The 66,821-nt window shown below is 50.0% G+C and overlaps 1 protein-coding gene and 1 non-coding gene across 5 annotated transcripts; both read left to right on the forward strand.

Annotated features, from left to right (window-relative positions):
- Nucleotides 1-3,166: 3,166 nt before the first annotated feature.
- Nucleotides 3,167-39,446, forward strand: Rims3 (regulating synaptic membrane exocytosis 3). Of its 4 annotated transcripts, none has more exons than XM_051171588.1 (8): nt 3,167-3,518; nt 20,380-20,553; nt 25,553-25,800; nt 30,717-30,858; nt 34,534-34,643; nt 36,496-36,597; nt 36,904-37,043; nt 38,892-39,446. In XM_051171588.1, the coding sequence occupies exons 3-8, from the start codon at nt 25,584-25,586 to the stop codon at nt 39,102-39,104; spliced, it is 924 nt and encodes a 307-aa protein (XP_051027545.1). In that variant the 5' UTR covers nt 3,167-3,518; nt 20,380-20,553; nt 25,553-25,583; the 3' UTR covers nt 39,105-39,446. The 4 variants fall into 4 exon arrangements, with proteins under 4 accessions (XP_051027545.1, XP_051027546.1, XP_051027548.1 ...); XM_051171589.1 differs by having other exon boundaries at nt 3,167-3,329; XM_051171591.1 differs by lacking the exon at nt 3,167-3,518 and adding an exon at nt 18,495-18,765.
- Nucleotides 39,447-49,184: 9,738 nt separating this feature from the next.
- LOC127212139 (U6 spliceosomal RNA) lies at nt 49,185-49,291 on the forward strand. Its single transcript, XR_007833518.1, has one exon. It is a non-coding gene; the product is annotated as a U6 spliceosomal RNA (small nuclear RNA).
- The last annotated feature ends 17,530 nt before the right edge of the window (nt 49,292-66,821 follow it).

Below are 66,821 nucleotides of genomic sequence, written 5' to 3' on the forward strand. Positions count from 1 at the left end.
CTGGCCTCAAACTCACAGCAATCCACCTGCCTCTGCCTCCCGAGTGCTGGGATTAAAGGCATGTGCCACCACACTCAGCTTATCACATGTTTTTAATATAATTTAATTTTAATTTAAAAATTCTGGCCGGGTGGTGGTGGCGGCGGCGGCACACGCCTTTAATCCCAGTACTCGGGAGGCAGAGGCAGGCAAATCACTGGGAGTTCGAGACCAGCCTGGTCTACAAAGCAAGTCCAGGACAGCCAAGCCTAACACAGAGAGACCTTGTCTCGAAAAACAAAACAAACAAACAAACAAACAAAAACAAACATACAAATTCTGTATACTTAATTCTTTTTGCATTAAGACCCACCTCACCTCAACCTTCTGGAAACATAGCCATAGCTTTGAGGCGCCTAGAGTTATGCACAAGATGTACATTTGCATATTCCTTCAGAAAGGAAGTGCAAAGTCTTCAACAGTGGGCAAAGAGACCATGATGCCACAGGCAGCACCTGACTTCCAGGTCCCTGTGACAGAGGGCGGAGAGGAGGCATGCTCCCCTTGCAGCTCTGTGGTCTCCATCTTTCACCTCTTCATCGGTCCAGATAATGTCCCTGGCGCTCACATTGCCTGCTCTAATCTAATTTCCCCCGCCTGCTCCGGGACGAACAGCCTTCCACACAGGCTCTAGTTCCAGGTCTACATTAGATGCTAATAACATTATCATTAATAAACAAACGAAATCATGAGTTTCAGCTGACAACCTGAAGCTTCTTCACTGCTGGGCCTCAGTTTAACCTTGTGGAGAAGATATAAGTGGAAGGAGGGAGGCCCTTTAATCTGAGCCGTGTCTCTGCTTCTTCCCAGCTTTCCACACCTCACTCATATCTTGCAAAACCAAGAACCTTCCAGCAGTAGTCAGGCCTCATGGTGCACTCCTTTAATCCCGGCACTTCAGAGACAGAGGCAGGTGGATCTCTGAGTTCGAGGCCAGCCTGGTCTACAGAGTGAGTTCCAGGACAGCCAGGGTTACACAGGGAAACAAACAAACAAACAAAGAAACAAAAGAACCTTCCAGCCTGAGGGCAGAGCTGACCAGTCCTTAGCTTGCTTAAACATAGTGAGTTGGGCCAGGCGTGGTGGCACACACCTTTAATCCCAGCACTCGGGCGGCAGAGGCAGGCGGATCGCTGTGAGTTCGAGGCCAGCCTGGTCTACAAAGTGAGTCCAGGATGGCCAAGGCTACACAGAGAAACCCTGTCTCGAAAAAACAAAAAACAAAAAAAAAACAAAAAACAAAAACAAAAACCAAAACCAAAACAAAACAAACAAACAAACATAGTGAGTTGGGAGCAGGCAGGACCCTAGGAAGAAGAGGCATCCTTAAGTTCCAAGCTGCTGAGTCCTCAATCAGTGCATCCACCTGCCGTCCATTCAGGCAATGCTAAGCCCTGTGCGATGGCTGTTCTTGGTTGTCGGCATGACTACATCTGGGATAAGCTGAAACCCAGGTGGCTCTGTACCAATAAAATATTCTTTTTTATTTTTTATTTTTTGTAGTTAAATTATTTGCAGTGGGAAGACCCATGTTTAGTCTGGATATTTTGAAATTGGGAGATCCCACTGTTGGTGGCCGCCTAGATATAGGTCACGGAAGAAGGAAGCTTGCTCCTTTAGCCTGTTCACCGTCACCTTACTGGAAAGTCCACCCCTTTACTGGCATTAGAGCCTACTTCTTCGAGATTCCAGCATTTACTGAAGGCCAGCTGAGGCAATCCAGCCTCGGATGATTGAACCTTCCATTGGTTTAAAGCCATTGTTGGACTAGCTGGGTCACAGCCTACAAGCCATTCAAACAAACACTTCCATCTCTCTAATGTGTGTGTATTCATTCAATAAGTTCTGTCCCTCTAGAGAACCACTTACAGTCCTATTGACCCTGGGTCTGAGGACTCTTTGGCATCAGGACTGGGCAGTACAGTTCCAGGGTTTCTTCTTACCAGAAACCATCAAGAAAGCCTCTCGAGCCAGGCAGTGGTGGCACCTTTAATCCCAGCACTCGGGAGGCAGAGGCAGGTGGATTACTGTGAGTTCGAGGCCAGCCTGGTGTACAAAGTGAGTCCAGGACAGCCAAAGCTACACAGAGAAACCTTGTCTCGAAAAACTAAATAAATAAATAATAAAAAAATAAAACAAAAAAAAAAAAATAGGCATAGATTGGGCTGGAGAGATGGCTCAGTGGTTAAGAGCACTGACTGCTCTTCCTGAGGTCCTGAGTTCAATTCCCAGCAACCACATGGTGGCTCACAACCATCTATAATGTGATCTGGTGCCCTCTTCTGGCCCGCAAGTGTACATGTAGACAGAGCACTATATATGTAATAAAAAAAAATAAATAAATAAAAAATAAAAAAAAGAAACAACAACAACAACTAAAGACTCTTTACTTTGTGTGTGTCTGTGTATGTGCACACATGTGCTGGAGTCTGCAGATGCCAGAAGAGGGCGTCAAATTCCTTGGAGCTGGAGTTACAGGTGATTGTGAGTTGTCTGATGTGGGTGCTGGGAAATGAACTCTGATCCCCTTCAAAAGCAGCAGTCTTCTTAACTGCTGATCCCTCTCTCTCTCTGTATCTCTCTCTCTCCTCCTTTTTTTTTTTTTTTTTTTTTTTTGGTTTTTTGAGACAGGGTTTTTCTGTGTAGCCTTGGCCATCCTGGACTCACTTTGTAGACCAGGCTGGCCTCAAACTCACAGCGATCCGCCTGCCTCTGCCTCCCGAGTGCTGGGATTAAAGGTGTGCGCCACTACGCCCAGCTTCTTTTTCTTATCTTTAAAATGGATTCTATGTTTGTAAGTTGCTTAGCCTTATTACACACCATCTGGCATTCCTGGATTTGGTTTAGAGTAGATGTGGGCACCTACGAGGTGCCCCTAAAGACAAGGAATAATAAGAAAGAACAGATGGCATAGACAAGTGGACAGGTAGAGGACAGGTGGAGCATCTTAGGGCAGGGAACGACTTGAGCAGGGCCCCAACCCCTGTTTCTTAGAGGTTCATTTCTTTCTTCCCGGCCTACTCAACCTGGGTAGACCTAGAAGGGCCAGATTCCCAAGGCCCCGCCCATTGTCAGGACACGCCCACTTAACCACACCCCCTCCGCTAATCCCGCCCACTAGTCAGAAGCCCCGCCCCTGGCAGGGCCCGCTTCCCTCTTCGCCTCCCGCCAGAGGTGGCTAGGGCTTTGCACCCGGTGGCGTCTGAGAGAACTGTGGCGGCAGCGGAGCCAGCAGCGCAGGCGGGCGGAGAGGAGCGGAGCTGTCCGGCCCGGTGGCGGGCGATGCCCCCGTGAGTCTCTGTCGCTGCCCCTCCCCGCCCCGCGTCCCTACCCCTTTGGAGTCCGCGCCCGCCTGGGGCCGGGCCGCGCCTACCGCCGGGTCCGCGGGGCGGGGTCCCGGGGCAGCACCTGCCTCGCCTTGCGAAGCCACTCAGCCAGTGGAACCCCGCTCCAGGCGTGGACCCCGGCCCCACCTCGGGGTAAGTCAGCAGGCCTTGCGCTCCTGAGAGTGGGCGTGGGGAGGGGGCTGCGGTCAGAGGACCATACCGGGGAGGGGGATTCCAGCCGGTCGCTGAACGCTACGTAGGGATGTGTGCCAGGTCTGGGAGGCGGGGGCCCGCGATGCGCACAGCCTGGGATGACTGTGGGGCGGGGGCTGAGCCTGGAAAATGGGGTAGGAACCCCAGAATCTGGAGTACTTTGCTGACGCTCAGGGCTCACCTGGGGCCCTAGTCTTCAACAGCATTGCTTCGCAGGGCATTTTTGGAAAGTGCTTTAAATTCCTCCTGGAAAGGCAGCTTGCCTTTCTCCCTCCTGCCTGTACCCTGCTTGGGAAGCGGCCACTTTTTCCTCCCAACGTGACACCATTGTAGCCAGAGAAACACCCCCCTTCTCAGTAAAGGAGAGAGGTGGTGCTCACGCAGCCTCAGGGTGGGAAGAAGGGGCTTCTGGGAAGCTGGGTAAAAGTGGTCAGGGGCACGATGGGTCGACCAGGGCTTCAGGGGAGCTTGGCAAGACCCTTTATGGGCCATTCTGGCATCTTGTTCCTTTGGGAGGATAGGTAGGTACCCCTGGCTGGCCTCCTGGATGCCTGGATCCCAGGATCCCAGGCCCCTGTCACCTCTGGACAACACAGCCTCCTAGTGTCTCCTCCTAGTGTCTCAGAAGCTCACAAATGGTCCGCAGCTCTTGTGGTCTCTGGCTAAGGTGAGAAATGAATACCTAAGGCCAGAGAAACAAGGGGCTCTAGCTGGCGATACCATCAAGGGCCTTCAGGGCTTGGGCCTGGGGGAATGGCTGTGTCCAACCCAGTCTCTAAGGGTGCTGTCTGTGAGTGAGAAGGAAGGCTGCTTTTCCTATCGCCTTGCTCCCTGCTCGTGGTGCCTTCTCACGTGGCTGTGGGCCCTGAATGGTAGAAAGAGGGTCTTTCACCAAGGGGTTAACAAACCATCTCCACTGTTGCTGCCAGCCACCAATTAGTCCATAAGCACAACCACGCAGCTGCCAACTGTCCCTACAGGCAAGTGAAGAGAGTGGCCTAATGGGAGGGACACTCCGGGCAGGGGCCTGCTGGGGAGGGTTCCATGATATTTGTGCTTAAACCAGGTAAGGTAATCATGGACTTCCTTGGGTTCTACGGCCATGTGGGCATTTACAGTGGGTAAAGCCCAGAGCTGACCCTTCTTGTCTTCAAACCCTGGCTCTGATATTTTCTGCCCATGTGATATTAAAGAAAGTAATTGCCTTCACTGAACCTCTTTCGGCAAAACAGATCTACGTTTTAGGAGGAGTAAATACGGTGGTAGGTTTGAGCAGCTTATCTGTGTGTTTAGCCGTCATGGGCTCAGTGGATAACTACTGAACTACAAGCAACACTGTGCCAAGTACTTACTGGGGCAGGCATGCTGGAGCCAGGAGCTGAGGACCCAGCAGGGACCTTGGTCCCTTTCTCCAGGGGACTTGGTCGGTGTCATTGTCTTAACTGTTCTCTCTCCCTCCTTACCATTCCTAGTCTCTTGACATTGATTGGATTTTACTCTTTGGAGGCCAGGTTTGAAGCTGCTGGCTCTCTGGGCTCCTCCTCTCCCTGAGCAGTTTCTGAGCTCTGCACAGGGGGTAGGAAGGTGGTTGGGGGTCCAGATGATATCTGTCCATAGCTGTAGTAGTAACTGGCCCTTTAAGGAGTGAAGAAAACAATTATCAGGCCTGGGCATTGCATCAGCTGGAGCCTGGAGGGTCCCACGGGAGGGAGGGAAAGGCTGGTGGTTGATTTCATTAGTGCCATGTGAGAACTCTCACCTGAGTCTGCCCCCTACCCAGCTGAAGCCTTCCCTGCCCCATCCCAAGGCAACAGCCACCCCCAGGGCTCTCTGACCCTAGGAGCCCTACTTTGGAACGCTTTTCTGTGTACCCAACTCTTGTCACAAGCCCAGGCACAGGGGGGTGTAGGGAAGTGCCTCTCACACAGCCTTTTGCTGACTATGGCGGTGGCTCTTCCCCGCTAGCATTCTGCTGACTTGGGGTACAGAGTATATCTCCTGCAGCAGCAACATTTTGCTGATAATGGGGGTGTGCCTCCACCTTTTTTGTTTGGCTGACCTGGGGATGTTTCTTTCACCGTGGGTACAGATGACTTGGCCGCTGGCCTCTTTTCATGATGGGGCTGTGTACCACAGGATGTCTGTTACCAAACATAGGAGCTCAGTGGGCTGGGCTGGGGCTCTGTGTGTGAGATGGATTGGTTGTGAGTCACAAGGTTGTGGGGTCAGTGGCAGAGAGGAGACGAGGTCCTTGGGCATCAGACAGAGCAAGCTTCGCGTCTTCCACCTGCAACTATTACAGGTTTTTATCTCGACTCCTTACCTCAGTTGGCTCTGGAAAGCGGGAATTATTACCGGGCTTGGTGGCACATGCCTGTATTCCTTGTGCCTGGAAAGGCAGGAGCAATAGGGTTGTTGTTGCAAGCCTAGTCTATATAGCATGGTCCAGGCCAGTCAGGGATGCAGGGTGAGACCTTGTTTCAAAAACTGAAACTGAAACCAGGTATGCTTTGTCTCCTCGTTAGCCCAGCGCCCTAGAATTGTGGGCTCAGCTATGCAGCCAGCCTGGGGCAGGTGGCACCCACTCTGTGATGATTCTCATCCCTTGCAAGTTTGGACTCTTCACACTTAGAGCTCAAGATAGCTGACTAAGAGCCGAGTCTGGCGGTACACTCTGTAATCCCAGCTGATGGCAAGAGGCTAAACTGAGCTATATCACAAGTTTGAGGCCAGCCTGGGCTACATAAGACCCTGTCTCAAACACAAAACAAAACACCAAGATACTATTTAAGGCCATTGCACAAGAACGAGAAGGGGAGGCAGGGGAAGAGTGGATAAAAGGAGTGAGAGGGACCCTCTTGCTCCATCCACTCAGGACCATTGGTACAGCAAGCTCCAGGAACCAGGCAACTCCTTGCTGTAAGGAACACACTCTCTAGCAGGGCCATGGTCTAGAGCAGGTGATTACACGGGTGACATGTTGAAAGCAGGGGCTCATGGACCCTATCACTACAGGTCACTCCCCTACTTTCGGGGCTTGGGAAGGGCTTCCAGAGAGGGCGACCTCTTAGCTGAGGCACGGAGGATGCCAAAGCAGTCGAGGAGGCAAAGAAGCCAGGGTGGGGGAGGGAACAGTGTTTAGGGCCCCTGGTGTGGGAAGAGCCTTGGTGGTATAGAGAGGAGGAGTGTGTGGCAGGCTGGTGGACAGCCAAGCTCCACAACCCTGGAGCAGCAGGGGTCTAGAGATGTGAGGATTAGCCTGGATCCAGAGGCAACCTTTAAAGGGTTCTATGGGCCAAAGTGAGCCTCCTTGTAAGTGACCTTTTGCCCTCTCTTAGCAGCAGAGATGGTACCCAGGGAGGCCTTTGTTTATGTGGCTCTTCCCGGGAGGGAAGCAGTCCCAGTCTCTCCAGCTCTCTCTCTCTCTCTGGGCTGAGCCACATCTCAGCCTTGTTGACTGAAACTCAGCCCTTAGGGCTGTTTTCCCAGCCTCGGGGAGCCAGAGCACAGGTGTAGAGCTTTGAAATCAGCCTGATCTGTGTTCGAATCCTAACCTGGCAGTTCATGAGCAGAGCAAGACCGTGTCTAAACTTTCATGTCATCAGCTATGAAAAGGGAAGAAACGGCATGGTGGCGCACGCCTGTAATGCCAGCACTAGGGTAGGCAGAGGCAGGTGGATTTCTGTGAGTTTGAGGCCAGCTGGTCTACAAAGTGAGTCCAGGACAGCCAAGGCTACACAGAGAAGCCCTATTTTGTGGAAGGAAGGAGAAAAAAAAAAAAAAAAAAAAGGAGGAAAAGAAACTGAAATTCTAACTGGAAATTGTAAGGCCCTGTGTCAGATGGCGTGTTTACTGCCTCGTGTGAGGGCTAGCATGGGAGGAGCTTAGTAGGACTCCACACTTACTTTCTGCTGTCACCATCTAGAAAGAATAGTTTTGAGCAAGGGACCCGAGTTTTTATCTATCATGGGATTTCCATATTATCTAGCTCATAATCCAGAGAGGACCCAAGCTTGAAAATAGCTCCCGAGTGGACAACATCAGAGATGGAGGGGGGAGGGTGACTACCTGTCTGAAGACAGGAGGGACATTAGTCACAGCAAGGCTTACATGGTGTTTACCCTGTGGTTTCTCTGCTACGTATTCACACACCCATCTTCACCAACGAGGGGAAGATGATCGCCACCTCCATGGTGTAGATGAGGAAACTGAGGTCCCTGCAGTTATCAAAAGACCTGAGAGTCAAAGACAAGAGGGTCTGGTAGCAAGACAGCAAGCCTGGGCTGGGAAGCCTTCACCTAGGTGAGGGGTTGCCTGAGTTGCCTGAGCCTGGAAGAACTTGGCATTCATTCATTCATTCATTCATTCATTCACCTCACAAGATCTACTGTGTAGCCCTGGCTTGCCCAGTTGCTACTTCTAACCGGTGACAGTCTCAGCTCCTCAAGCACTGGAATTAAGGACATGCGCTGTCATGACTGGAAGGGAGGACTTGGCTTTGCTCAGAGGGATGAAAGGATACAGAGCAAGGGAAAGCATTCATATGGGCACTGTCTAAGGCCAGGGCATGCTCCTTGGCTGGGAGAGGAAGATTCATGGCCAGATGCCTTCAGGGTCCGAACAAAGATGAGCTTTTGGCCTCATGATTCTGACACTCCAAGCCCAGAATGTCTGGCCACTCTGCTCCCAGACCCTGCTGTTGCCATGGTTCCTCGGAGTTACACTGACCCCTCTTCTCACAGCATTGCCCCTTGCCCGTCCTCCCCGGGTCATCTCACTTACTATTCTGAATTTAGTCATCTCTTCTGGGTTCAGTACCTGTAGGTCTTACTGCTCCCTAGACACCACCTTAGGATCAAACCCAGGTCCCCAGTTCCACCCACCCGCACCTGCTCTGCTTCCAGGGTCCCCGGCTTGTCTCTATCACCGTCACCGTCACCCACCCACTTGCTCAAGCTGGGAGCCGGAAATTCTCCTGGACACCTCCCTGTCTTTGCCCCCACAGCCCACAGCCTAACAAGCCTTGTTCTCCAGACCTTCCTCTCTGAGGTCATGCTTGTGGCCCCTCTTCCTGCCCACACCCCTGCCCCAGAACACTACTGTCCGTCACCCAGACACCCATGACAGCCTCCTACCCGGGATTCCTTACCCTCTCATGACCGCCCCACTTGCTGTCACTTGGTAGATGTAGCCAGCACGATCTTCTAAAGATAAATGTTTGATTGTGTCATTTCCCTGCTTAAAACTTCCAGGGCTTCTTAGAATAAGATCCAGGTTTACTGACGCAGTCTCTTACCCTCCGCTGCAGGACACTGGCACATGCTGTCCCCGATGCACACCCCCTCCTGGGGCCCTGCTGACTCTTCCTGTTCCTAGACACCAGTCCGAGCGCCATCACAGCAGAGGAATCTAAAAGGCAGGAGCTAAACACTCCACTTCCATAGGACCTTTCTCCTTTCCCCGCCTTTCTCCTATGTGTGTATGTCTCCCTGTGTGTAATAGGGTTCGTGTGCACCAGTGGCCAATACACATATCTGTGAGCAGAATGGCTTCCTCTGTTGCCTCTGTTCCTTATTGTCTTGAGATACGGTCTCTCACTGAGCCATAAGCTCATGGTCTTGGATCAGCAAGATCCTCCCGTTTCTGCCCCCTAATCCTGAACTTAAACACACACACACACACACACACACACACACACACACACACACACACACACACACACACAGCCTTACCTGGCTTTTTGCATGGGTGCTGGGATTCAAACTCAGGTCTTCATGGTCGCACAGTGAGCATGTGGAAACCAAGCCCCAGCCCCAGAGCCTTGCGCCTCTTCACGCCGCTTGGTACCCCTCACTTCCTTCCCATCAGCTCTCTTTGTTGACCTGAGCACTCAGTGGGTCTGGAACCTGTGCTAGCCCCCGGCACATAGTAGGTGCACAGTGAGTTGGCCTGTCCCTCAGCCTGCAGCACCCTCAGGGGCCTCTCTGCCTCCAGGCCTGCCTTTTTCAATCTTTTCACCACACATCCCCAGAGCGATCTTTTTAAAAACATAGAACTGACCCTGTCACCCTCCTGCTACTTAAAATACTTCAATAGCTCCCCATAGCTGACAGGAAAAGGCCTCGGCTTCTTAGCATGGTATTCAAAGCTCTTTATGATCTGTGCCAGACTCCCTGTCCATCCCCCACTTCCGCAGCACACTTTGAACACCTGGCCGTTCCTCCGGCAGACCAGGCTGTTTTGTGCCTCTGTGGACCCACACTTGCTGTTCCCTTTGCTTGTAATGTCTCACCCTCCCTTCCCCTGGTTCGAGAGGATGTCTCTCACTTTTTGAAACCGCCTCAGCTGCTCCCTTCACTGGGAAGCTTATGTAGGTCCCTTTACCTGTGCAGTGTGGTTCGCCCACCCTGCCCGCGCCCCGTCAGTGCCAAACTCTCCACCTCTACTTCCACCTCCCAGGAAGCCTCAAGCTTGGGCACACTGCGTGTTTTTCAGCGTGCTCATCTTTATATCTCCAGCAGCTTCTCTTTTGTCTTAATTAGGAAAAATCCAGGCAAACCAGCCTCAGTAATAAAGGTTTGTTACAGGGAACGGGGTAAGGGGATGTGGACAGATGGACAGATGGATGGACGGATGAACGGGATGACACTAGTCTAGGGAGGCGGGACCTGGAAAGCCAGGAGAATTTGAATCTTCACTCCTTGCATCCTGGGGCTGCCTTTGCCTATCTTTCCCTTCTGATTGGATTCTGGTATTGTGACCCTGGATTCTAGCCACACTCAGAACTAGCACGTAGGGCTTGGCAGAGCTAAGCCCAAATTCCCAGGAGAAGATCTGATTGGCTCTGAGGGACTTACCCTTGACCACTCACCTGTATCCTGCTGGGAGGGATCACAAAGTCAGACATGAGTGTGACTCCTGGAACCTACCTCGGGTGTATGTGTGTGTGAGGGATCACCGTTAGCTGGACAAGTGCTTCAGAAGGCATCTGCTGTGTATTTAAAGTGCCAGGTGGAGCAGGCAGGTGGGCAGAGTGCCAACCTTCCATGCAGACAGCACCTGGAGAAAGAGGGCCTGGAATTGTGACTTAAAGGGGACTCATCCCAGGGTAATAGTGGCCAGGGCAGCCTCTGAAGGACCAAGCACAGAGAGACAGGATGAGATGATGGATTCCTTCACTTTGGAATGGGGTGACAGGAGGCCTGAGCAGTTAGAACCGCAGTCCACCACATTCCCCCTCTAAGAGCTGGGCATTAATTCCAGGGCCTTGTACACGCTAAACAAGCGCTCATCCACCAAGCTCTTCCCAGACACCCTCTCATCATTCAACCCAGGTTGGCTTCAAACCCACATGCCTCCTGCCTCAGCTTCCCAAGGGCTAGGGTGACAGGTCTTGAACTACCACACCAGCTAGAACTATCTTCCCTCTCAAATCACACTCATCCTTTAAGACTGAACTCACTGGTGGTTGCACATGCATTTAATCCCATCACTCAGGAGGCAGAAGAAGGCAGCAGATCTCAGAGGGCGAGGCCAGCCTGGGCTATAGAGTGAGTTTCAGGACAGCCAGGGCTATGCAGAGAACCCCTGTCAATAATAATAATAATAATTAATAATAATAATAATAATAATAATAATAATAATAATAATAATAAAAATTACTTTCCTCAGTGAAGAGCCATTTCACGCCTGTCTCACTAGTCAGCCATTCTTGTATTGATTCCCTTCTTGTTTTCCTATCAATAAACCCTTTTAACACTTACTCTGTACCAGGCACCAGGCACATGGTTCCATTATGTCTTAAAGATACAGATGTGCTGTATTTTGCCCATCTTAAAGACAGTGAACCTGAGGTTTGAGAGGTAGTGTTGACAACCTGGAGACATACAGCTGTCTAACTCCAGGGTAGAACTCCTAATATTGCCTGCCGCTTTGCTCTCTGGGGTTGTGAGACCTTAGAAACATACTCCAGGTAACCATCCTGCTGCCTCCCCTACTGCCCAACCCAGACTCACCCACAGCCAGGGTGATGTCATCTGTGTGGGAGTCGAATCTCCTACTAGTGGATCGGCCTTGTAGAGCTGTGTGACTGTGAGCCAAGTCTCTTAACCTGTCTGGGCCTTTCTCATCTTAGAAATGAAGATTGCACTTCCTGCTGTGAGCTTATATGAGATGGGGACTATAGTGACAAGTTGTAAATAGGAAAAAAAAAACAAAAAAACAACCCTGAGCAATTTCTTTTTAAAAGGTGTATATTTATTTATTTATTTGCATGTATGTATGTGCTAGTGCGCCTGCGTAGGCATGCATGTGTGTACATGCGTGCACGCCACAGCATACACATGGTGGTCAAAAGACAACTTGTGGAAGTTCTCTCTGCCTTCCAACATGTGAGGCCTGGGGACCAAACTCAGGTCATCAGGCTTAGTGGCAGGCACCTTTACCTCCTGAACCACATCGTCAGCCTCAAATGGAGCAATTCTCATAAAATGGTTATTCTGTAATGGATGGTGGCAACAGGGTACCAGCCAGCTGCTATGCTTAGCTCTGCTGAGAGGAAGGAAGGCAAGGTGGGTGGGCTTCCCAGCATGTGGAGTGACACCCTCAGTGGGGCCCACCTGCGAGGGTGTGCAGAGGCTCCCAGAGCTGCCGTGGTATAACCTCAAATCACAAAGTGAGAACTTTAGTTTCATCTTAACTCTAGCAAGTCCAGGGTCACCTCAGGGAGAATGAGTTTGTGTCATTGTGACTGTCTTTCAGAACCCTCCAACCCCTCCCGGGTCCTTCTCAGCAGAGCGATCTCAGATTGGGCTAAGTACTGTGCTTGGCAACTCCAGATGGCTACAATGTAACAATGGGACTTTGCTTGTTTGGCTTGCGGTTTTTTTGAGACAAGGATTCACACTATCCTAGGCTGACCCAATACATACTGTGAAATCCAGACTGGCCTCAAACTTCTGGCAGGTGCTGCCTCCACCTCTCAGGTGCTAGGGCTAGTAGGAGCCACCATGTCTGCAAAATTACATTTTTAAAAGTGGGTTTGTTGAGGGGGGTAGGGATGAGTACATGCCACTGTTAATGAGTAGAGGTCACAGAACAACTGTGGGAGTCAACTCTTCTCCTTCCACCGAATTGGTCCCAGAAACTGAACTTCAGCCATCAGGGTTGGAGGCAGGGGACTTTTACCCACTGAGCCAGTTCACCAGCCTAAGACTTTGCTGTTTTACTGTACTTATTTTTACAGTCTTTTCCTAGTTATTAAAAGTGATATTGACTTTCTGAATGTCTATTTAAAATAATTCATTAAAGTTGAAAGTGTCAGTTTAAAGAAAATAATGTACAGCAGACTGTGATTTGGCAGAAATCATCAGTGTGGTACACGAATTGTGGACAGTGCAGAGTCGTGGCATGGGGTGTCAGAGATATAGACCTTTTGCCTGCTGAATCTTGAAGTGGTCCCTTCCATCTGCCTTAAAAAAAAAAAAAAAAAAAAAAAATCTCCCTGCTAAATGGCCTGCTCTCCTCAGCTTATTCGGTGCTTAGGCTCTCCTCCTCCTCTTCCTCCTCCTCTTCCTTCCCCTCCTCCCTTTCTTTCTTTTTGGTGTCGCTGAGGATCAAATCCAGGACTTCACACATACTTCCTCGCTGAGTCACACCAGTCAGGCCTTGAGTTGTTCCTTGGGGTTTTTTGTTTGTTTGTTTGTTTTTGCTTTTTGTTCTTTATGTTTTGAGACTTGCCATGGTCTCCTGCAGACGGTCCCCACAACCTGTTTGAAAGGTGTCGAGATGTCTGGGTGGGGTATAAGGAAAGGCTCTCATTCCAGGCCCGGACTTGGGATGTAGTGTGGAAGGAGGATGGGAGCTCAAAGCTCATGGCCCTCCCGTCTCTACACACAACACAGATTCTGGAGCTCCCTGGGAGCCTGGTGCCCCAGGCGGCAGCGAGGCTTTGGGAGTTGCAGGCGAGGAAAGCAGTCCTTGGAGTGCTGTGTCCCAGAGCTTGGGGCCCTAGGACAACAGAGCTTAGGGGCTTTAGACTCTCCAGGGTCTCTGTTTCCCGGCTCTCTCCTCTATACACGTCTTTGTGCCTGTTTGTCCCTGAGGCCTAGACAGCAGCTACCAGGAAGCCTCAGAGACAAGGTTTCTCCACAGGGCTCAAGTCCAGGGCAGAGACTGAAGAAGGGACAGAGGAAAAGAGAGAGGTTTGCGTCCTGCCTAGTTACATTCACAAGGTGTGTACATTGCCCTGGGCACCAGGAAAGTGGGAGCCTGGGCAGAATGTGGGTGTGTGCTGTGTATCCGTGGTGAGAGAGGGTCACTGTCAAGGCATATTCTCTCTCTCTCTCTCTCTCTCTCTCTCTCTTGGGCAGATCATGTATGTGATGTGTATATGCGAGTCTGTGATCATTGCAGCTCTGTAATGTGTGTCTGTAATACACAGTGTTGTGTGTCTGTTCACATGTTTGTGTGCTGTGCACACTTGAGCTTCATGCCTGAGTGTCCTGCTTAGGCAGTTTGCGTGCTGGGTGTGTTTGTCCATGGTGTCTGTGTATGTGGCCTTCTTTGTACAGTGTGTGTCTGTCTGGTTCTGGGCGAAGGTGTGTCACAGGCCTGGAAGGAGAGGGACCTGGGGATGCAGGAAGAGAGGCCGTTCCTGTCTGTGGCCAGGTCAGCCGAAGCTGTGCTGGATATGTGAGGAAGGTCCCCAGGGTGGGCAGGGTGGGCACAGCGGTGGCGCCTTCCGGCTCGGTGCAGGGCTGGTAACCGGAGCCCCTTCCCTTCATGAAATATTGATCAGCCTGGAAGGCAGCCCTGACCAGAGGAGGGGCAGGCAGGGAGTAAGTGCCGGCCGCTGTCCTTGGTGCTGCCGATGCTGCCCTGCTGAGCCTCTTTGCTCAAGTGAGAGCTAGCTGGGAAAAGAGGCTCTGAGCCCAACATCCTTAGCAAGCACCCCCAGCCAGCCCCAGGATGAGTTTACCTGTCCCTGCCATGGACACCCTGTGGGTTTCCTCACCCCATCTAGGAAGGGGGAGCGTGGGAAGCAGGTAGGTGTCTTACTGAAATCCAGCGTCTTTCAGGGCTGGGGTGACCGTATATATAGCTTGAGGGTTTGCCTGGTTTGTCCCAGTCTATATATTTGTCTGTAGTCCTCACAGGACTGCTAGTAGTGCCCATGCCCTCTCTCTCGGGTGGATGATAAATGATGTGCGTACCCTTGGGGTCTACTGCAGCCCAGGTTTTCCTCCGGGTATCCAGTTGGTGGTACCCAACTGTAATCCTGGAGGCTCGGGTAGAAGGGTTGTGAGTTTGAGGCCAGCCCTGTCTATATAGGAGGAGCCTACCTACCAGTCAGTCCATCAATTAGTGTTCTCTTTTGGCTTCTCCTGCTTCTGTGGCCTCCACAGTGAGGTGGTATGGGATTGTCCATCTGTAGGCTCATGGCATCTTCTCTGAGTTTTTCTACTGCCCCCCCCCCCGCCTTTTTTTTTTTTTTTTTTTTTTGAGACAAGAATTCAGGTTTATGTGTGGTGTTGCACACCTTTTGAGTCCCAGCCCTCTGAAGGCAGAATCAGGTGGACCTCGGAATTTGAGGCCAGCCTGGTCTACAGAGTTTACAGAAGACATCCAGGGCTACATGGAGAAACCCTGTCTCAAGACAAAACAAAACCCAACCAAACAGCAGCACAGAAAGATGCAAGAACTTAATTCTGCAGCTCAGACTGGCCTCAAGTTCATGGAGTTCCTTGTGCCTGAGGTTCCCAGTGTTGGGATCACAGGGCTGAACTGCCATGCCCAGCTCCTCCCATCTGTACGTCCTTTCTCCTGCCTTTCACCGTGGTTGTTACCCCTCTTTCCCTGTCCTTACTATACTGTCTTCTGAGCATCCCTTCTCCTACTTACCCCTTCCTATCTGGGACCACACCCATTCCTGCCCATTCATGGAGGTCTCCTGAGCCCAGTGGATCTGCTCCTTGCCCACTGTCTCTCCCAGTGTTAGCTTAGGCTTCTTGTGACTAACATGGCCAGGTTTGTCTTCAGGGACACCAGTCTCTGCTGATGGCACCTCACACCTCTATCCTCCCTATAAATCAGCTTTAAAAAAAAAATCAGTTTGGATACCATTTAATCCCTCCTCCCAACCCTTACCCGCTCCCCCCTCTAGGGCCTCCTAAACCCCATCCCTGACTCATGACCACCTTTCCTCTTCCTGCATAGTGCAGCCCTTCCAACCTATATGGAGCAGCTATCCCCTCCGTCAGCTTGTTTCTGATTCCACATGCAGTGCCAGGTTGATGTCTGGAAAGCATCGTGCCTATATCTTGTTAGACTTCACTCCTACAGGACTAAAGGCATACTTCTTAGCTCCGCCGTCAGGGCCCATCCTTGACTGTTTGCAACCACTCTTTCCAGTTACCTTCTGATGCTCTGCTGTGCTCTGCCTTCGAGCCTCTGAACATGCCTGCTCTGTAGAGCTTCCCAGTGGTTCCCACTGCTTTCAGGCACAGTGGCTTCTGTCTCCCTGTTCCCACCTATCTTCTGCTATGCTTTGTTTTATACTTCTTCCTGATGCCTTCTCTGGTTCTCCTCATCCTATGGTGCTCTTTCTTTTTACAGAACACCCAGACTATTTCCCTAGGCATCTCAGGTCCATGAGTAGTCCACAGGCCAGCAGCAAAGGCACCATGCTGGATCTAGTAAAAAAAAAAATTACAGAATGTCAGGCTCCATCTGTGAACCCTAAAGTCAGGATTGCACATCAACATGATCTCTGGGTGATTTGTGTCCATATCTGCATCTAAGAAATGCTGGTTGGTATGTTCATTGAGTATCCTGCTTGTATAGGGGCATGGCCTATCACCAGGGTACAGGGCATAATCTCAGAAGCCAGGTTTAGCACCATCAGGTGATGGCTGCCATATTGACCAGATTCCACAGTCTATGGTGGGAGAGCGGATAGTGGAGATGGCCAAGCAGATTGTGTACGTTTCCCACCTGGCACCTCTACCCTCCCAGGCAGGCCCTAGAGCTCAGGCCGCAGGCTCTGTCATTCTGACTGCAGAAAGCACTCTGCCAACCAAGGAGGAATCGATTCATCAATAGAAAGCAGCTGTCAAGCATGCAGCAGAACTTGTTCCCACCCTCAGAACACACATGGGTGGGAATGTCTGCTGTTTCAGCATATGTTTTGGAAAGGAAAATATTTATTGTTTTTTTTTCTCCTTTCATTATAGCATTAATACACTTTCTAAAGTAGTAGCTTTAGAAAGCACAATATGTCACACGAAGGAAATAAAACTGACTCATGGTCTCTCTCTCCATCAGCGTTCATTTAGTGCTTTTGGTTGCCACTAATTCTTTGAGTAAATACTTACAGAGTCTTGCCACATTGCCAAACCCGTGCCACATAGTGGGGACTTGGGGTGAAGAGCACAGGACACATGCAGCTCACAGCCTGGGGCTGAGTGTGGGAGACGGGCACCGGACACGTTACAAACTGCAGTACGTTCATTTCCCAAGGCTGCTTGGACACAGTATCACAAATGAGGCGCTTCAGAGCACCTGGATCAGTTCTCCCACAGCCTGGAGGTTGGAAGTTTGAAATCAAGGTGTCTGGCAGGGTTGATTTCTATGCAGACTGGGGGAGGCAGCCTGCCCCATGCCTCTCCCCTGGCTTCTGGTGGCTACTGGCAATCCTTGACAATCCTTGGCTTGTTGATGCCCCAGTCTGGACTTACATACTGTTCTTCCTTTGCCTCTGTTTAGAGATGTCTTCCTGTAGGGGATACTGGTTGGAGTAGGGACAACCACCCACACCTTTGAGGATGACGTTGACTTTAATCACTTCTGCAAAGATCACATTTCCAGTCAGGCCACACGCTAAGGTACAGGGCATCGGGACGTTAACCCATAACATTCAAGGACAGAACAGAGTCTGGAGCGACAAAAGAGGAGACTTACTTTGCCCTGGAAGACTGCTGGGAATGATGACCTTCAAAGGGGGCGGCGGGTGCTGAGAGAAGAGTAGGAATCCGGTAGGCAAGGGTGGAGGGACAGACGAGCGTGTAATACTTGGAGCATGGTGGTAGGGGCAAGTTGTAGAAGAGTGTCCCAAGTAAACACTGATGACCCAGTGGCATTTGTGAAGAATGAAAAGCAAGTTTGGTCCCATTACAGGATGGGGCAAGAAGCCAGGATGTAGTGGGACCTTCAGGAGGAAGACAGGGACTGGAGGCCAGGTGACAGAGATGAGATAGGAGGTGTCAAGCAGAGGGGCAGGTTTCATCCTGTGTAAAAAGACCGTCTCTTCCTGGGACTGATCATCCTGGAGGCTAAGTTGCTCTAAGTTGCTGGTTCTGAGGGAATACACAGAACCATGTCCTTGGGCGTCCTCTGGCTGGGAGAAGGTCTGTATAAGCTCAGTGCCTGGAAGGAAGCAGGAGATGGGTCTTGGCTTTCTATGAGCTTCCATTCTGCACAGGAGATAGGGCTCCTCCAGCCCAGAGTCTGCTGGACCTGTTTGTGAGTATGCTGAGCCCTGGGATAGAGGGAGGGATATGTGCACTCCACCCTGCATTAGCGGGAGGGCTGGGACTGAGAATGCCCAGGACCTAGGTGATGCTCTGAGGCCGGAGATCCAGATGATATGAAAAGACAGGCCTCTCAGGGACATCTTTTCAGTGCTCTGCTCTCCGGGACTGTCTGGAGCCTGGTGCCTTCCTTCATAAGACCCAGCCTAACTGGGTCTCAACTTCTCCCTCGACACACCCTCAGAAGGCTGTTCCCTTTCGGTGTGTGATGGGAGAGGGCCTTACCCGAAGCTGCCTGTAACCAACCACCTCGACTGGGCTGGGTGGGCTGGGTGGAGAAGTGGGTCAGCTGGTAGCCATGGTGACAGCAGCTGCTCCCTGCCAGCCTACCCATCTCTTTACCACAAACCTTACGGATGCGCTTCTTTGTCCGGTCTGGCAGAGATGGGGGCCTGGAAGATGGGATTGGGGGTTGGGGTGTGTCTGTGTGTACGTGTTCCAGCTCGTGCAAGGGCCTGCTCCAAGCTGTTGTGTGAGCCTCAGCCTAGGCAGTCAGGCTTGGGATAAGACACGGCTCGCCTTCCTGCCAATGGAAGCAAGGGGCTTTGCTGTTGCTCCTCTGACTGGGCAGAGCCAAGGGGAGGAGACACTGTATGAAGGTGTGTACACCGAGTCTGAATGTCTGTGTGGCTGCTTCCGTATGTCTTTGTGTGGGTGAGCATCCTGGTGGGGGCATGTACGTATCAGTGAACACGTGTGCTTGTGTCTTTAAAATGTGGGTAGCAGCTTTGTTGGTCTGTATGATGGGATCACATTTGAAATTATGTGTTCTCTCTCTCTCTCTCTCTCCTCTGTCCTCCCTCCTTTCTTCTCTCCTCTCTGTCTGTCTGTCTGGGAAGAGGTCTCCACATTAGGAGAGTAAGTGAGGTATCTTGTTCCCCATACTTGCAGCCTGTGCTTTCTTGGCCTAGCCTGCCTCCCCCACCACATGCCAACCCCTGCCATCCTCCCACCTCTCCCAAAGTAGAAGAAGGAGCAGCTAGACCTATGGGCCTCTACCAGGGTTTGAGGCAAGGGTTCTCAGGCATGAGACCCCGCAGCCAGCAAGAGCTCTACCTCGGTGCTGACTCCACTTTCCAGGGTACCTCCCATCACCCCACTCACCTAAGAGGGGTGGCTGAGGGTGATCCTATTAACCCCTGGCCTCCCCCTGAACAGGCTGTACATGGTGAGTAGGAACTAACACCTGGGGAAGTGTTTACCACGTTCCAGGCACCGTCGCTCACAGTGAGCAGGTAATAGCCCAGTTGGGCAGTGAGCGCGTGCCAATCTTGTTTTGTAATCTTTTATCTAACGCTCCTAAAGCACACGCGGTCATCCCACTTTAGGGAACAGGAGCCATGTGCTGAGGCTTGGAGATAGAAGCCCTCTAAATTTGCTCGGGGAGTGGCAGGCCTGGCTGTCACTGCCTAGGTTCCTGAGCTTTTTTTTTTTCCCCCCTCTGCATCTGCTCCTGTTGACCCATAGTCAGTTGGGAAAGCTGAGTAGGTCCAGGTGGTCATTAGACTCTTCTTAGAAGAAACAGGGGGTCAGAGACAGTGGGCTCAGAGTTAGGAGCACCTCCCACCCTGACCACTGGGCATGTCACAGTGTCTCAACCTGTAGGTCTCGACCCTTTCACAGAGGTCACCTAAGACCATCAGGAAACACTGATATTTATATTACAATTCATAACAGTAACAAAATTACAGTTATGACGTAGCATCCAAATAACTTTATGGTTGGGGGGGCAGGGTCACCACCACATGAGGGACTGCATTAAAGGGCCGCAGCAGTAGGAAGGCTGAGAGGGCTGGTCTGAGGGGATGATGACACGCAGAGAGAAGACAGATGGGGCCCAGCACTCCTGAGCATCCCGGCCTGTGCGAGTCCTTCACATATTAAAGAATGTTGTTTGTTTTAACGCAGGTGTAGTGGCACCTGCCTGTCATCCCACACCTCAGAGGTGGAGACAGGAGGATCAGGAGTTCAGATTATCCTTAACTATAATGAGTGGGAGGTCAGCCTGGGCTACTTGAGATGGTGTCTCTAATTAAGGCCGGCCGAGCTCTGAGTTTGAGGCCTTGAAAAACAAAACAAGAGGAGGAAACAAAATCTGACAATTGGAAGGATTTGTTCAGTGTCCCACTGTCTTCAAAGCCTGTGTTTTTCCTCCAGCAGCTGCTGGAATTCCTCAGGGGGCAGAGGCTTTAACTTGCTTTCTTTCCCTGCAGACCTGGTCATCACATTTTCTCCTCCTGGAAGCCTGCCCTGATTGCCTTTGCCTCGTTTCCTGGAGATTGGTATCTCAGCAGGAGTGAAGCTTTGTGCAAATGCCCTAGGGGTGTGCTGCTGAGAGAGCACAGCCCCTTGGGATGCGGAGCACCACATTCAGACTCAGCAGCTCGGTGAGTACCTCTCCTTCCAGGTGGGAGGGAAGAGCCCCTGACCCATCGGGGGCTCCTTGGGTTGGAGCATAGCCTTGGATGTATCTCTTTCCCATTGCAGGGCTTGGTCTCCCCCTCCACAGTTGAAAGGCAGGAGTAGGGAGGGCATGACAGTTTGGGCTCAGGCGCTGTTCTTCTGAGCTAGTGCTAGAGCATTGTGCTGAGTGGCTTCTGAGGTCTGTCAGGCCTCTGGGATCGAGGTGGACTAGTGGGTAGATGATGGTGGGGGGAGGGCACAGGGGGTGGAGGGGGGGAAGGTGAGTGAGCCTCAGGCACTTGCTGTCCTCTCCTGGCTAATGGCACAGGCACCCTGGGATGAGGTCCCTGGGCTTCCGTGTTATAAGAGTGGGTGGCTAAGTTCATCTTGGGCTTTTGGGGTGTTTCATTGACGTTAGCCACACTGTCACGGCGGGGGGCAGAAGGCTGCAGGGGGCTTGGCAGGGCCTTGAGACCTGCTCCAGAAATTGTAGAGTCCCTAGGATAACAAGACCCCAGGTAGAGGTTCATCTCCCGGGACAGAAAAGGAAACGCTTGGCCCATTTGTAGATCCCTCCTCCGCTGCCGTGTAGTGGGTGGCCATCAGCACAGAGCACTGGCCTAGTGGAGAGGACCATGACCTGGTGGTGTTCTGAACTGGGCAGGGAAAGAGTCCTGCTCAACATGGAAGGCTTGCTGTGACCCACCATGGGAAGGATGCAGTTCATTCGGCGGTCATTTAGGTCATCAGTATGCGACATGCTTTGGTCATTTAGGTCATCAGTATGCAACATGCTTTGGTCATTTAGGTCATCAGTATGCGACATGCTTTGGTTATTTAGGTCATCAGTATGCGACATGCTTTGGTCATTTATGTCATCAGTATGCAACATGGTTTGGTCATTTAGATCATCAGTATGCGACATGCTTCATTCTGGGTTCTCTCAGGGCCTCATTGTTTCCTGTCTCTGCTGCCTCCCCTTTCCACATCCCTGTGATCTGATGGCTCCAGGAGTTCATTCCTCTGGAGCCCAGTGTGACTGATCCCTGTGTCTCTGGCTTCCCTGCAGAGAGGACGTAGACATGTTACTGTTGTTGTCACTGCCCCTCCCCATCTCACCTTGCTTTGAGACAGTGTCTGATGTAGCCCAGGCTGGCCCTGAACTCATATAGCCGAGGAAGACCTTGAACTTCTGACCCTCTTGTCTCTACATCCCAAGTGCTGAGGTCACAGCTAGATAAGCACTCTGCCAACCGAGTTCTTTACCCCACCCGCCACTGCAGCACGTGACAGAAGGGCTTTCCCAGACCACCCACTTTGACCTCCTCCATTGAACAGGAAGATGAGAAAACCAAGACTCAGAAAAGAGCATGGGGGTGGGGGTGGGTGGGGGGAATCTGCCCGTGTTCTGACCCACATCCTGATGCCCAACCCTCCCACAAGTCTTCTGTAGTAAGACTTGTGCCCATGACCTCAGGCCTAGAGCTTTGGGTCTGGCTCCTCCTGCCATCTTGGGGAGTGGCTGCCAGACGGGGGGGTGAGGGGGGGGTCACCCAAGCATTCATCGGTTGGTTCTTCAGGCAGATGCTTGAACATGGCTCTCTATGGTAGACCCCGGATGTCTGTCAGCTTGTCAGTCTATTTATTATTCATGAGGAAACGTGAGCTCCGGTTGGCAGGGTCTGGAATTCTGTCCCTTCTCAGTCCTCAAGTGTCCTGGAGACTCACCAGGGAAGTGTTTGCTTTTCTAACTATAATCTAGGGTTTCTGCCCCTGAAATGCTCTTGACAGCCTGGAGAAACTTGGGTTTTCTCATTACAGATACTCTTTCTTGCAGTTTTCTCAAAGAAACCAGAGACTCAGGGTAGATCCTCCCTGGTGGGATGGGCCCTTGCCTTTGGGAGAGGCCTGGATGGAGGGGCAGGGGCATGTAGGCCTCTTCATAGATGCAGGAGACCTGGGTTCGAATCTAAGCCTTGCCACCTCCTAGCAGAGTGGGCCTGAGCTGTTCTTCTGTTTCTCTGAGACTCACGGCTCTCATCTGCCAAGAGGAGATAAGGAGGCAGCTCGCAGAACTACTGTAGTTGGGCAAACAAGACCCACACTGTGGCAGATTCACAGCATCAGATAAGCCCCGTCCCATCTTCCATCAGAAGACTGTCCAGATACCCCCAAACCCACACAGACTGGCACAAGGACTGGAAACTAAACAGAAAAGATCACCACAGGCCACGGGACTTTCCGTTAGCTCTAAGGCTGATGGGGGATAGGGAAATACAACCCCAGCCTCTGTGACACCATAGGGGAGAGCAGTCTCCACAGCCCCAAAGAAGGCAGAAGGAGGCCTCTCTCTCTTCAGCCTTAATTCCCTGGGCTGGCAGGAGCCACGTGACAGAAGGGGCATTCTCCTGGTGTGGGGACTGTCTTCCTTGGCAGCCAGACAACGGCCCCCATCCCTGCCCCATTCCGCCGTCATTCCCCCTCCTCTTTTCTACATCCTTGTGAAAAGTCAGCGTCCCTGAAGCAAAATGCCCTGCCCCCTGGGATGCACACTTATAACCCAGAATGAGAGCTGGATGGCAGCATAGAACAAAGGTGCTACATGGAAAGGGTGAGAAAGCCACCCTTACTGTGCCTGGGCAGAACCAATCAATGCGGCATTGGACTTAACAGCCAAGCCACAGTGCTGGGTAGCCAGAGACCCCCACTCCTGGGGCTGGAGAGATGGCTAAGTGGATAAAGGACTTGCTATGTAAACACGTGGGCCCGGAATTCAAACTCCCAGCTGGCCCAGCCAAGTCACTGAACTCCATGTGCGGTAAGAGAGCCTGTCTTTAAAAACAAGGTGGAGAGTGATTGAAGATAACACTGGACATCAGTCTGGGGCCTCTACATGTCCAAACACAGAGAGACCCCACCTCTAGAAGGCAAGGCCACAGATGCCTGCCGTCCCCTCCCCCAGGGAGTTCTGAGTCTTCTGTCCTCCTCTTCCTGGCTCTTATCGTAACCAGCATTAAATATTTAATGGTATAATTAGTTATTTACTGTCTGTCTCCCCTCCCAGACTGGAGGTCTTGGGAGGGCAGGACCAAGAGGACCTGGCTCACTGCTGTAGCCCTGGCACTCAGCTCTGGCCTTGGAATTTTAGGAAATTAAAACATTTGTTGAATGCAGTTAATGAGGACAGTAAATTTTTGTACTTTGGAAAAGGATTTGGCAATATAGTCCAAGAATTTTTTTTTTAAGTCCTACTGTCAGGCAGGATGCCTTTGGATATAATGGAGAACACAGGTCCAAACTGGCTTAAGCAATAGAAAAATCACATTCATTCTGAACTGAGTCCTCAGCGAAAGCAGGCTGCAGGTGTGGCCTAATGTTCTCCACGCTGTGTGCTGTGGTCCTCAGCAGCACCAGCTTCTGCCTGTGGTTGGGCTGAGGTGGGAGGGATATGGGCAGGCATGGGGCAGGGCTCTACCACTCCTAAGGTGAACTGTTTGAGCAATGGTCAGATGCCTACTCCCAAACAAATGACTTTCTGAGGGGAAAGCCAGCAGCCTTATACTAATCAGCATCTGCCTCAGAAACAACAGGAAGGGTAACAGGTGCCCAGAAACCATTGCCTGGCAGCCAGTGGGGAGAGGGTCCGGTGTTCCACAGCAGTCCACACCCTGTCACCTTCCGTCAGTCCATGTCTAAGGAAATCAGCAAAACCAGCGCAGGAAAGAAGTTCTTCTCAGGGTTTGCTTGTTTTGTTTGAGACAGGGCCTTGTGTGGCCCAATCTAGTGACCATGACCTCCTGATCCCCCTGCCTCCACCTCCCAAGTGCTGGGATGACAGGTACCAGTCACCACACCTGGCTTCCGTGTTTATGTAAAAGAGAGGAAAGAGAGATTCAGATCTGATTCAAAGAGGTAACTGCACCGAAATATTTAAGTCAGTTCCGTGCCGCCTGCACAGGGGGTGATTACCGTGGCCTTGAAACATGTATGCAAAGTGTTAACGACACTGGGAGATGCTCACAGTATGCTGCTGGATGAAAATACCAGGATGTAAGATGCAGCACAGGTCCAGTTATGTTTGAAGAGCACAGAACGGAGCTGGGCCAGATGCTGACAGTGAGGCCACTCAGCCCTAGAGGGGCCTGGGAGTTTCGACTCCACTTTAGACTTTTCTGGGCCAGCCCCTTTTCATTCCTCAGACTGTACAGAATTGTTTTTTCTTTTTTTTTCTGTCCTTGTCACCTGCTCTGAGAGCAACCTGTCTTGGGACTGTTCTCTGCAGTTTGTATACACTCCCTGATTTAATTCTTACAGCTACCCTGTGAAGTAAAGGGACTGATTTTTTATTTTTATTTTTTTTTTGCCGTTTTGAATTTTGCTGAGGCATTTACTGAAACTCCAACATGTTTGGTTGGTTACAAAGTCACCCAGCCTTTGTACAGGCGCCTTTGTGAGTCCCACCTCAGCCATGGGGCATTTGCTGTTTGTCCATAGCCGGGCACTAAAAGTCCCATTTTGTTCCCAAGGGTATTTGTTTTATTTTACATAATAAAAAATTTAATTACCTTTATTTAGTGTGGGGAGGGTGGGGGGGGGTGGTAGGCATGTGGCACAGTTTGTGTGGGAAGGTTAAAGGTCAACTTTGGGGAACTGAGATCCCTAGGACTGTGTTACTTCCAGGGGTAGAACTGAGGTGAGGCCTGGCAGCAAGCACTGTCTCCACAGAGCTAGGCCGCTGGCCTTGGTTTTGATTGTGGCAACACTAGGAAGATGGAGGGTCACACCCCAGACCTCAAACACATTAGGCAAGTGACAATGCCCTCATTTATTGAGTCAGATTGGAGATTTACTTGTTCATTTTATCCTTACCACCTCAGAGAGACCACGTGACCGACCCAAACTCACCCAGCTGGGAAGTGGTGGGGCTACAGGACAGTCAAAGGGGCTTGATATGGAATCCCTTTTTCTCCCACCCACCTTCAGAATCGCCTGAAGCCCTGTTGCCCTTGGGACCATGTTTAACGGGGAGCCTGGTCCAGCGTCGGCTGCGGCCTCCAGGAACGTGGTACGGAGCTCCAGCATCAGTGGCGAGATCTGTGGATCCCAGCAAGCTGGGGGTGGGGCTGGGACCACCACAGCCAAGAAGCGGCGGAGCAGCCTGGGCGCCAAGATGGTAGCTATCGTTGGCCTGACCCAGTGGAGCAAAAGCACACTTCAGCTCCCTCAGCCCGGTGAGGGGTGTGGGCACAAAGAGGTGGGGCAGATGATCAGAGGAGGGGCCAGGGGGAGGAGGGGCCAGGGGAGGAAGAGCCAGGGGGAGGAGAGCCCATTCAGCCTGGTGAGGGGTGTGGGCACAAAGAGGTGGAGCAGATGGGTGGAAGAGGGGGGCAGCTGTTGCTGTTGAGTCCCGAGCGACTACGGGCAAAGGCACTTTGTGGTTGCTGTATGGGCTGGTGTGCGTGATATGCTGTGGTCCTCACTAGCAGGCAGTCACAGAGTGATGGAGTCTGGACTCAAGCCCCGGAGGCTCTTCCTGGTGCCCACTCTGCGTGCTGCCACCTCCATGTACTGACTTGTGCATTTATCAGAAGTTATTTGAAACAGCCACGCTAAGGGACCCCACCCATTTCCAGACACACATCCCCAGGATCCTGTCCTGTTTGTCATTTCCTGGTCCCCTAAGGATAAATAGCCCCACAAATACAGTTGTACATTCACACATCGGTCAACAAGCCACTTACCGTGTCGGGAAAGCATGGTCCAGTCATTTGAATTACACTGTCCATGGTCACAAACTCTAAATATGGTTCTCTGAACGTGGACAAAAAGACTCACGTCACTTAGATGTCCGCGTGCCTCACAGACCTACACATTCGCCTTCGTGTCCTCATATGCACGGCCTGCATTCTCAGACATCCTGGCTACAGAATTCCAGTTATGTCAGACTTGGGGTCACCCACTTTGCCTCACACAGCCACATGTGCCCCACCACCATCACAGAAGAGTCAGGCCCCCCCCAACCCAGACCCCCTCAGTTTGTGGCATCAATCCAGACACCAGCTGGCTTTGTTTTAAATCTCTTCCTGCTTATTTTGCTCAGAGTAACAACTTCCCCCCAAAAACCTTCAAGTAGGCAGCTGAACGGGGGTGGGGAAGGGTAGAATGCGGGAGCATCCAGGATGCTCATCAAGACGCCCCATTGGGGCTGGTATTGCGGGGTGCTTTCCCAGACCTTAAAATAGATCTATACAAAGCCGTCTGCAGGAGCACGGGGGATGGTCTTTTCCAGGCCTCAGCCTCCTGTGTGGTTTCTGCTCAGGGCAAGGCTAGATGAGGAGGGGGCTTGGGCTTGTGAGTGCCTTTGGGTGGGCAGTGTAGGCTTGGGAGTAGGGAGCAGGGAGGTGGGGAGTTGGGTTGGGACAAGGAGGGCTGCTATGAAGCCAAGCCGGGGGATTAAGATTAGAAGGTCATGGAGGTGTTGGACCCCAGAGGTCTGTGTCTGAATGTGTAAGCACAGAAATCCAGCTTCAGACTCAAAGACGTCTCATATGCAAAGTGATTGGGAGAGACAGTCTCCAAGGCTAAAGCAGGGTCTGAGTCACTAGCAATCATTGCAGAGGTCTGCCGCGGCTTCAGAGAGCCGCAGGCTGAGGTGGGAGCGGATGCCAGGAAGGACTGCTGCCCTGGGATGGTTATGATGGGGCGTCTGGGTGCCTTGTCTTTGTGGTATGTAAGGGCACAACTAAAGGCTCGGGGTCTGGGGCCAGGGCAGTTGCCCAGATGCACATCCAAATGCAGGTCCTGCAAATCATCTAATCACTGGATGTTATAGCAGGAAGGGCCCTCGAGGTCATCCAGGCTGATGTACACGTTTATCTACGAGACTTCCGAAGCCAGAGGAGGAGGCACTGCCCTGGGGGATGACCTCAGGCTGGCCTTCGAAGCCACGCCCATTATTTATAAGCAGGACAGTTCAGACAAGCTGCTTTGCTTCTCTGGGCCTGCTGTTTGTTTGTTGAAGACATTAACATATGCTCTGTAGAGCTCTCCCGGGATTAAATAAAATAGGTGTGCAAAAGTACACCGCCTCTTATGACTGGCACATGGGAGACACTCAGCAAAGTGTTGATGCTTAAAAAAAAAAAAGATTTATTTTTACTATTTTTAAGTGTATGTGTGTATACGCCAGTGCCTCAGTTTGGAGCATCCTCCTGGGTCGGAGACTCAGGCAAGTATATGCACACCACACCACTGACCCAGGGAAAAAGTTCTGGAAGAAAGATCCAGGAAGGGCACCCCTGTTGCCCCAAGTGGAATGGCTTGATTCCCTGTAAGGCTGGCCTTATGAGTGGTCAGGAAGAACTCCTCTCCTGGGCCTGGCGTTTGGGGCTCTGGGTGTTTTCTTGCAAGAACCTCACCCACCCAGTGATGAGTGTCCTCCTCTGGCTGCCACCCTGCCTGACCTCATCATTCCTCTCCTCCTGTTCACACAGTGCAGTGCCTAGTCTACACCAGCAGCCCCCTCTGGCCCCCTGCCTGTCGGCCGCCTTCTAGTTATCACTATGCTGCGCTATTGCAGACCTCCAGATCTCACCCTGTGCTTTAGAGGGCTAGTTCTGGCTCCATAGCTCCCGTGAAACCGACGGAAAGTCACCTTCCGCAAAACGGAGCTAACAGTGCCCTCTCCCACCTTCCTTTGAGAGCTACTAGTTCTCAGAGTTGTGGAAGCGATGAATGGGTGAGGTCAGAGCTTTGGGGTCCTAGGGCCTAAGTGAAATCTGGCCCAGCGTTACATAGGCTGGCTCCATAGGGGTCCAGTGCCTAGGACAGAGCCCTTCCCTCCTGAGCTGCCTCTGAGTCAGGGCCTTGGGATGCTAGAAGACACCAAGAGTGTTGCGGCACTACAGGCCATGGCGGTCCCTCTTTTGTATGTGATGGGGCAGATAGAATGGCCCCTGGACTCTTTCTCCAGGGAACACTGAATGATTGCAACCACTTGGACTGGTTCTTTAGAGAGAAGTAAGAGTAGTTATTCCCTGGGTCAGCAGGGGCCATGGCTGAACAGGAACAAAGCCAGTGGGAGTATTTCTCTCTGAGCTTGCAAGACCTTTCCCCTCACACTAAAGACAGGGGAGTTTAATCTCTGCTGAGTCACACCTCCAAGAGAGGAAGCATTGGGGGGGCGGGGACAAGTGGCATGTCTGCAGGCACAGAGTCTGAGGGTCTCCTGGCTAGCCCCAGGTGCTCCACATCAGAACCCCAGGCTCCTCGTCAGTGCAGTGAGGGAGGGGTCTGGGCAAGTACCTATCTCTGGCCTTTCAGGAGTCCCCCACTCATGGACACTCACACTGGGTTGGACAAGCCTTATCTAAGAAGGCAACTTATCTTCCAGATGGGTCAGAGCTTCCCCAGGTTCTAAAAGAGCATGTGTTGAGGGGGTGAGGATGTGAGGGGGAGGCAGGGTGGCTTTCAGTCCCTCACAGCCATCTGTCTTCTAACTGGGTTAGAGGGGCATCAGCAGTTGGGAGTCAGCGACAGAGAGTCCCACGGTAGGTCACAGGACATGGGTGGGTGGACATGATTATGCGTGGTGAGTAGATGGGCTCGATTCTAGGTAGTGAAGATCACACACATACACACACACATAAACACACACACACACATACACATATACATACACACACACACACACATATATATATATATATAAAACCTGTTTGGCAGTGTACACTGTATCCATGCAAGACCTGGAGGGCCTATGTGGCTTTGTATAAAGTCACATGATATCATACATGAGGTTATAATGTTCATATATGATAGTTGGCATTCCTGTGTATGTCTGTCTTGTGTATGTGTAACAAATATGTCTGAGCTAAAATGACTGCGTGTGTGTACACACGTACGTGCAAGTGCAACATGGTTCCTGGGTATGCTAGCTATTATAGCAATCTAGGCTAGATACGCTACACTGAGTTTCGAGAACATATTCCTTGGCACGCTGTCCCCTATTCTCGTCACCTCTCCACCACCACCCTATCTGCTAGCATTTGCCCTCTTGGCCTTCTCTCCTTCGGTGGGGACTCACTGAAGGAAGAGTAACTGGGGCAAAAAACAGTAGGAGTAGAAGCGCCCCTTTCCTAAGCTGGGGACCTGAACGTTCTCTCCCCAGCCCACCATTGGCTGCCTTCGGGGGGGATGCAGGTGAAGCTACCCTGCCCTAGGCACCCTCATGGGCCAGGGTACTAACAATTTTCTTCGGCCTGTAACCATTGGCAGCAAATGGCCCCTTTGGTACAGGCCCTATTTAAGTGCCACTTCCTTCCACATCAAGTTGCTCAGCAATGAAGATTTAGCAGGGGAGTCCCTGCAAAACCCCAGCCTGTCCCCCACCCCCACCCCCGCCCAGGAGGAGAGCTGTCTAGAGGGACCGACCACGCTGCAATGCTAAGGAGGTTGCCATGGAAACCCAGGCAGGCTGGTGTGCTACTCAGAGAGGGAAAGTGCCCTATGTTTCCTGCCAGGCTGAGGAGGGGGCTGGGCCCCCCCAAACAGACAGGGTGGTGTTGCTGTGGACCTTCTCAAATCCAACATCAGTCTTGATGAGGCTAGCCACCCCATCCCTCTTGCCGCCTTGCCTTCCGAATGCCTCCACTTGGCATTCATGATGCCCTCCCCTTCAGACTCATCTTGAGAAGGCAAGTTTCAAATGGCCAGGCCTCCAGTGGGGCTTTTCTAGAGCAGCAGAGAGGTGGGTGGGCTTTGGATCTGGTGGTATGTCCAGAAGAGGAGGGAAAGCAAATCTGGAAATCCCAGATTTCCCAGAAGTGAACAGAAGGAGCCATTCTTAAGTTTTGGTAAGCAGAGTTGGGGTCGGGGATCTAGTGGAAGGTGAGGGCCCCAGGGCTGCAAGGGGCTCTCTCTACCTCCAGCTCCGTTTCTATCTGGGCAAACAACTCTGTCCGTACCATTAGCCTTGGCTGGCTAGGCGACAGGCTTCAGACCAGCTTTGCGGTCAGCTCAGTGGTGTCCCAGCCTTGGCAGGCCCACCCCTGCCTCTGTCCAGAGGATCATTTTGGTAGCACTCTTCGAGAAGCCTAGGGCATGCTTTGACCTTGTTCCTTCTCTCTTCTTGGGATGGGGACCCCAGAAGGGGCCACCAAGAAGCTGCGCAGCAACATCCGACGGAGCACGGAGACGGGCATTGCGGTGGAGATGCGGAGCCGAGTCACCCGCCAAGGCAGCCGGGAGTCTACTGACGGAAGCACCAACAGCAACAGCTCCGAGGGCACGTGCGTGCGCCTGCCGACTTGGTGTCCAGCCAAGTCGGCTGCATCCCTCCCTACCCACCTCCCCCGCCCCCACCTCCCACCTCCCTTGTCCCCTCTACTGAATATCTGGTCCCTGGGTCCCAGGTCTTCCCATTGCTCTCAATAGAACACTTTAGAGGCCCAGGAGCACATCATTTCTTTTTTTACTTCAGGAATGAACTTGGGCCTCCTCTCTCTCCCCCCATCGCCCACCCTACACCCTGCTCCAGAAGAGACAGGCAGAAAGGAAAATGTGACCCCTAAATTCTTTCTAAGCCTAAACCCATTTTCATGGCTTAGTTGTGTGAAATCTTTATAAATCACCTTGCTTGGGGATTAGGGAAGAAAATTGGACTGGATCCATGTTTTTCAAACTGTCACATCTTACCTTGTGACTCATAGGCAGGAAGTAAAATCGCTGTGGTGGGTCAAAAGCAGCGTTAGGGGAAGAGCTAGACAGCGCAGGTGTTGCCTGTGGAGCAGGGGTGAGGCGCGTGGAGAACTTGAATTCTTCATCCAGGATGCACGTATATCGACAGTGGGCTGGGGGCCTCCACCTGCCCTTTTCTTTTTGCATGCAAGTTGCAGTAAACACTGAAAGCCACTGCTTAGCTAGACTCCACAGATCTGTTCTAAGTTGGAGTTTGTAGGTTTTCTGCTTCTATTTCATCAAGGCCCTATAATTTTCAGTCTCAGGATCCCATGGCTTATTTAATAGCTAGTTATTGTCTCTCACTACTATACACTGAGCCCTTGCCATCCCCGTGGGATCGGTTCCAAGACCTCCCACGGATCTAAAACCCACAGCTTCTTAAATCCCGTAGATATGCCAATACAACGTTTGTACACAACCTGCGTGCATCCTCCCGTGCACATCAGATTCCCTCCAGATCACTTGTAACTCCCAGTATAAGCTAGATGCAGCGGAGATGCTCGTTAGACAGGCCTCGCTATGTAGCTCAGCTGGCCTTGGTTTCAGAATTGTCCTGCCTCAGCCTCCTGAGCACTGCATCCCAACCCCCAGCCTAGACTGTATTGTTTAAGAATAATAAGAGTCTGTATGTGCTCATTGTAGGCAACTTTTTCCTTCATATTTTCAATCTGTGGTTGATTGATACAGCAGAGATACAGATGGCCAACTGTACCTTTTACCATGAAAACCAGTAGCCATTTTAGCATTCCTTACATCAGACCTTGTATAGAGAATAGGTGGGTGCCTCAAGCTAGTGACTCTGGAAGCCGTGAGAGGTGATCATTTAACGCTTGTACCTACTCTGAGTGAATGTGGAAACCACCAGTGGCTTTGTGTACAAGTGAGGAAACTGAGGCTCTTTGCCCACAGGCACAATTCTTGAGTGGCACACAGCTCATTGTTCATACTAAAGTCACTTGATTCTATAGCCTTTAGTCACAGTCTCCATACCGGATACTGGCCACACGCATCCCGGTTCTGAGTTTTTGAGTCTACCTCTCTTCATTTCTTCTGTCCTAAGAAAGTGGCACTAGGTCTGGGTGTGGTGGGTGCACACCTGTAAATCCTGCACTTGAGAGATGGAGGCAGGACAAAGAGTTTAAGGTCAGAGGCTTAACTATGTAATGAATTCTAAACCAGCCTGGACTACGGGAGACACTGTGTCAATAAAAAAGAAAGGTGGAGAGTAGAGGAGGAGGAGGAGGAAGACCAAAAAATGAGAGGGTTGGGGAGATGGCTCAGTCAGTCAAGTATTTGCTGTACAAGAAGCAGCACCATGTGAAAAGGCTGCATGCAATTGTGCACATGCCTACAACCTCATTATTGAGGAGGCTTGCTAACAGCCAATCTGCCCAAATCTACACCCTCTAGGTTCAAGGAGTCTGTCTAAAGAACAAAGTGGAATGTGATTGAGAAAGGCCCCAGTGATGACCTCTGGCATGTGCATGTGCGCGCGCGCGCGCACGCACACACACACACAGATACTACATGTGTACCCACCCCCAGCACACAAAAAGAATGATACTGGGCTATTGTTAATCATAGCTAATGAAGGTAGATACCTTGTAGCCTCTTCCTGGGGGTGGGAGATAAGCTTTGTAGGAGAAATACAGCTTCTGTCCCACAAACCTATTGCTCCCTGCCTGCCACTGACCACTGGAGCCCCCACTCCAAATTGTCCAACAGGGATTCTTCTCTGAGCCACCATTCATGGCTGTCACTAGCAGATCTGCATATTATCGTTTACTGTGGCCCCCCAAGGAAGGTGTCCTTTTTGGTTGTACCCAGATCACCTGGGCCTGAGGACGTGGTGGCAGCAGCGGAGGCAGAAAAAAAGCATTCATTGCTACTTGTCATTATCTCATGTGTCTAGATCTTTTCCCTGTGCCAACTGTCCCAGTCCTTACCCATTCCCCAGGGAGTGGGTGTCCTCCTGTATTGGACCAGGCCAGTCTTTGACCTCTTGGAAATGTCTGTTTTATCTGGAAAATTGGATAACGGTTCTTGCCACACAGACAGGTTGTAAGGATTAATGATATGAGGCACGTGGAACGTTTGATGCTTTGCTGGCATCTGGCCAGCTTTCAATCACTGTCAGTTTTTCTTGTTACTGTTTCCAACCCCCTCCCCTCCAGTCACAGACCACCCACAATCACCTGTCCCTCATCTCTTATTTCGGTCTCTGCTACCGTTTTGAGCACCACTTCACCTTATTGGCGTGGATTTTCAAATTTCTGGTTAAGGGAAAAAAGAAAAATTAAACCTCAGTTTTTAGAACTCATTCCAGGCAGTAAGAGTCCAGCTTGTCTCTCATTCTTGGCATTGGCGCGCGCGCGCGTGCGTGCGTGCGTGTGTCCAGGGAGTCCTGCCTTCTGAGCCTCACTTCAGACCTCTGGGCTTGGCCTGGCATTTTCATCAAGCATGCATGAAGCTCTGGGGTCTGTCCTAGCAATGATGGTCCATGCCTGTAGTCCCAGCAGCCAGGAGGTGGAAGTCAGATGGTCGGGAGTTCAAGGTCATTCTTGGCTGCATCATGAGAGGCTGAGACCAGCTTGGAATGCACAAGACCTTGTCCAAAACAAAAAAACCCAAAACAGACTTAGGGCCAGGTGTGGTGGCGCATGGCTTTAATCCCAGCACTCGGGAGGCAGAGGCAGGCAGATTGCCGTGAGTTCGAGGCCAGCCTAGACTACAAAGCAAGTCCAGGACAGCCGAGGCTACACAGAGAGACCCTGTCTCAAAAACCCAAAACAAACAAACAAATAAAAACAACTAAACTAAACAAAAAACTGAAGCTTAAGGATTAAATGCCTTAAATATTTTCATTACTCTGTAATAATATCAAAGTATCTTTCTCCAAGCCAGACATTGTGACGCCTACTTGTTAACCAAGCAGGTGGGAGGCTAAGGCAGGATTTTCCTGAGTTTGAGATCAGCCTGGACTATATAGTGAATCCTAGATCAGCCAGAAATACACAGTAGGACTGCCTGAGACATGCAGCCCCAAGTATTTTTCTTCAATGTGCATGAATGAGCAAGCGTTCGCTCCCAGTTCAAGCAGTAGAGTCACACTATACAGAGGAGAAATGGGACACAGGACCATGGGTGGCAGACCTCCACAGCCACCCACTTCACCCTTAGCCCACTTGCTACCCTCACGTGGTGCTCTCTGCTTCCCTCTGCAGGTTTATTTTTCCTACACGGCTTGGAGCTGAAAGCCAGTTCAGTGATTTTCTGGATGGCCTGGGACCAGGCCAGATTGTGGGACGACAGACATTGGCAACACCCCCCATGGGTAAGTCTCGCTGAAGAAGGGCAGGTGGGTGGGGGAGGGGCACCGCAGAAAGGAGGAGCTCTGGAGCTCGGTGTGAGGTAGGCTGGCAGCAGCTGCAGTCCTCACAAGCCAGGAAGGCCCAGAGTCCCAGCCTTCCTTTTCTCAGTTCTCAGCAGCAGCTTTTCCAGACTGTCCCCTCTCTCCCTGAAGTCACCAACCCCTGCTGTGTAGACAGAGTCACTGTGTTGCCTCCTCTTGAGTTGCCTTTTCTAACCTTGGACTTCCCTTCCCTTCTTTAGCCTCCATTTCCTCATCTGGAAAATGGGGTCAGTAATCCTTGCTTTAGTTTTGCAATCTAACACCCCTCTGTGCTCCTGTTTCTACAAAGCATTTTAATGTTCTCCTTAGGAACTGTGGCTAATTGGACTGGTTCCTCCCATCAGCGGCTGGCACCTAGGGACCTCTAGTCATTTTCTCATCTCTCTTCCTGGCAGCTAGGAGGTGTCTCAAAGCCCACACTGGGTCCTTTTAGTAGCTCTCAAGCCTCTCGCCTGCCCTTCCCACTCCCCTTCCCCCCGCTTCCCCCCCCCCCCCCCAGCTCCAGTGCTTTAGGGTTCTGCCCAGGCAGGCTTCCCCTTCAGTCTAGCCTGAGCTTCCCCTGATCCGGATGTTTCTACTCAACCCCATCCTGATGGTGATTGGAAACTGCGTACAGACAGTGAAGCTAGGATTCTGTGCCAGGATTCTCTGCGTTGTACCATCCTTTCTTCCTTGGAAGAGGGGTCCAGAGGACCCTCTGAGAGTGAAGGGTTACTCTCTTTTGGCCCTAACTTCAAGCTTTTGCTTGGGACTAGAACCTGTTCAATGTCTCAGCCTCTTTCTGTACACTCTGAGAAGTGCCAGCCCCTTCCATAATAAACACCCATCAGAACCCGGAATATTTTGTGTGTGGTGCCCCCTTGTGTCCCATACCAGGAAAGACAAATATACACTTGCAGTTTAGCACGCTTCCATAGAGGTTGAGACCCTTTTGTCTTCTTGCTGAGGTCAGGAACCACTCACTGGAGCGGAAGAGGATGAATTTCAGGGTGTCTCTGAGTGTGGTGAATCCCTGCCCCCAAAAGTATGAAAATACAAGAATAATACGATGGTTGACTGAACTCAAAGTCTCACCCGTTTAATTGGCGTGTGTGTTGGGGGGGAGGGGTGTGCAACACTCAGATCAGGTTTATAATTCTACACCCATCTGAAGGGTGTTCCAAACAACTACTGTGTAATTCTAAACTCTGCTCACCCACGGTGAGCAACGCTAAGAGTCCCTGGAAGTCAGCATGATGGAATCTTTTACCTTTTTTGGCGTGAGCTGTGAGCTCTCCTCGGGCAGGGGGGTGTGGGCTGGGCCTGCTCTCTTTGTCCAGGCTGGAAGATGTCCTGGGCAGGCTCATTGCTTAGCGCCTGTTTGCATGGACACTCTTTTGGTATCTGACATATACTTAAGAGACCGGCTGAGGGCTGCTGTGTAAGCTCTGACTTGGCTGTTCTGTGTAGCGAGCCAGAAGGCCCTAGTCCACCATACATGGGTGAAGAGTTTGGTATGACCTAAGCATGTGCTCCTTGAGTGTCAACACACACACACACACACACACACACACACACACACACACAAACACACACACAAACACACACACAATCACAGTGTTCCTCAGTCCCTTTGAAGTGATCTCCTGAGAGCAGTTTCAACATGTACACTTTGCTCTGTCACGTTCCCTTTTGCGGGACACTGCAGCATCCCCTGCAGATTGGTGTCCTGTGTTGCATCCCGATGGCCTGCCCCATCTGACTTCACCTAGACTTCTGTTCTTTTCCCTTGCAGGAGACGTGCATATTGCTGTCATGGACAGGAGCGGCCAGCTAGAGGTGGAAGTGATTGAAGCTCGGGGCCTGACCCCCAAACCAGGCTCCAAATCCCTCCCAGGTGAGGCAAAGCAGCTGGGAGCTCTGAGGAAGGACCCTGGCAGGGATGGGTTTACCAGCCAGTCCTCAGCTCACCAGGAGCCTAAAGCAGTATTTTTGATGGTGAGTCATATCTTGCCTGGAAGGCTGGTGAGCTTGATGGGGCAGAAGTGGGCCAAGGGGACTCAGTGTTTGGCAGTCTGTCTGTCTGTCTGCTGGATTCACTGGCTTGCTCAACCCCATCCCCACTGCCCCCACCAGGACCCCCCGGGAGGTGGAGACTAGGCCCGCTGTGGCATCTCTCCCAACCATGCTTGCTCATTTTCAGCCACCTATGTCAAGGCATATCTGCTGGAAAACGGGGCATGCACAGCCAAGAAGAAGACAAAGGTGGCCAAGAAGACTTGCGACCCCTTGTACCAGCAGGCTCTGCTCTTTGATGAGGGGCCCCAAGGCAAAGTTCTGCAGGTCAGTGTTTACAGGGCAGACAGATCAAGTTTATGTCGAGCACTGAACCAGGTGCAGCCATTTACATTGCGTCTTCTTTATCATTGTGTGTTTGTGGGGGTACACATGGATGGGGGTACACATGTAGCATGGAGTAGTCAGTTCTCTCCTTTCACCTTGACATGGGTCCCGGGGATTGAAATGAGGTCCTTCAGCTGCTGTGGCACCTCACCTCCTGAGCCATCTGGCCAGCTCCTTTTCTTTTTTCTTCCCCACTTCCTTCCCTCCCTTTTATTTTTCCCCTCTGTATTTTATTTTCATAACCCATGCTTTTGTTCCCCATCAATTTGTAAGGTTCTGAGCATAGCAAAATAGCTCCCCAGGTGTCATGCTGGGCAGGAGAACCCAGGTTTATTTGCCAGAGACCTCCACTATCCTCCCGTGCTTTGTACCTCATGGGGGGGGGGGCAAGGGGGGGGGGCTTGGTGCTGCCGGGCACTTTCTAGAATGGTTTATGTCTTTCTCAGAAATGATCCTATAAAAAGGAGGTATGGCTTCCCCTTTTTGCGAATGAGGAGACAGAATCTCAGAAAGAAAAAAAAAAATGACTGCTCAGTTGAGGGGTTAGTAGAACTGGGCGGAGTCCAGGTCTGGGTGACTCTCAGCCTAACGCCTTGAGAGAGCAACTGTGTTGGTAGGCTCTGACCTGTGAGCGTTGGGGGGAAGGGGTGGCCTCACTGTGCCCCTTCGGCAGATGAGCCTGAGCTCAGAAGGGCCTACGTGATTTTCTTGGCTCGGTCCTGTGTTCAGATTCCTGCTTGACACTCACTGTGGGTGGTCTGTGTGAAGGAGAGATGGCTCAGAGGCTACAAGCACATGCTGCTCATATGGAAGGCCTTGCCTACCGTCCATGTCAGGTGGCTCACAGCTGCCTCTGCCTCCAGCTCCAGGAGGTCCCACTGCACCTTTTATATGTTTATATGTACATACACATTTTAGGGGGAAAAATATGTTAAAGTGTTTGCATATGGGCAGCCACACCCTAAGTTAAAAGTGGTGGCAGCTATTGGCTTTGCCTTGCCTGAAGACTGTCTTGCCTTTTATTTGTAACAAACACCTGAGGTTAATTTTAAAAGAGAAAAGATGATTCTGGCTGAGTTTTGGAGACTGTCAGTTGGGGCTGGGGAGAAAGCTGCTCACCTCAGGGAACCTGGGAAGTAGCGGAAGAGCCTGGAATCCCATAACCCCTTCAGGAATCCACCTCTGATATGTTCAATCCTCTAGCTAGTACAAGCTGGCTGCTCTTCCCGAGCTGAGATGGTTCCCTTGTAAGGGCCCACAGGGGTTACCACAAGCCAAAGAACGACAGGACTCTAGGATTCTGGGGCAAAGGCCTGGTGTAAGATGCCCATTTGAAAAAAAATCTCTTCCCCCTGGAGTTCTAGATGGAGACAGTCAGGGCCAGAGGCTGCTGAGGCTCACAACAGCCAGTGGCAGAGCTGCAGCTGGGACCCGGGCCCTAGACCCCATCTGCTGCTTTGTGGAGACAGCTGCTGCCTGGGTATTGGAAGGTCTGGAACCAGATCCACCTGGGACCTAATCCAAGATCACTGTGGGATATTGCGTTGGTTAATTAGATCTTTTGGGCCATAGAGAGGGTGGAAAACTTGTTACAATAGTTCAGTCCATGCGTGGCCCTCATAGGATATAGTCTGCCATGTCTTGGGCACTCAGAAAGTACATGCCCAAAGCATTTTTAATTCTGACTCTCCCATCTGTGTCCTGGTGAAGCTGGTAGGTTTCTGGGCCCACTACCCAGTCCGAGAGGACCAATGCCTCCCTCTTTCCCCCACCCGCCCCTGCTGCCAGGTGATCGTCTGGGGAGACTATGGCCGCATGGACCACAAGTGCTTCATGGGTATGGCCCAAATCATGCTGGACGAGCTGGACCTGAGTGCTGTGGTCACTGGCTGGTACAAACTCTTCCCCACGTCCTCTGTGGCTGACTCTACACTCGGATCCCTCACCAGGCGCCTGTCCCAGTCCTCTTTGGAGAGTGCCACCAGTCCCTCATGTCCCTAAGGACCTCATTGAGGACAAGAGGCCAGGGGCTATTGTGGGAACGGAGCTCGTTGGCCCCATCTCTCCCTGTACATAGTCTCCATGTCTGTCTGCACCCCTCACCCTGCTGCATGCCTGTTGGCCACTGGGCTTGTCCCAGCTGGCAGTGGAGACTGTAGTGTGTGTCTATGTGTGTCTGTGTGGGTGTGTGTGTGTGTGCGCGTGTGCAAGACCACATTATTTCTGTCCATTTGTCTGGGTATAGTCAGTCCTGGTGGACTATAGTCAGGAACCCAAAGGAGCGTCCTGGGGACACTTCTTGCCCCCTGGAGTCTCCTGGGGTGGAAATAGGGATGTGGCCACTGGTGGTGTCTTATGGTCTCCACTTGGCTTTCTGTCTTCTCTTTTCTTTGCCTCCTAGCATTGCTGCTCTTTTTTAAGGAATGTAGCATCCATTGTAGCTGACCATATCTGGTTCCCTCTAGGAATCTATATCTCCCTACTACAGCCACGCTGGTGGTCATCCCATTGAATGCACTCCACAGCATGTGACATGTTCACGTAGGGTACTGGCCAGGGCTCTGGGAAGACAGAGGATGTCTGGGGAGGAGAGGCCTTGAGGATGTTTCTCCCTGGGGCTGGCACCTTCTTACAGGCAAGTACAGGAGAGCTGAGTTCAGGGGTGCTGGCCAGACACACTAGAGAGTGTACTCCAACATGTCAGAGGAGCTCCCCAGTAGGCCTAGGAGGTTGCCTGTTGCAGATGGACTTCTCAGGCATCAAGGGTGTCCCTGTACCCTTTTGGCCTTATTCCTGAGGGAACACGACTTGGTAAGAGGTGCCATGGGTAGGGCTACCTGCTGGAGGAAGGGGGGCTAAGGTTGACTTGTTTTTAGCCACTGTCAGGAATCCTGCCTGACCTGGGGACTAGCTGCAGGAAGCTGTTCTTTCAGGGTTCTGCTTTCTTTGCTCATCTGTAGACACCAGTCCCCATCTGGAGTTTTGACATCCCAGGGCTCCACCCTCCTAGCTCCATGAGCATCCTGGCTCTGCACTCGATGGTGCCTCCGTCACCAGCTCTGTACCAGCAATACTCACCCCTCCACCTCCCTGCGCCTCCTGCAGTGGCCTATACTAGGCACCTCTGCTTTACCTCCCCCCATTTCCCTTGTCTGGCTGGGGCTCCTCCCAAGCACTGAGAACCCTATCGGAGGGACTGTCGTCTGGGCCAGATCCCAAATGCTACATTTGTTCCTCCCGTTCTTACCTGTAGGGTGGAATTGGAGACTGCCTTTGAGAGGACAAAGCAGCCCTGGTCCATGCCCAATAGGAAGAAGGAAGCAGGTTGGGGGCTAGGATGTGAGGAAGACTCTACCTCTCTCCTAGCCCATCTCCAAGTGTGGCCATGCTGCTAGCCTAAGTACCTAGGCAGGGGAGAGCTACCAGAGTACCGAAGAAACCTTGGCCTGTGTGTGAATTCCACTTGTACCAAAGCTGGGGTGCCTAAAGTCATCCCAGTCCAAAGGGCCTCCCTTAGAGTCCTACACCATCCTTTCAACGAAAGGTGGAGAAGCCCCCATGCAAGCCGGGGGTGAAGGGGGACGATGCCTCTGTACAGGCAGGAGAGTGAGGTGGTGGCCAGCAAAGCTCTTGCCAGCCTTGCTGGATGGGGAGTGTGCATGTCTCCTGTGTCACTAGACATGCGGCAAAGTGCTCTTGGCCTCCAAGTCTTAATGGGTTGGAGGCAAGGAGGAAACTAGCTTGCAAAAAGGCTGTTTTCATCTTGCTTGTGGTATGTGTGTGCCTTTAAAGCAGTTAGCCTCTGGATGTTGTGAAAGCCATTTGGAGTGGAGGAGTGTCAGTGACCCACTGACGGCCTAGACCTTTCAGGATGTGGCACTGCGTCACTCCCAGAAGTGGGAGCTGCCAGCAGAGTGTGTCTCTCACCTCTTAGGAGGGTCAGCACAGGGATGTTCTAGCCAGAGAAGGGACTGATATACTGGGAACTCATGCTGACCTGCCTACAGTCTGCAGCTGTAAACTGCCTAAGAGATGGGCACTTGGCTGTCCCACCTCCATAGAAGATAATCTCTCTCCCCAATTGATCTTGGGGAATTCACCCTTTTTAACACTGAGTAATCCCATCTCGATCCTTACCCACATGTGTGGGTCGGGTAAGGCTGGTGTGTGCTTGTGATAGGGAGGCTGGATTTAAAGGTCTGTTTCTCAGCACCCTGGATGTGCCCAAGTGTGACTCTTGCCTGGGCTGGGGGCAATCTGCCCTTTAAAAGAAGAACGATGGGTCAAGAACTGGGTCCCTGTGAGTTCCCTTACCAACGGGCCACCTTGCTCCAGGTGACGGTGGATGCACCTGGAATGGAACTTGATCGCCCCAGCTCCTCTAGGCATGCCGGATTCGTTAGTGATATGGCTGAGTCAGGGGGCAGCCCCTCAGAATGCATGCCTCTGTATTTCTGCTCTGCTCAGCCTGTCCCACTTATTACCAGATTCCTTCCCTACCAGGAAGTCAGAGATGGGACTCGGTGATATGAAACATTCTCTAGGGAACGGTCCAAGTCTCGGTTCGACAAAGGACATTTGATCCTTTGGGGAAGAAGTGGCTCCAAAGGATCTCATCCAGTCCCTCCTCCCACCAGGCTCTGAGGATCACCATGTCAGCAGGTCCCGGGCAATGCCCCTATGCTATGGGGTAGAGGCCGACCCCAAAAAAAAGGTCCAGAGAGGCAAGGGCGGTGGTGCCTGGATGGCTCCTCTCTTGGGTGGGTCAATGCCTGTTGGAGCACTGGGGTCAAGCGAACTCTCCCAGGGGCTCAACCCGAAACCAACGAAGTATGCCAGCCTCTTCCTTTACTGCCAGTCTAGGGGAGACCAGCTTTTTTTTTTTTTTTTTTTTTTTTTAAAGACAGTTGAGCCCTCCCAGAGCATTTCTTTGGAAATGAAATGTAGCACAATCCTCAACTGTGTTCCCAGGAGCCCTGGCACACCCAGAGCTCCCGATACCTCACGTTCTCCATTGCCCCTGGCCTAGGAGGCAGTAGCGCCCTAGTGAGGCAGCTCCTCTGTGTTTCTTCGATTGCGTCCAGCACTGTGCAAACTCTCAAGAAGTCACTGCCTTTGCCCGTGGTTGCTCTCCACCGGGTGGGGAGACGCAATGTTTCCTGCAGGGGCCTGAAGCTTGTCCAGCAGCACTTCTGTAGTGGCCGCGGGGAGGCGGACAAGAAGAGGCCTGCTTTCCTGCCTCCACCTCCTTTTCACTCCAGCTCCTCGGTTGTTGTCTCCAGTGTCCTGACACATACAGACATTCTTTTGAATACACGCCCCGCCCCCCTCCTGCTTTGGCTTCTGCTGTATGATCAGAGAGGAGATGGGAATGCAGACTCCTTCCCTGCCATCTCCTTCCAGTCTGCTTCTAGCCCAGGTCAGAAGAGGCTGTGGAGATCAACCGCCATCCAATCAGGTGTTGCCTGACGGTGGCAGGACCGGCCTGGCCTGGCTGGGAAAGGGTCATCTTGAGAGTGCCTGAGCATCTCAGAGCAATGTCAGTGATGCCAAAGAGAGCGACTTGGCCTCCTTGGGCAGCAGTTCTTTCGGTGGAGCTAGATAAACACAGCTCAGACATCGGTGTGCCCAAGGGAGGGTCCTTGTTCTCTGACAAAGGGCTTAATCTTTCCATGTAGCAAAGCAACTCCCCCCCCCCAACCCTGAACCCTGGGCTCCGTGGGCCCAGCATGGCTGTGCCTGTAAGAGACACCGCATGGGTGAGACCCCTTGTCTCCTCCCTGGGTGCTCCTTGAAAAGCCTGAGTGTGGCTGCTTTGGAGAAACTGGCTCTGCCTGGGTACTCACCAGTAGGGACAGGGCCTCGGGCCTGCTTCCATACTGATGCCAGGAAGGGTCCCTGGGCCTGAGAATTCCAGGGACAACTGAGCATCTGCCCCGTTAGCCAATGACCTGGACAGAGATGGCTGTTCTGTACCTTTTCTTTTTTTTTCTTTTTGCCAGAAACTGTGACCTTGTGTGAGACTCCTCACTGGGCCTAGGCATCCTCATCTATAAAACCAGAGCGGTAGCTAGTTGCTTCACGGCTCCCTCCAGGCTTCGTGGGTCTATGGCTTGGAGCCCCGAGGGGGGTGAGAGACCAGTTTCATTTCCCTTGGTTCTCAAATGAGCAGGCCCTCATTTGGTCCACGCCCAGATGCTGCTCCTGAAAAGAAGCCTCAAGCCGGGCGTGGTGGCGCACGCCTTTAATCCCAGCACTCGGGAGGCAGAGGCAGGCGGATCGCTGTGAGTTCGAGGCCAGCCTGGTCTACAAAATGAGTCCAGGATGGCCAAGGCTACACAGAGAAACCCTGTCTCGAAAACCCCCAAAAAAAAAAAAAAAAAAAAAAAAAAAAAAAAAGAAAAGAAGCCTCGAAGCCCAATGTGGCTTCTCCTCTTTGTAGTTTGGCCCTCCACCCACCCCCTTCCACCACTCTCTGGTCTTGGTGAGAAACAACCAAGGGTTGTCTACAGTGGTCGGTTTCCAAGGTGCCGTAACGTCACCACCTCGGCTGAGTCCTGAGTAGATCTGTGTCCCCATCAGCAGACAGGCTCAGCCATTCTTTATTCTGCTTCTAGTTGACAGCCCAGAAAGAGCGGACACTCAGCCTGTTAAAGGAATTCTCTCTGATGGAACAAGGGAGGGAATTTCCTTCCAAGTATTTCGCCTTTTAGGACCACTTCTCCCCAAATTTCTTTTCCCAAACCTTATCTCAGAAGGCAGAGTGTCTTTTTCCTCAGGGAAAGTGGACCTGAGACTTCTAGCAACTCCTGTAGCATGAAAACTCACAGCAGACAGGAACCCCCTTTTTTTAGAATTTCCAAACGCATCCTGCAAAGAGAGAGAAGGAGAGCTGTTAGGGACTGACAAGCACAGTGTTTAGATTAGAAGCAGTTAGCCTTTTATATCTGAGCTCTCTGCAGCACCCTCCCATACCCTGGCTCCTGGGCAGCAGGTGGACAGCTGGGAGGGAATGCGGCTGTCTCATGTGACATCCTTGCCAACCCCCTTGAGGAGAAAACTCTTCACATGGCTTCTGCATGTACAGTATTTGGGCAGAAAAAAATTAAAGTCTATTTGAAATTGGTTTTGTGTGTGGCTTTCTGAGGAGGATCTTCATTCTAGGAGAGAAAAGCTTTGAGTAATTAAAAAGGAGAGAGAGAGAAAAAAAGGGGAGGTGCAGCTCAAAAAAAGGCAGGATGATGTGGGTGTCTGGCCCCTACCCAGGGAGCTTAGGCCAATATTCCTGAGTCACGGAATCACACTGGCCAGTTGGCTTCCAAGTGTGGTCCCCCAGGGACCCTTGATTTCTGTTTCCCCAGACTCTACAAGGCACACCCAAATATAAGGAAGGACAGGGCAAAGGCTCTCAGGCACAGCCCTGATGCCAGCCACACCTGACAAAACACTGGCTGGGAGTGGTCAAGCTTTGGAGCTGGGCTTACAACAGTCACTGACGTCTGGCCAGGTGTGGTGGTGCACACCTTTAATCCCAGCACTTGGCAGGCAGATCACTGTGAGTTCAAGGCCAGCCTGGTCTACAAAGCAAGCCCAGGACAGCCAAGGCTAAAACAGAGAAACCATGTCTAGAAAAACAAACAAACAAAACAAAACAACAGTCACTGACCTCTGCAGCACTCTCACCTCTCTACCTCTAAAAGATGTGAAAATCCTAACTACAAACTGAATTCCAACAATTACTAAAATGTAATACAACATAATTAAGCAGTGTTTATCATGGGTATGCAAGGTGTTTAATTATTATTGGAAAAATTCATCTCTGTAATTTACTACATTAATAGATTAAAGGAGAAAATGTGTTTATGCAAATGCAGAAAACATTTTATAAAGATTTATCCTACTTACAATGATTTTTTTAAAAAACCTAGCAAACAGAAGGGAACTTTCTTAATTTGATAATCCTCATAAAACAAAAAACAAAAGCAGGGCTTGAGAGAGAGAGACGATGGCTCATTGGTTAGGAGTACTTAGTGTTTGTTCTTCCAGAGGCCCAGGGTTCCGTTCCCAGCCCATGCCCACAGTGACACACTTCCTCCAACAAGGCCACACCTCCTCCGACAAGGCCACACCTCCTAATAGTGCCACTCCCTATGGGCCAAGCATCTGAACACACGAGTCTATGGGGCCATTCCTTCTTAAACCACCATAAAGCCAAGCATGGTTGACAGCGCCTGTAGCCTTGGCTATATAAAATAGCAATACATGGTCTCAAAGCTAAAATAAATCAAGCTTGATGGCTGATCCTAGCACAGTTTAAGGACATCCTGAGCTACATAGTGGTTCTAGGTCAGCCCAAGCTACAAAGTGAGACCAGGTCTCAAAGCACCAAACTAGGGCCAACAAAATGGCTCAGTGGATCAGGGTGCTTGCTGCTAAGTCTAGTGACTCAAGTTTGAGACCCAAGGTCCAAGGATAAAACAGACTGTAAGCTGTCCTCCAGTGTCCATGTGTGTATGACACATGCTCCTCCCCCTACAAATAAATAAGTACCATGGTGAGGGGGGGGCGCAGGGGGTAGAATGTTGAGTAAGAATGACCCCCATAGGCTTAGTGAATGCTTAGTCTCCACTTAGTGAACTGTTGAGGAAGGATTAGGAGGTGTGGCCTTGTTGGAGGAGATGCGTCACTGGGTATGAGCTTTGAGTGTTCAAAAGCCCACACCAGGCCTTGTCTCTTGTCTCTCTCTGTCTCTCTGTCTCTGTCTCTCTCTCTCTCTCTGCATGTCTTTCTCTGTCTCTGTGTGGGTTTTAACTAAGACTAATACTAAAGCAAAACAAATCTACCACATTAGAAGCAACAAGATACATAATGGTGAAAACTAGATGCCTCTCCCTAAGGTCAGGAATAGAAATAAAAAGATATCTGCCCATAACTACTTCTAGTAGAAATTGTACCAGCAATCCTAGACAATTAAGATGATAAAAGATAAACAAAAGGTCATAAATTAGAGCAGAAGAAATGACATCGCCTTATTTACAGGCAGCATGATTGTATAGATAGGAAGTTCTTCAGAAAAAAAAAACAAAAAACAAAAACAAAACTCAGTAATAAACTTGTCAAGTATCCAAGATACAAGTTCAACATTCAAACATCCGATTACCTGTTACGCCCTATCAAAAATAATTAGGAAATTAAGTCTAAAATCATTCTCTTTTTGAGACAGGGTCTTACCATGTTGCTGCAGCTGGCCTGGAACTTTCTATATAGATCAGGCTAGCCTTGTGATGATCCTCTTGCCTCTGCCTCCCAAGTGAGACGATGCTATTTATAATAGCATCTCATAAGCTGGAGAAAATGTAAAAGGTAGTAAGATGGTTCAGTGGGTAGAACCCTTGCTGTCCAAGCCATAGAAGAGCCTGGGTTAGATCCCCAGGACCCACGTAACTCGTTTGCTTTCCATTGCCATGATAGATGCCATGACCACAAACAACCTGGGGAGCAAATGGATTGTTTTAACTTCCAGTCATGGTCCATCACTGAAGGAAGTCAGGGTAGGAGGGACGGATAGAGCCACGGAGGACTGCTGCTTACCGGCCTGCTTCCTCTGGCTTCTGCTTAGCTACTTTTCTTGTGTAGGCCAGGACCACCTACCTAGGGATGTCACCACCAGCAGTGGTTTGAAACCTCCTACATCAGTTAGCGATTAAGGAAGTCCCCCACAGACTCTCCCACAGCCACTCAATTCCTCAGTTGAGGTTCCCTCCTCCAATGTGTCCAGTTTGTGTGTCAAGCTAACCAAAAACCTAACCAGCACATTAGGAAAAGTGGAAGGAGAGAAGTGACAGGCAAAGTTGTCCTCTGACGTTCGTGTGCCCACATGTGCACAAGATGTTTATTTTATAATAGCGTCTAGAAACATAGGGATAAATGTAAGAACTATATACCAAAACAAGGTGCTGCTGAGAGAAATTAAACATGGACTAAAGAGACGGTGCTATGAGGAAGTCCATTCTTGTGGCTGGAGAGACGATTTAGCACGTAAGAGCACTTACTGGTCTACCAGAGCTCCTGGGTTTGATTCACAGCACCCATATGGTGTCACTCATAACCATCGGTAACTCCAATCCTAGGGGATCAAATGTCTTCTTATAACCTCTGTGGTCATTGCAAACACATGGTGGTAAAACACCCATACATAAGATAAAAATAAATCTTTACAAAAAAAATTTATTTACTTTGTGTATATGTGAGTATTTTGCTCACATGCATGTCATTTATGTGCACCATGTGTGCCTGTTGGATCCTCTGAAACTGGGGTTACCAATGGCTGTGAGCCAGTGTGTGGATGCTGGGAATCAAATTCAGGTCCTCTGCAAGAGCAACAAGCGCTCTTAACCCCTGAGCCATCTCTCCAGCCCCATAAACGAAATCTTTAAAAAAAAAGGTCAGTTCTCCTCAAATTGATCTCTACATTTGGTGTACCTTAGACAGAAATCCCAGGAGGATTTTGTAGAAATAGAAAGTGCAAAGGATCTTGAATAGTTGAAGCAATTTTGAAAAAAAAAAAAAAAAAAGAATACAGTTAGGAGAACATTTAAATTAAGTTTGCTAGATGTGTGTACGATGGGTGGGCACTCATCCCACAGTACATATGGGGGTCAGAGGTTAGAGGTCAGCTCTCTCCTACCTTTACATTGGTTCTGAGGCTCTCACCCAGGTCTTCAGGCTTGGGTGGCATCTGAGACATCTCCCAGGCCCAGGAGAAGTAATGTTTTGAGAATGTTGGATGGGATACTGGTCCTCAGCTGGGGGCCATGTTCAGGAGGATGTGTAGGAAGTGGAGCCTCGATGGAGGAAGGTGGTAATGTTCTAGTCAAAGCTCACTTGGCTTCTGTTAAACTCTGTTTCCTTTCTTTTCTTTTCTTTTTCTTTCTTTCTTTTTTGTTTTTGTTTTTCGAGACATGGTTTCTCTGTGTTACAGTCCTGTCTGTCCTGGACTTGCTTTGTAGACCAGGCTGGCCTCGAACTCAGAGATCCGCCTGCTTCTGCCTCTGCCTTCCGAGTGCTGGGATTAAAGGCGTGCGCCACCTCACCTGGCTAAACTGTTTCTTGATCAGAACTATACACCCACCAGTGGCCAACCCGCTTCCCCACACTGCCACCACCACGTGCCTACCTACTGCCATGAAAACTGCTGTGATGGACTCTATAGGCCTCAATCAGGAAACAAAGTCCATCTTTTCTTCTCGAAGGTTTCTTTCTTTTTAAATGCGTGTGAGTGTTTTACCTGGGTATGTGTCTGTGCACCACATGCTTGAAGCCCCCAGGGAGGGCCGAAGAGGGCATCAGATCTGCAGGACTACATGACAGAAGGCTGTGAACAGCCACATGGGTGCTGTGGATGGAAGCCGCACCCATTGGAAGACCAACCAGGCCCTTAACCACTGAGCCATCTCTCCAAGCCCCCTGCAGGTGTCCTACCACAGTGAAAGAGTGGGAGCGAAGAGCGTTCACATGCTACCCGACTGCAAGATAGAAACTGTGTTCCGAGAATAAATACAGGAGTCAGTAGAAGAGGAGAGAGAACAGAAAGAAATATAGACAAGATAAGTTCATTTTTTAACAAAGCCACCAAGTAATTCAGGGCGTTTTCTTTTTTTCTTCTTCTTCTTCAATAAATGGTAGTACCAATATGAGAAGTTGGCCCACTAGATATGTGGCTTCTTTATCCACAGAGTTAGCCAATTATAGGTTAAAATTGTATATGCTTATATCTTCGCTGTACATGGAAAGACTTTTACCCATAGTCATTATCCCGTAAACAACACGGTATAGCTACCATTTATCTAGTAAGTACATTAAATTAGTTATGACAAAGATAAACAGGAGAGCGTATGTAGGATACATGCAAATGCTATGTCATTTTATATAAAGAACTTCAGAATCTTCATTTTTGGGTGTCTGTGGGGCATCCTGGAAGCAACCACGTGAAGATACCAAGAAGATCCTGGGGATGATTGCATTTGAGCGGAAAAACATAAACCTTCCCTTGCTTAACACTGCAGAAATGTTAACGCAATGGCGCTAGCTTTGGCGGCACATAAACTAAGGCTGGAACAATGCAGAGAAGATTAGCATGGCCCCCAAGCAAGGATGACAGGCAAATCTGTGAAGCATTCCCTTAAAAAAGAATGAAAGAAAAAAAAAAAAAAAAAAAAAGGAAAGAAGTCAATTCAAAGCAGACCACACACATCAATTAAAAAAAAACCAAAACACTAATCTCAGTGTGGTGGCGCACGCCTTTAATCCCAGACTTGGGAGGCAGAGGCAGGTGGATCACTGTGAGTTCGGGGCCAGCCTGGTCTACAAAGCCAGTCTAGGACAGCCAAGGCTACACAGAGAAACCCTGTCTCAAAAAAACCCAAAAAATAAAACAAAAAGCAAGCAAACAAAAACACTAGAAATGAGGTGGATCCTTACAACTTTGTCACACACACACACACAGACACACACACACACACACACACACACACAAAGTAAAGAAAAGAAAGAAAGAAAGGAAAAGAAAAAAGGTAACTTGGATTTCACAAAAGGTAGATTTCTTCTCTTTTTCTGAGCCACTATTAAGATGCCTAAGAAAGCTGGGTAGTGGTGGTGCACATCTTTAATTCCAGCACTCGGGATGCAGACAGGTGGATCTCTATGAGTTTTGAGGCCAGCCTAGGCTACAGAGTGAGTTCCAGGATAGCCAAGGCTACACAGAGAAACCCTGTCTTGGTGGGGGGGTGGGGGGGGGGAGGAAGAGAAAGATTCCTAAGAAGCCAGGCATAGTGGCTGAGTTCTGTCACAGCCCTTGAGCTGTTGGCTCAGAATGATTGCCATGGCTACACAGTGAGTTCAAGACACCTAAGACTATGTGTAAGACTCTGTCTTAGGGGAAGAAGAGGGGTGGGTGGAGACTCATTACCAGATGAGTCAAAGGTAGGCACACTCATTTGACCCCGGCACTCAAGAGACAGAGGCAGGAGGATCTCTGAGAGTTCAAGGCTATCTTGGTATACATAGTGAAGTCCGGGACAGCCAGGGGTAGGTAGAGAAACCCTGTCTCAAAAATCCAAATGTAAACAAACAAGATGATTCAAACAGGCTAACAGATTTAAACAGACCTGTTATAAAGCTACACAAATGATCCGAGAGCACAGGAGAAGAGTCTTAGCGTCAAGGAGCCACATGCCCGGGCCTCTGGCTCAGAATGAATGACCAGGATTCTGAGCTTTGGCGGGACACGCATGGAGCAGCATTTCTGAGAGAAATATAAGATGGTGCAGCCACTTTGGAAAACAGCTTGTCTGTCCCTTACACCCTGTTCATGCTCACCACAGGATGTGGCGTTGCCATTTCTCAGTGTTTATCCCCCCACCAAAGGCGAGACCATTCAAGGCAGCTTCATTCATTAAAGCCCAAACCCAGAAACAACACAATTTTCCAAACTATTTGTTAGGGATCGGTCCAAATATTAAAAGCACATAGTAATTTGAAAGAGGGAGTTTATTAATTAACTATATAATTATTTAGTTGGGTTTTATGGGCTTTGTTTTTGTTTTGTTGTTGTTGTTGTTGTTGTTTGGTTTTTTGAGACAGGGTTTCTCTGTGTAACAGCCCTGGCTGTCCTGGACTCGCTTTGTAGACCAGGGTGGCCTCAAACTCAGAGATCTGTCCGCTCTGCCTCCCGAGTGTTGGGATTAAAGGCATGCACCACCATGCCTGGCTCTGTTTTTAAAGACCCGATTTCACTATGTGACCTAGGCTGTTTTGGAACTCAAAGAGTATCTTAACCTGAGGCCAAGGATACCTCAGCTTAACAGGGAAATTTTAATGTTACACACACACACACACACACACACACACACACACACACACGTATGATGGCTCATGGCTATAATTCAAACACTTGGAGGTAAAGGCAGGACAATCATGGTAAGTTCATGGCCAGCCTGGACTGCATGGTGAGACCTTGTCTCTAGAAAAGATGAAGGGAAAAAAATAAAAGAGCAATTTAACAGTGGAGCAACCATGAAGGTGTAAAAGAAATTGGAAAAGCCTAGTGTAGTTCAGTGATAGAGTTCTCGCTTGGCGCACACAAGGCCACTTAAACAAAGTGATCTAGAGCCGGTCTTACAGCTGAGGAAAGACCTCCAAAGAAACGGTTGGAAGAAGGGACTCTTTCCCCAAAGCTGTGACGTAAGCCTGTTAGAAAACACATTTGATAACATAAGAAGCGTGCTGGGCTAACCAGGCTACACTCGGTAGAAGCAGCACCTGCGTGTGGGCAGGTGATCACTAGCAGAAGTGCCCCCCAAGAGCCATGAGCCTACTTGCAGACAGTGTGATGAAAGGCCTGGTGTCCATATGGGGAGGGCTGCTGGAAGCACCCTCCAGGGAGCTGATGAGCAGAAGCTGGGAGTTGGTGTCAGAGCCAGCTGAGAGAGGCAGTGTCCTCAATGGGTACACTGTTCAAGGCGGCTCTGAGCTAGGTGCTGGCATGACGGGGACACATGGCTAGGGCAAGACACTACCAGATACCTATGCTTGTGCCTCTGGTGGTAGAGGAGAGTGAAACAAACTCACCAGAACCGGGAAGGGAAATGCAAGGTCCTTCCTGCTGCAACGGCTCTGCAGCGCCATCTACTGACAAAACCTCAGACTCTCACTGAAAGAAACCCTTAAACCGGTGGTTCTCAACCTGGGGGTCATGACCCTCTTGGGTCGTATACTAGATACCTATCCTGGATATCAGATGTTTGCATTACGATTCATAACAGTAGCAAAATTACCGTTATGAAGTAGTAACAAAAATAATTTTATGGTTGGGAGGGGTCACCATAACATGAGGAACTATATCAAAGGGTCCCAGCGTTAGAAGGTTGAGAACCACTGCCTTAGAGAAAACGGTGCCGCAGCCATGGAGAAGCAGGAAGTGGAGGGGAGTAAAAAGCCAGAGGCTGTGTAACTGCTGCATCTACCCATAGGCGCAGTGGGAAAAGCCACGTGTGGCGTATTGCGGCGGGCAACTCTTTGACACTACTGTTTACAAGGCACAAGCAGAGATGAACTGACCAAACAACAAAACCTTGTGTGCTGAGGAAAGAAGAGACATGAAGGGTAAACACCACTACAGGAGATTCCAGCACATTCGAGGCTTATCTGCAGTGGGTAAATTGTCAATTAGTAAACTAAGTGTACTGGCTTAGGCTTGTAACTCCGGCACTTGGGGAGCTGAGGCAGGAGGATCGCGTATTCAAAGATAGGCTGGGTTACATAACCACACCCTATTCCCCTCCCCCAGCAGAACAACAAAGCAGGAGCACACTGCATCCTCCATGCTTACACCTCCGTAATGCCCATTTTTAAATGCCATCTGAAAATAGGAGGCTCTGGCGTGGGATGGAAATCACCGTCTTTTCCAAGCCCTGCTCCCACAGAATTCCTGGTCAGGAGCCATTTGAAAGGACCAGAGCTTTGGTAGAGAGAACATTGGAAAAGTACCTTCCCCTCCAGGAGGTGGAATGTAAAAGTAGGGATGTCTTCATAGCCAGAGTGACTTATTCTAGATTATTCCCAAGATCACAGCTGAGATGGTACACCTGCTCAGGAAGCTTACGTCATGGTAGGACACAGAACACAGGAGCCTGCATCCTTCTCACCGAGTGTAGAAGTTTGCTTCTTCAGCTGTGATAACCACACCCAAAGGCAATTTGGGGAGGAAAGGGTTTATTTCATCTTACAGTTTGTAGTTCACCTTGCAGGGAACTCAAGGCAGGACCTGAAGCAGAGGCCAGGGAAGAACATCATTTCCGGGCTTGCTCTCCTCGGCTTGCTCAGCCTGCTCTCTTATACACCCCACGATCACCAGCCCAGGGGTGGCACTGCCCATATCAACCACCAACCATCAATCACGAAAATGCATGGGGGTGGGGGTGATGCACTCGGGAGGCAGAGGCAGGTGGATCGCTGTGAGTTTGAGGTCAACCTGGTCTACAAAGTGAGTTCAAGGACAGCCAGGGCTACACAGAGAAACCCTGTCTTAAAAAAAAAAAAGAAAACAGAAAAGAAAAGAAATGCACTACAGGCTAATCTCCTGGAGACATTTTCTTAATTGAGATTCTCTTTTCTCAAATGACTCTAGCTTATGTCCAGTTGACAAAAACATGCTAGAACATTTAGCTATCACCAGTCACACAGTTTCTATAGTTTGGCCATAGGTCCAGGTGGTGTGAGGCAGCAATGACAAAAGAGTGGCTTATCAAAGTCGGATATTGTGGTGTATGCCTTTAAGCCCAATACTTCTTAGCTGGCACAGGAGGGTGGATCTCTGAGTTTGAGGTCAGCCCCATCTAAGTAGGCAGCTTCAGGTCAGCCAGGGCTACGTAGCCAGACTCTTGCAAAAGCTCACAGGGTTCCCTGAGTAAGGAAGAGGAATCGCTGAAGATCCCACTGACTCCTGAAAGTGACTCACTGAGGACTGGCACATAAGAACAACACCTGTGCCAATAACAACTATGGGAGACAGTTGTAAAGAAGTTGCAGAAGGGTGGCAGGCAGCTCCTTTATAAATAAAGCCTAGCAAGGGCCCACTAGCTAACGCCTCCTGTGTGGGTGGCAGAATGGAGGTCCAAAGTCTCGGGTTTTTTTTTTGTTGTTGTTTTTGTTTTTTAATGTCTGTATATTTGCTTCAAAACTTCCTGGACTGGTAAAGAATATCTTCCAGGACCCAGGGATGAAAACCTGGGCTAGTTCTAAAAATATCGGCTTGGTGTGGTGGGATATGCCTTTAATCTCAGCACTCTGGAAGCAGAGGCAGGGTCTCTGCGAGTTCAAGGCCAGCCTGGTCTGCAGAGTGAGTTCCTGAGTGGCCATGACCACATAGCGAGATCTTGTATCAACAACAACAAAGCTGGGCGTGGTGGCGCACGCCTTTAGTCTCAGCACTAGGGAGGCAGAGGTAGGTGATCTCTGTGAGTTCGAGACTAGCCTGGTCTACAAAGCCAAGATAACATAGAGAAACCTTGTCTCAAAAAACCAAAACCAAACAGCAACAACATCCCCTCTGAGTGAGAATGGTAGTGCGTACCTGTAATCCCAGCACTCTAGAGGCAGAGGCTGAAACCTCAGGAGTTCATGACTATAGTCAGCTGCATAGCAAGTCTGACCTAGCCTGGGCTACTGTTGATAACAAGTCCCTTCCTTTCTGGGGTCTGAGACATGTCCATGACCCAGAGGGGCCTTACTGAACCGCTCCTATGGTGCATATGCAGTGAGTGGCGTTTCTTTTTCGTCTTTCCTTTTTTTTTCTCCTCTTTTTTTTTATCACTTGTGTTTTTTTTTAACCTTAGCCATTTGGACAGGTGTAAGATGGAATCTCAGAGTCATTTTGACTTACATTTTCCTGAGGGCTAAGGATGATGAACATTTCTTTAAGTGCTTTTCAGCCATTACATACTCCTCTGATGAGAATTCTGTTTAGGCCTGTACTCCATTTTCCCTGTTTTTTCTATTTTCCTTTCTTTGTTTCTCTCTTTGTTTCTCTCTAATTCACTTTACATCCCCCATCATAGCCCCCCTTCCTCCTCTCCTCCTGGTCCTCCTCCCTCCCTCTTTCCCCCTCATCCCTCCCCTACTCCTCAGAAAAAGGGAGCCCCCTCCCCAATCCACCCCAACACATCAAGTCTCATCAGGAACTGAACGCACCCTCTTCCAGTGAGGCCACAGGGTGGAGTGATCAAAAAGCAGGCAACAGAATCCATGTCAGAGACAGCCCCAGCTCCCTTTACTAGGGGAACCACACGAAGACTAGGTCGCCCATCGGCTTCGTATATTTAGGAGGCCTAGGTCCAGTCCATGCATGGTCCTTGGTTGGTGCTTCAGTCTCCGTAAGCCCCCTGGGCACAAGTTAGTTAACTGTTTGTCTTCTTGTGGAGTTCTTGTCCCCTCTGAGGGCGCCACCCCCCGCCCACTTCCACCTGCCACTCTCCCACAAGACTCCCTGTGTTCTGCCTACTTGCCTTTGAGTCTCAGCATGTTTCCATCCACTGCTGGGTGGAGCCTCTCAGAGGACAGCTATGCTCAAGTCTGGTCTGTGGGATCCTGAGGTCCAGCAGGTCTCCTCAGGAAGGCTAGTAGAACTGTGGAGGCTGGAACCCCACGTCCCTGGAACCTGGGAGCTATCCTCTGGAAGGCCGGAATAGCTTGGAAGCCAGAGGCTGGAACCAACCAAGCGAACCTGGCCCCTGAGATCCCTCCTCTTGCTGGGGGAAACACGGATGCTGGTGTTTCGGAGTGAGCAACACAGCCACTTGCTTGCTTTGCAGTCACTGAGCTCCTGCTACCCAGACCTGTTTGTGGCGCAGCCTCTTGGAGCGAGATCCTGTAATGATCGATCCTGTGGTCCTGCAGGTCTCCTCAGGGAGACTGGTAGAACCGTAGGGCAGAGGCTGGGGCCGTGTCCCTGGAACTGGGCACCATCCTCGTCCGTGGGGAAGAGTGGGTTGGCCCCACCACCTGGGATCCTAGCCTGGGAAAACAGACACTGGAGTTTTGGAGACAGCAGCATGACCGCCCGTTTGCTCCACAGTCAGGGAGCTCCTGCTACTCAGACGCTGGGCATGCGGAGTTTCGCTAACTTGAATTCCTCCACTGAGTGTTTCTTTCATCCCAGTGAGGATGCTTGTATTTTGTATGATAGAAATTTAAGACTGACGACCCATAACCTATTGCTAATAATCCCGTTATTACTATCTTAGAGTTTTTTTTAAAAGTATGTGTGTGAATATTTTGGCTCCATCTGTATCTGGGCACCACCTACTTTATTGTTGCCCTTGGATGAGGGTTCTGTATAGAACCTGTGGAGCTGCAGTTTAGAGCAATTGTTAGCTGCCATGTGGGTTCTGGGAATTGAACCTGGGTCATCTAGAAAAGCAGCCAGTTTCTTAACTGCCAAGTCCCATTCAAGGTCTTTTTTTATACTTCTGTATGTACATGGGGGAGGCAGCACATGTGCCACAGTGTGCATATGGAGGCTGGAGTCTGCTGGCCAACCAATCTAGCCCAAACCAGCGAATTGCAGGTTCAGTGAGAGACACTGCCTCAAGAGAATAAGATAGAGCCTAGCATGGTGGCTCACATCTTTAATCCTAGCACTAAGGAGACAGAGGCAGGCAGATCTCTGAGTTCAAGGCCAGCCTGGTCTATAGAGTGAGTTCCAGAATAGCCAGGGCTACACAGCAAAACCCTGTCTTGAAATAAATAGCAAGATCTTGTCTCAAAAAAAAAAAAAAAAAAGAAAAAAGAAAAATCAAAGGTACACACAAGTAGGCTAATATGTTCACCAAGGCAAGGTGAACATATTATTAGGGCAATATAAATCAAAACCACAGTTGGGACGCTGCCTATTAAGATGACCACTATCAATAGCAACACACAGAAGATAGTAAACATTCTAAGGACTTTGAGTAATTGGAACTCTGGTGCCTTGTGGTGGGAATTCCAAGGAATAGAGTGTGGCAGGCAGGCTCTCAGAAAATTAGAAGTGGGATCACCACTGGTCCAGGAATTCTTTTGTTTTTGTTTTTATTTTTGTTTTTCGAGACAGGATCTCTCTGTGTAGCTTGGCTGTCCTGGACTCCCTTTGTAGACCAGGCTGCCTTCAAACTCACAGCAATCCGCCTGCCTCTGCCTCCCGAATGCTGGGACTAAAGGTGTGCGCCACCATGCCCAGCAGGCCCAGCAATTCTTTTTCTGGGCATAGACCCAAAGGAATTGGAAGTGGGATCTCAAGGAGATATTTGCATACTCAAGTTCCACAGTTGTGTCATTCACAATATATAAAACATGGACACAATCCAAATGCCCATTGGCAGGTGAATGGGTACACACCAGGTATGAGGCAGGAAGTTCTGACACATTTGACTGTGCAAATGAGATTTAAAGACATTCTGTAAGGTGAAATAAACCAGTCACCAAAAAAAAAAAAAAAAAAAGGACAAGAACAATGTGACGCCACATGCTAGGAGCTGTGAGGAGAGGGAGCAGGGAGCAATGCTACAGGGGGTGTTTCCGGTTTTTGGTGATCTAAAAAGGATTACAGACAGTCACACACCAACACCAGTGGACTGGACACTGAAGATGATGAACAGGGCAGATTTTTTAAAGGTGGTACACACCTTTAATTCCAAAGTAAAAACAAAGCAAAGCAAAAACAAAAACAAAAAACAAAACAAAACAAAAAACCATATTTCAACCATAATGAGAGAAATTGAAAAAAAATGAAGGTAAGAATAGCGGTAAAATAAGCAACCTTTGCACTTATTCACCCATGTGATGGTGAGAGCAGCTTCTGTGGGTGGTGGAAGTGGTTAATCTAGGGCTAGGATTTACATGTCCAAAAATTGGACAGTCTACACTCTGTAAACACTTGCATTGTGTGACGTGTTTTATTTTGTTTTGATTTTTTTGGGACACAGTCTCATGTAGCCCAGGTTGGTTCAACCTCATTATGAAGCCAACCATGGCTTTGAACTTCTGATCCTTATGCCTCCTCCCCAGTGCTGGCACCACAATGCTTGCATTTCCCATGATGCTGGGGATCGAACCCAGGGCTTCCGTGCAAGGCTAAGCAGTTATCTGCCTACTCAGCCACAACCCCAGTCCCTCCTGTTTTCTATCCTATGCCAGAGAGTTATACTGAGCACAAGTGACTGCATTTGATGGCTTTCTGTCGCTGTGACGAAACACTGACATTATCGGTTTTAAAGGAGGAAGGACTTGTTTTGGCTCTTCTCATGAGGGGTCTCAGCCCCCAGATTTCTTGCCTCTGCTACTTAGGAACCTTGGATTTGGCAGAGTCCACGGCAGTCAGAAAGCAAACGCAGGAAGACAAGGCTGGTATCATGGATCCTCTCAAGGACATACTCCAATAACGTCTTTTCATTAGGCCCCAAGGATGATCCTTGAGAAAAACAGGGCAGTGACATTAATTGCCAAGCCCCTAAAGTGCCCTTTCTGTTCCCAAGGTTCTAGGAGAGTCAAGGGGACAATGGCGGGTGGGCTGGAAGCAGAGTGCCCAGGCAAGGTGAAGTTCTCGTACCTCCGTGGGACCCAGCTGAGTAGCATTACCAGAAGACGGGGCCTACTTCCCACACAGTGCTAAGTCAGCTCTTCCTCGGAACGCTGGTCATCCGAGGACAAGCGAGCTGGCAAGCTAATGATGCTACTGCTTAGGCAGTTTAACCGGTGCCTTGCTTCCTCCAGTGAGCAGTGCCGTATAAAAACGGAGCTATTGGTCCAGCGTGTGGCACAGACTTTCTCCCAGTTCTATTCCCTCCCTCTCTCTTCCTCACCGTCCCCCCCCCCCCCAACGTTTCAGAAAACCTTGTGTCCAGTAGGAAGCCTTTGGTGTTTTCTTTAGTCTCACCAATCTATCCGATTGTCTTCGACAGAGCTCATAGCTCGGCTGTGCTGTGGTCCCCATTCTCCCCCATACCACGCCTCCATTACCGCTGTAAGTGGGTCTCCCCACTTTCTAGTAACGCCACAGAAAAACCAAGGTAACCAAGCTTTTCACATAAGAGCCTTTGGGAAACAGTGGCGGTGGTGCTTTAATCCCAACACTGGGAGGTAGAGGCAGGAGGATCTCTGAGTTCGAGGCCAACCTGGTCTACAGATCAAGTTCCAGGACAGCCAGGGCTACACAGGGAAACCCTGTCTCAAAAAACACCAAATCAAACAAAGAACTGTAAATGTGCACACACTCCAGTTTGTGGGCATGTTTTAGGACACTGATGCTTGCCGGAAAACACTCATCAGGAAATGAGGTGTCTGAGTTATCAGGACAGCACTGGCCCTCTTAGGGACTCTCTGAAGCTGAGGCTGTACAGACCTGAGCGAGCCCGTTCTGACTGAAGCCAGTGAGCGTTGCCAGTGGAGACTCCCCTCCCTGCCAGCATAGTTGGCAGCCTGTTCTGGTGAGGACTACACCAGCTGTGTCCTCTTTGCCTCAGGCAGGTGAGAGCACCATGAGAGATCGTCTTAAACACAAGTCCCTAGCTCCTCCTGGCCTGTGCTATGACGCTTGAATGTTTCTCTGCTTAGGTAGGAGAAAATGCTGCAGGTAAGAGGCTACTGGGACAGGGAGTCCAAGGAATAATAGGGAGGTCAGCTAGCCAACCTTACAGAAGGCATGCCAGACCTGGAGCTCTCTAGCCTCTTGTTTTGTATTAAGGACATTTTCTCCTGGTTAATAAGGCACAGAAGACTGAACTGGGTACCCAAGTACCAGGCAAGGTGGAGAGCCAGAGGTACTGGTCAGACCCAGAACTCCACCCCCACCCCAGCCCCTTCCTTCTACACTAGAAATCATTCCAAAGACTTAATTTAGCCACAGCAAACATGCTGATTAAAAACTCTTTTGCTTTTTCTTCTTTTATTTTTATTTTTATTTATATTTATAGACAGGGTTTCTCTGTGTAGCCCTGGCTATCCGAGAACTTAACACTGTAGACCAGGCTGGCCTCAAACTCAGAGATCCTCCTGCCTCTGCCTCCCAAGCGCTGGGATTAAAGGTGAGCATTGCTGCCACTGCTGCTGCCACCACCATGCAGTCTGATTAAAACCTCTGGTCTATACAAGTCAATCAGTCAGTCAGCCAGTGTGTGTCAGTAAGTAAGGCATGGTGCAAGTCTAATGACCTGAGTTTGACCCTTGGAGCCCACAAAAAGCTGGAAGGGAGAAACAAATCTATGAAGAAGTGGAAGGAGACAGAAAAACTTCCACATGTGCAGCTCCCAAAAATGAAATGAGTGGCTGGTGAGATATCAGCCACCAAACCTGTCAGCCTGAGTTCAGTCCCTAGGACCACCACGGTGGAAGGAAAGAACCAGCTCTACAAGTTGTCCTCTGACCTCCACACATGCACCATGGCACATGCATGCCGCTACTCGACTAAATAAATAAAGGCAAAAGTAAAATTATTGTATCTGTATAGTAATGACTACTAACCACAAATTCTATCCTAACAGCTCCTACTAGTAAGGAAAACAAAATAGCAAGCAAAGGAATCATCTCTATTGTAGTTTAGAGAAGACAGAGCTGTGATGAAGAAAAGCAGGTGGCCAAAGAAGGATGTGCAAAGGGAACATTTGACTGTAGTGGGACGTCAAGTCTTAGAAACCATTTCGTGGGCCGGGTGTGGTGGCGCACGCCTGTAATTCTAGCACTCGGGAGGCAGAGGCAGGTGGATTGCTGTGAGTTCGAGGCCAGTCTGGTCAACAAAGTGAGTCCAGGACAGCCAAGGCTACACAGAGAAACCCTGTCTTGAAAACAACAACAACACCACCAAAACCAAAAACAAACAAACAAACAAACAAACAAAAAACAACAAAACAAAAAAACCATTTCGTGTGGTCTGGAGAGATGGGTCAGTGGTTAAGACCACTGGTTGCTCTTCCAGAGGACCCGGGTCTCAATTCCCAGCTCCCAAATGGCAGCTAATAGCTGTCTGTAACCTCACAGGGAATCTGGCGCCCTCACACATACAGACAGACAGACAAAACACCAATGCACGTAAAAATTAGTCTTAAAAAAAAGAAAGAAAGAAAGAAGAAAATCTATCATGTTAGATACAAGCTGCTGGGTCCAGGCTACCTCGTGACATTTCTGGAGCCAGTTTGCAGCTTATGCTTTCTTGCCTGATTCTAGAGGCCAGCAGCTGAGTCCCACTGGCTGTGCTGTCCCTCTATTCTCTTTAGTCCTCACTTACTTGCTGGTGCCTGGAGGCAGCAGACTTCAAGACCCAGAGCATGCCACTCTATTTGGAAAGAATCCAGGTTAACAGCTATACATGGCTAGAGTCCTAAATATCATCACAAGATGGAAGCTTCCCAACACGAAAGAGGGAAGCCATGAGTGGTCAAGAATTGAGTTGCCTTGACTCAGCTTCCTTGAGGAACTTACATTAGCCACATTAGGGGTGGGGGCCGGATGGGAGGGTGGAAAGGGACAGCCAGTGCTTTTTCCTAGCAGGGTAAGAGGACAGCTACTCCCAGTGCTGACTGAGCGCACTTGAGTGAGTGCTCACTGGAGGAACTAAGGGACTGCAGGTGGATTTCAGATCATGGCAAGCAAAGCCACAGGGGACTCAAGAAGGTGAAAATTCAAAGCTCTTTCAAACCTGCCTGACGCTTGTAGAAGCTAGAGCCTCCTAGTGTAACCAAGCATAGGCCTGCTGGTCAGAGCCAGCCCACACATGACAAGACTTCCAGCTGACCAAAGCAAGAACTGCTGGGGCAACTGTAACCTGTGGAGAAGCCAGAGGACAACCTCGGGTGCTGCTCCACCTTGAGACCGGGTCTCTCAGTGGCTTAGAACTCACCCAGTAGGCCAGAGTAGCCAGCCAGTGAACCCGATGCTGCCTGTCTAGGGTCTGAATTCCAAGTGACTGCAACATCCCTGTTTTGTTTTGTTTTAAACACGGGTTTGGGAGTTGAACTCAGATCCTTGTGTTTGCAAGGCAAGCACTTTACCAACTGAGTAATTTCCTTAGTTCCTCTTATTTTGGGACAGGGTCTTCCTGTGTAACCCAGGATAGCCCTAAACTCTGTGTGTGTGTGTGTGTGTGTGTGTGTGTGTGTGTGTGTGTGTGTGTGTGTGTGTGTGTGTGTGTGTGTGTGTCTGTTTTGAAACAGGGTTTCTCTGTGTAGCCCTGGCTGTCCTGGACTTGCTTTGTAGACCAGGGTGGCGCCTGCGCCACTGCAGTACCGAGTCAAGGGCAAGGCACTGAGGATTTAACACACAATAAAAGAGCGGGTCCTTCATGCTAAGAGAGCAGCAGCCTTTCTTTATTCAGCGTCCAAAGAGCCTTTTTATAGGCAGCAAAGCAGAAATACCACTCGCAGATGAAATCTCTCAAGAGGTGATTGCGCACATGAGGGAAAGTCCCAGGGAAGGAAGGAAGGGGTGCATACTCAGAGCGGTAAACATGACTAGCTGACCATCATAAGCACAGACATGGAAGCTGCTGAAAACAGGACATGCAACAGCAAGACAGGCAGGCAGCCTAGTTGGGCCTGGTTCCCACAGACCAGGTTGGCCTCGAACTCATAAAAATCCACCTTCCTTTGCCTCCCAAGTGCTGGGACTCAAGGCGTGTACCACCACGCTCAGATGGCCCTGAACTCTTTTTTTTTTAAAGATTTATTTATGTATTATTATGTATACAGTGCTCTGCCTGCAAGTACACCTGCATGTACACCTGTAGGCCAGAAGAGGGCATCAGATCACATTATAGATGGTTGTGAGCCACCCTATGGTTGCTGAGAATTGAACTCGGGACTTTCGGAATAGCAGTCAGTGCTCTTAACCTCTGAGCCATTTCTCCAGGCCGGCCCTGAACTCTTGATCCTCCTGAATTGCTCATCCCAAACCTGCCACCCTGCCTGACACGTCATTGTCACTTATAGCAAAAACCAATACTGTCTGTCATATGTGTGGGAAAGAATTAAACCAGATGCTCCTCATCAGGGCCTCACGGCACCTGAGAAGAACTAGAATGAGGACTGGATGCCAGTGTTTCCATTGCTGCCTTTACGAAACACTGCGGGGTGGGGCGCGGCAAGCTCAGGGGGTAGGGTGCCAGCCTAGCATTCCACCTGGGTCCCAGCCTCACTACCCCATACACAGACATGGTAATGCCCACCTACAATCACCCAAGAAGCATCCAAAGAAGTTGCAGTAGGACCAGAAGTTCAAGGTCATCCAGGGCTACACAGAAAGTTTAAGGCCAGGCTGGGATACAGAACAAAAGAACAAAACCTGGGGCCTGGAGGAACCGCTCAGCAGGTAAGCACACTTGTTGCTCTTGCCGAGGCCCTGGGTGTAGTTCCCACCAGGTGACGGTGGCTCAGAACCATCGGTAGCTCCGGATTCAAGGGATCCAGATGACTTTGCCCTTTCCTGACCTCTACAGGCATCAGGCATGTGCAGGACGCAAGGCGTACATGTGGGCACACATATAAAATATGTTAACATGCTAAAAAGAAAAAAAAAAAGCAACCAAGTCTTGGCTCTTTGTAACTGCTGCAGACTATTCCGTTGTTGGGCGTAAAGTTTATTAAACCCATTTTTGCTAGTGGGCATGTTTTGTATTTTTCACTGCCGAAGACAATGGCAAATATTTTTATGGTCAATTAAAATGCACCAATCTACCCACAAGTAGATTCTCAGGAGTAGAATGTAGCTCAGAGGCAAATACACCTACAGTCTTGGTGGGCAGTATCAGGTTTCTCCCTCTCCCCCCCCCCCCCCCCCCCCCGATCCCCGCCTTAGTTTTTTGAGACCTGGTCTCACTACACAGCCCTGACTGGCCTGGAACTTGCTATGTAGACCAGACTGGCTCAAACTCAGGGGTCAGGCTAGCTTTGCTGCACTTAAAACACACCCACCACACTTGGCCTCAGTACTGTTTTGATTGGCATTTCTTATTATGACAGGTTGGATGCCTGTCTATACATTTAAAAGTCACTTTGTGTTTATTTGTGAACTCCAAGTTTTCTGTGACTGTCTTCTATATGCATATACTCACGCGCGCGCGCGCGCGCGCGCACACACACACACATACACACCACTGTAGCTAAAACCCCTTCCTATGGTGAGACGCAAACAAGGGTTACCTTTTCTCCTAAGGTTCCACCCACAAACTGAGGCTTAACTCTACCAACGTTCTCTTTGGGGAACCAATGAGTTTCTATGGGACTTAATTACAGAGCAGAGGTGAGGGGGTACTTACAGAAATGCGGGGCTCTTCCCCCAAAAGTCTGCACTGGAAAGCCTTTACCCAGCAAGGCCAGGGCTCCCTGCCCCTGCACAGATAGAGCCTCCCTCCCCTCCCCTCCTCTCCCAGCCTACATATACTCTAGCCTTCCCTCCCCCCCCCCCCAGCCAGGTGCAACTAAGGAGCAGCTGCATAGAAACACCTGATAGGGAGCTGGCAGGCTGCTCAGGTGAGGGTCCTGTGGCCCTCCCCACACCACCATGAGGGCACATGACTGGTCAACAAGCTCAGCTGGCATAATCCTTTTGCAAGTGGCAACAGTTGAACCCTCTAAGATGGTGGTTGTGTGGCTCAGAGAATAGTCCCAACCATTTCACACAAAAATACATGAAAAGGAAGATAAAACATAAAATTATTCATGCATTCATTTTTTGTGTGTTTTTTGTTTTGTTTGTTTTTTAAATTAATTAATTTATTTTTTATTTTTTTGAGACAGGGTTTCTCTGTGTAACCTTGGCTGTCCTGGACCTGCCTCTGTCTGCGTCCTGAGTGCTGGAGTTAAAGGCGTGCGCCACCAGGTGGCATCTCACTGTTCCCCAGGCTGTTCTTCAATTCCCGGGCTGAATTCCTAGTGCTGGGGCAACAGTTACGTGCCAGCACTTCCAGCTTCCATTTCATGATCATAGCTACTCTACTCCACTGAGCTGACACTCTGTGGCAGGGTAGCTTCAGCTACCTCTGATTCTATATTTGAGACTGGGTTTCACACTGTAGCTATGCTAGGCTTGGAACGCTGATACCCTGCTTATGGAGTTAAAGGAAACAGTATCAATGTCGAAGCTGCTGTTTAGTAACCACCCACCCCAGAGTCTAGTTTCAGCATTCCGTATTCAGGGTTTCTCATACCCAACATAGTCACGTCTTTCTTTTCTATCTCTGTGAAATAAAAGCTGTCCCTTAAAGTCATCCGTTACGCTCTGGCCTTCAAAGGAACAAGACATCCCTAATACAAAACCCACAGCCAAAACCTGACAAGCCCATGACACCAACAGTTCAACAACAATGGCCTGGTGGCGAACGCCTTTAATCCCAGCACTCGGGAGGCAGAGGCAGGCGGATCGCTGTGAGTTCTAGGCCAGCCTGGTCTACAAAGCAAGTCCAGGACAGCCAAGGCTACACAGAGATACCTGCCTTGGGGGGAAAAAAGGAAAAGAAAGGAAAAAATAAATAAAGAACACAAAAGAAACCCAAAACAAAGCAAAATATTCCAAAAGCATACTTATTTTTGCTGGAGTATTTTTATACTGTATTATGTGATTTCGAAAAAATGTTCTATTTCTGTAAAAATAATACTTTCTTTTAAGAATAATACAAATAGCATGCTGATATATACCTGTTTGTCTGTAATTAATCTTATTATTTGTTTAACATAGATTATTTGACACAAAATTTCTAAGTCAAATGTCATATCCATTGTACAGCCTTTTGTGTCATGTTTTTCTCTTTGTTTTGCTAGAGTCTCTTGCAGCTCAGGCTGGCCTCAAATTCTCCAGGTAGCCAGGGCGGGCATTGAATGCTGACCCTCCTGTCTCTGCCTCTCAATGACCGGGATTATAAGCATACATTATACTTGGCTTAAAGGTCCCACCCTGTCTTTGTTTGATACATATGACTGTATTAGTCAGTTCTGTCGCTGTGAAGAGACACCATGGCCATAGAAACTCTTATAAAAGGAAAGAAAGGATTTAATAGGGCCTGGTTTGGGCTGGAGAGATGATTCAGTGTTAAGAGCACTCGACTGCTCTTCTAGAGGTTCTGAGTTCAATTCCCAGCAACCACATGGTGGCTTACAACCATCTGCAATGGGATCTGATTGCCTTTTCTGGTGTGCATGAAGACAGAGCACTCATACACAAAATACACAAATAAATAAATTATAATAGGTCTGATTTGCAGTTTCAGAGGTTTATCCCTTTACCATCATGGCAGGAAGCATGGTGGCTCACAGCTAGACACGGTGCTGAAGGTGTAGCTCAGAGTTCTAAGTCTGGAACCACAGGCAGCAGGAGGAGAGCCACTAGGCATGGCTTGGGCCCTCGAGACCTCAAAGCCCACCCCAACTGACACGTTTTCTCCAACAAAGGCACACAATACTCCCACAAGACTACACCTCCTAAACCTTACAATAGTGCCACTCCCAGGTGACCAAGTGTTGAAGCCTATGAGCCTATGGGGGTGAGGGGCATTCAAACCACCACAGTGACCAAACCATATTCAGGAAAGAACACTGCCAAAGCCTTCAGAGGAAATTAATTCACAGAAGTCAGACGGTGGTGCCACATGCTTTTAATCCCAGCACTAGGGAGGCCAGGCTCTGTGAGATTGAGGCCAGCTTGGTCTACACAGCGAGTTTTGGGTCAACCTGGACTATACAGTGAGATGCTGTCTCAGAGAAGGGGGAAGGGGAGGAAAGAGGAGGGGCTGGGTGTGGTAGCACACACGTAAGAGCCCAGCACTTTGGAGTCTGCGGCAGGAATGCAGTGAGGCCAGCTTGAACTGCACAGTTAGTTGAAGCCAGCCTTAGCTATGCAGTAAGACTGTCTCAACCCTCCGCCTTCTCCCCAAAGAAAGAATATAAGGGAAACTAAAATAAATAACCCTCACCATGGGACTCCAGAAGCTAAGAACAAATGATTAACATAAAAGTCATAGGATATAATAATTTTTTATTATACAGGAAAAAGCACAGTGTACTCTGATCAAGAAAAATAGCAATAAAATTATGAGAGATAACATCTGTGAAACGGTAGCTTCTCTACTTCTGAAAATCTTGTAAAATCTCTTCAAAGATAGCAATTATGCAGAAAAGACAGGTGTATCAAAAGTAATAAAAGGCC

The sequence above is a fragment of the Acomys russatus genome, chromosome 29 (assembly GCF_903995435.1).
Source record: "Acomys russatus chromosome 29, mAcoRus1.1, whole genome shotgun sequence".
Taxonomy (NCBI): Eukaryota; Metazoa; Chordata; class Mammalia; order Rodentia; family Muridae; genus Acomys; species Acomys russatus.

What these genes read in the sequence shown, in the direction of transcription:
- Rims3 (XM_051171588.1), top strand. Translation starts at nt 25,584, where the DNA reads ATGTTTAACGGGGAGCCTGGTCCAGCGTCGGCTGCGGCCTCCAGGAAC. An exon ending in ACTTCAGCTCCCTCAGCCCG is followed by an intron (nt 25,801 to 30,716) that starts GTGAGGGGTGTG and finishes TGGGGACCCCAG; the next exon opens with AAGGGGCCACCAAGAAGCTG. An exon ending in CCCAAGGCAAAGTTCTGCAG is followed by an intron (nt 37,044 to 38,891) that starts GTCAGTGTTTAC and finishes CCCTGCTGCCAG; the next exon opens with GTGATCGTCTGGGGAGACTA.